We start from the raw sequence: 72,089 nt of genomic DNA, 5'->3' as shown, positions 1-72,089 counted from the left end.
CTTTTGGTAATTATTCTGAAATGTCTTGCCAATTCTGCATTCAGACCTAATCTGAAGCCAAGAAGTTGTGTATGGATATTCTTAATATATTTTTATTATATTTGTAGCAATAAGTCATGGAGAATATAATGAAATCCTGGAAAGGGAAAAACTAATTTAGTCTGAACAACCAGTTCTAATACAGATGGGGACTATCAAATAGCAAATTTATTTTAGCAGAACTTGAGTTTTAGATGTAAATAGAATATTAAAAGTTACTGGATTAACTCTTATGGCCTGACAGAGTGTTTAGATTTTGAGTACTAACTTGGATTAAAAGTTTTGCTGAAGTGTTTTGATTAATGAAACACTTAAAAGTCTCCAGTTGCAAAAATTTCATTTTCCAGAAATCTCTTAAAGATTTATTTTATAGGGTTAGGGTTAGGGTTAGGGTTAGGGTTAGGGTTTATCTCAAAGGAGATAAACACTTAAATTCAATCAACTCAGATTCACTCTCCTTCTTCTTCCTCCCTAGACCACGTCTAAGCTACAACGTGTCCCCATTAGTCTAACCTGAGTGTCTGGGGAAATTCCTTATTTCTGTCCCTATGGCTTCTACAGATCTGATGTCTCCAGCAGTTTCCTGCCTATGGCAGGGTCTGGGATTCTCAGCATTCTTCTGTCCACCTAGCTGCAGGCAGTGGGCATTTCATGTTTCTTTGTCACCAGAGCTCTCCCCAGGAAGAGGCCTTCAGGGCCTTCCCCCCCACACCAAGAACCACCTGTCTTTTTTGTTATCTTTATCTCTGAAGTCATGGAAAAATAATTAGGCCCAGTTTCCCAGACCCTGTTTGATCTCTATCTATGCTGTCCATTTAAACCTGGAATCCGGAATCCTCTAATTTCATAACTTAAACTTTTGGAACACAAAATTCCAATGTTGGATAGTCTTTTTTTTTTTTTTTTAGTTTTCTGCTATGTCATATCCTTCCTCTGAGCCACTGAAACCAGAATATTCCCTACAGGAGAGAAGGGCAAGGAAAGAGGAGACTACTCTTAGAGAATACTCCACAGAATATTTATTCATTAATGAAAATCAGTTGTGATAGGCAAGAAGATATACTTATTTTAGCATTTCAAATGTTTTGATATACTTCTTTCCAGGGATTTTTTTTTTTAAAAGAAAAGTAGACTATTGAAACCAAAGAACATGGACTTAAATGCCAACAATGTGACTCTATAGCTATAAACATTAGAGCAAGTGATACTTAGTCTCGCTGAGACTTTTATTTTCACTTGGCAAAATAAGGGAATTAACAGACACCTAGAGTTGTTTTGAAGACTAATTTAATGAAATAATGTATGCAAAGTTGGACTGTCTCCTTTCAGCAAAAGCATAAATAGAATGGTTACTAGTCAATTGTAGAAATGATTTAAGACTGAGTTGATTTCCAAGTTCTTTCCTAAGGAATCAGCATCCAGAAAGTCACCAGCTCTTTAGTCTAAAGATTGATTCTGGACGTGATCTCCCACTGCTAAGCAAGATGTTACTACGAAGGAGGTATGCTTCCTAATTTTCTTTCTTTTGTGAAACAAAGAATAATAGCCTGATGGAGAGGTCTAGGTTTTCAGTTCTTCCTTGAGCATGATTTTCAAGCTTTAGTATCCTTTGACTTTTGTGCTTTTATATATCCAGATGATTACTGTGCAGATAGGAAAATACGTTATAATTAATTTTCCTTGCTTTTATTCTAAAATGCCACTCCTCTGGGAAAAGAGAATTTCAAGTGGTGTTTTTAAGAGTTGATGAAACCTAGGTAGATACACTATTGACTTGGCCAGAGGATTTTCCTTCTGACTAAAGAGTTGTCATACAGATGCTAAGCCGCTAGGTGTCACAAATGAGGTGATGTTCTGCCCGGCTTCCCTGCAGTTCCTCCAGTAAGAAGGGATGGTGATGTGCTATAATCCTCTAGTTGGAGTGAACTCCAGTGTCACACTAGTGATAGTATGTTAATATCTGTAGTCCATTCTGACAGCAAGAGCTCAGGAGGCCTCATAGCTTCTTCATCCTTGCTTATAACAAGGACTCCAAAATGGAAATGAGGAGATTATTCTAAATGCTGGCAATGCAGGATAAGGAGAGATAAAATAAAGTGATTGAAATAAGGCTGTGGAATCCCTACCATATGGATTATGTACATTATTTTGATTAGTGGCCCCTATACTGATATATGTCAGTGGCAAACTATGATATTGTTTTCAGTATTGCTAAAAATATTTACTCACAGCTACCACATGTGAGGTACTGTGCTAGGTCCTAGGAAATTAACAGCTAACAAAAACAACAATTCCTGTCTTCCTAGAGGGATTAGTGGAAGGAGCCAGAAAAAAAAAAAAATCTGGTCTATTTTGGAACCAGAAACATAGGAACATGTGGTAAGTTTTCCTGTAGCTAAAAATATTAACCATGAAAAACAGATTTTTAAAAATGGTTTATGTTTAGTGTCAATATTTAAATATCCTTTATCTCATGAAATAATAATATTAGCAGGTGGAAGTTTTTATTAAAACATTCAAATTTGAAAAATATAAAATTAGCAGTTTTGTTTGTATAATTTGGTATACTTTTAGAAGGAAAATTTTCTGATCCTTAAAGTCTTAGTCTGATAACTCCTGTGTCTGATAACCCTAAATGTCTACACTCATGTCCAAAGATGCCTCCCAGGCAAGATTATTATCCTTATCACCTCTGCTTCTCAGTCGCTGTCATTGGGGAAGCCATCAAAGAAAGTAGAGGGAAACACCATCATAAACAGAATCATAAATTAGATAATAAATAGCATTTTAGCTCTCCCCAGGGAAACAATTTCCTAGTGTACCAGTTTTTGCCAAGAGAATGTAGATATATATTAAATTTGGGTTTCTGGGTTTGCCTTTAAAAATTTACTATTTTGTATAGATCCCCGGGTGGGACTTTACCTCTTCAACATTCTTCTGGTTAAATAGCCCAATGAAATAAAAACAAAAAGGAGAACTCTCTACCTAAAATAACTGATCCTACCAAATAAACACAAGCTTTTCCATCCTTACCATAGTCCATTTGCCTCACATTATTTAAAAATTTCTATATAAACCTGTTGCAAAAGAATGTTTGAGTAGTGTTTGTGAGAATAAAATTTGTATACAAATATTCTGTAACAAATTGTCCCATATTAATGCATGTAACAATATCCTCAAATAGAAAATTTGCTATTCTTATGGAGACAAATGCTGAAAAAGTAAAAAATATGGATCAATGAAAGGAAATGTTTCTTTTCTCTATAATGGTGACAGAGGCAAAAGGTAGAAAGGTTTGAGTTCCTCAGCATTAGCAAAATCAACAGATAGGATATGCTCCAGAGTCAGCTGCACATTATGATAGTCCTCTGTTTGGTGCCTACAAGTGGGAAAAGAACTTGTGGAGATCAGTACTCCCCTTGGCTGGAGAATTCTAAAGGAAGCAGAGCCACCCTGAGGCTACAAGGTAGATTCTTTGGGTACTGAGAACCCAAAGCAGTTAGGTAATGACCAAAACAACAGAGCATCTTTTCCATGACTGAGAGATATGTGTGTTTGATATGAAAATTTCTAACCAGATAACCCAGATAACCCTTTGAGGATGGCCAGCTGTGAAAATTTAGCCTTGGACTGCATTCCTTGGGGTGGAGGGCCTGTGCTGCTGGTGTTCCAAGTTGCCCAAAGATGCATCAGTCCTGGGGTTGCCCATATCCAACGACTGGCTGACAGTTATATTAGTATAATGTGGGACAACTCTGAAGCACACTTTGAACTTCAAGACTTCCTCAGGGATCAGCTGAGCCTGAATGTTTGTGTCCCCACAAATTCATATGTTGATACTTAATCCCCAAAAAGAGAGTATTAAGAGACAAGAGCTGCAAGATGAAACTAAGTCATTAGGCTTTCACCCTCATGAATGGAATTAGTGACATTATAAAAGAGACTCAAAGAGCTTATTTGGCCTTCTGCCATCTGAAGACCCCCCAGGAAGATGAGTTGTATGAAAACAGAGAGCCCTTACCAGATATTGAATTGTCTGATATTTTGATTTTGAATTTCTTGGCCTCCAGAACTGTGAGCAATAAAATTTCTGTTGCTTATAAATTATAGTCCAAGGTGTTTCAGTAAAGAAGATCAAGTTAGATTAAATTAGAAATTGGTATCAGGAGTGAGTTGTTAGCAACAGCAAAAAAAATGGGGAAACAGTTTGGAACCACATAGTGGATAGAGGCTGGGAGAATTTCAGGTGCAGGCTAAAAAAGTCTACATTTCCATGAACACCTAAGAGCAATTCTGGTGAGGGCATTGAAAAAGAGAAGAGGTATAAAGAAAGTCTCAATCTTCTTAGAGATTACCTAAGTGGTCCAAGATAGAATATGGTAGAAATCTGGTTAGTGAAAGCCATTCAGATGATGGAAATGAGGAACATGATTTTGAAAACTGAAGGGAAGGTCATCTTGTTATAAAGTGGCAAAGAACTTGGCCAAATTGTTTTCATATATGGATTATTTGTGGATAGTGGAGCTTTTGAGTGATAAAATATGATATTTGACAACAGAAATATCTAAGCAGAATGTTTGGATAAATATGGCTTCTCTTGATTGTTTTTTATAAAATATGAGAAGGGAGAAACAAATTTAAAGATGGTATTTGTAATCAAATGTCTGGAGCTTTCTCAGCCAGACCATGCTGTAAAGAATAAAAATCCATACTCAGGACAGACCAAGGGTGTGGCCAAGCCATTAGTATGGATATGAGGAAGCCAGATTTCTTTCATCCTGGAAGAATGAACTGAAAGCAGTTCAGAGATCATTGGTTCTGTCACCACCATCACAGGCCCAAAGTGCCAAATCCTGAAGAACAGAAGGTTGTCACCATAGCTGCCTTTGTACTTGCTGCCCTATGCTGCTTCATATCTCTGCTGGCACAGAACTCCTCGGACATTGCAGGTATGGCTCGTGCCACAGGTTCTAGAGTCACAGGCAGCAAAGCTTGGCTGCATATGTGCAGTGCCATCTCCACCAGTGCATAGACTACATGAGCTTATGGGAGCATGGTTATCCCCAGACCAAGAGGATTCCTTGGTGAGTCTCAGGGCATAGGCAATATCCTGCAACAGGAGCAGGACTTCTATAGGCTAGCCCCATTAGGACAGTGGCTAGTAGAGCCATTGCAGAGACTCCACACTATATCTAGTGGAGCTACAGCAAGACCATCCTTAAAGTTTCATGTCAGTAAAGACACCAGAGAGCAACTGCAACCTAGCAGAGCAATAGCCCCAAATCAAAACCCATGAGAGTAGTAGCATGGGGTGCCCCTAGCAAAGCCACAGGAGCAGGGCCATCCAAAATCTTGGGTTCCAATCCCCTGCCCCCACCAGTGTGTCTGAGAGGTAGAAAATTGAAACAAAGATTTTTCTCCAGTTTCAAGATATAATACTGTCCTCCTTGTCAAGTTTGAAAGTTAACTGGAAACTATCACCCCTTTCTTCTTTCATATTTCTTTTCTGACATAGAAAAGTCTGCCCTATTCCTCTCCCATCATTATATTTTGGAAGCACAAAACTTGTTTGATTTCACCTGTTCATAGCTGGACAGGAACTTGCCTCAGGATGAAGTCTGGAGTCTTAGATCTTATTTAGATAATATTCAGATGGAATTCTGGACTTCAGATTTTTGCATTGATACTGGAGCAAGTTAAGGCTTTGGAGGCTATTGGGATGAAAGGAATGCATTTTATTGTGAGGAAGGTATGAGATTGGGGGAAAACCAGAGGTAGAATGCTGTGATTTAAATGTTTGTGTCCCCCTGAAATCATATGCTGAAATGCAATCCACATGTGATAGAATTAAGAGGTGGGACCTATAGAAGGTGATTTGATCCCAAGGGATTTGCTCTCTTAGATGGAATTAGTGCCCTTATGAAAGGAACCCCAGGGAGCTGATTTGCCATTTTGCCATCTGAGGACATAGAAAGAAGATGCCATCAGCAGTCATCAAATCTGCTGGTGCCTTGTTCTTACACTTCTCAGCCTTTAGAATGATGAGCAGTAAGTTTCTATTGATTATAGATTACCCAGCCAAAGGTATTTTGTTATAGCAGCCAAAATAAACTAAGACAGGCTGATTGTAAGGCATACATCACAACTCACCTTGCCCCTGTGCTTATCCTATACTCTTTTCCATAGGCACTCCCTCATAAGCACTCTCCACACTTACCTCTGCCTCAGGGTCAGCTCCTCATGGAACCCAAACTGCATCAGTACTCAAGGAAAGACAGAAGGTCAGGGGTGACCTTCAGGGCTCCTTCTCCTTCTTAAAACAAAACTGGGTATTCCCAGGTGAGAAAAATGATTGATTGACGTTATTCAAAAAGAGCAATGGTGCCTTTTAAGCTGGTACGAATGAAGGAAAAACTGGTTGTTAAATGTAAACAAATAGTGTCACCACACATAAAACAATGGAATCCAAAACCCAGTAAGAAATTGATATTTTATAATAGTCTAATTCCAGATAATTAAGCAAACTCTTAATTCCTTGCAAAAAATATAATTTAAATGTCACTAGCCCTGCTACTTTTTTTTTTCCTTTAGCTTCCTCAGAAAAAAATGTCAGCCTGTTTTTAGGAGAAGAAGGGCATGAAGAAGAGTATTTGGCTCTGGGGAAAGGCAATAAGAGGGCACACTGCCTGTGGAGAATTTAAAAACAAAAATAATACTGACAAAAAGTAAGCTTCTTCTTTATTAACATCATGCATTTGCAATTTTAAACTGTGACAGTGACAAATTTTCCTCCCTTTCATGAGAAATACTAGCTTCTTCTAGCCCTGTAGCATACTCCCTTCTTCCTTGGCATGCTATGACTCAGTATAGACCTTAACTAGGGCTCTGTTTACTTCCCTAGTACAGGTTCTTCAGGTCTCACTTAAGTATGGGTGGTCTTTGCCAGTCTCTCTTCATCTCTGTCGGATCCCCTGGCTCAGATTAAATACCAACAATATTTAGTTGTACAAATGAAAGATTGTAATTCAGTTCTTCATCTGTATGTGAGAATAGCAAGTCAGTAAGGGAATAATAGAGTCTTTCAGTTCTAAAACTTAACCAGTGTTCTAAATTGATGTCATTAAAATCTCCTCAAACCTGATGGTCTTCTAGTATTCTATATAGATATTAAATCCAAACTGCAGTCTTCCTGGTGATGCAATACAGGACAAACCTCTCCAAAATATGACTGTCAGAGACTAGAATATATTACCCCAAATATGCCTCTTTGGCACAGGGTTATTTTGAGTTGATTATGTGAAGAAACTATAGATATAGGAGACACTCTAAAAAGTTACCCTTTTGCTAAGAGAAATCTACATTTTTAAAGGAAATATCTATTTATAAGATTGTCTCTCTCCCTGCACCAGAACAAAAAAGATGGCTAAATTTCTAGAGACTTAATCAACAGAGAAAGCAATCTACTTAAATCTGCATGACAAATCTTACCAGAAGTGCCTGGTGCAAGAGGACCTGGGTTTGAGCATCAGAACAGACTCAACTTATCAAGCCGCACTGCAGAACTCAGCAGGCAAAGATCTCCTCAAATCCGACTGTCTTCTAGTATTCTATATAGATATTAAATCCAAATTGTCCAGGAGTGACATATTTATCTTATTCTCACAGATGTCAGATGATGTTCCATTCAGGAGTGACATTTTCGTCTTATCCTCACCAATGTCATCCATAGTTATATTTTATGATTCAAAATCAGGAGAGGGGTGAGAAATTTGGACAAGAGAAGAGAAGGAGAAGCACAAAACAAGAGAGGATGAGTAGGTCTGAGAAAGGAGGTTATTAGGGTGGTCGGGGTAAGAAAGAACCAGAGCAGCTAGAGGTTGGGAAGAAAATAGGTGTAGGAGAAATAGATTTTAAGAAGGCTCACTCAAACAGAGTCTGGGTTGCTTTGTCATTTCTGTTGTTTGCTGGACTGTTTTCTTTGCCACAGTGTTAACAAAATCACTCTGCACTCCAGACCCCACATTTCACTTAAACTAGTGAAACAGTTCAAGTTAGAAACTCCTTCCAGATTAGTGAGGGTTGGATGAAGAAATCTGTGAAAAATAGAAAGAAAGACATGATCAAAGAGACACCAAAAGCGCCTTTCAATAATGGAGCTGAGAGGCCATCCAGGGAGAGGGACCCAGGCAGGTTCCAGCTGCTGCCTGGGAATGTGAACTCAGCTACCTTCTGCAGGCATCCAGATGGCTAATTGCATTGAGCCCAAACTCGAGACGCATACCAAGAGGTTATTGGACTCTTGTCCTACAGCCATTCTTACTAATAATGTATGTCATCCTTTTGTTGACCTTTTATTATTGTTCACATAGCTTCTGTTCTCAACTCCAACAGAAGTTTTCCCACCAAAGAATTTTTACTGCCTTGTAATAAATCAATACTGTTTGCTCAGAATAAGTTCTCACCTTCCCTGCCTTCCTTGGAACCCTGAAGTATAGCTATCTGAATCTGTTTCCCAAGTTGCAATTCCTAAGACCACAAATAGAGACCTTCCTGCTTTTTCAGGACATGAGTTTGGATTGATCAACAAATCTGCTCTTCCTTTCTTTTCATTTATCAACTGTTTGATGTAGAAAAAGCACTTTATTTTTTTAAATACTTAATTTCATACTTGCATTTAAGTTTTTAATTTCACTGTAGTCTCATAATAAAGACATGTGTGATACCAGTGCTTTGAAATGTGCTGAGATTTGCTATATGACCTAGTGAGTGCAGACCTTTTAATTATTCTTTTTGTTGAAAAAACCCTTTCTTAATCCCCGCCCCCCTTTTTTCTATCTGCAGACCAGGACAGGAAAAGCACATGTCTTATTTCTTATTTCTCTTAGCATGATATTCTCCAACTCCATCCATTTACTTGCAAATGCCATAATTTTATTCTCTCGAAATGCATTCTTCTATCAAGTATACCTAATTAGAACAAATTTTTAAAAAAGGAAGAAACAAAGAAAGAAAAGCACATGTCTTGTGGAGTGGATGTGAGGATTCAGTAAAATCATGTGTATCTAATTCCCTCTATGTCCTATTATATTTTGTGCTGCTGGAAAAGTTAAAAAAAATCATGAAGCCTCAGGAAAAATTATGGGTCCTGGTAAACTAGCCAGGACCAAATAGAATTCTCTGGGGTTTGCTGAATTAGTGACTGGAATCAAAGCATTCTTCTCTTTGCAGTGGTCCCTGTTGCAGCATATTTTTGTTTCTAACTGCAAACATGTCATATTTTCCCTAAATAGTAATTTCTTATACTAGCCCTTTCATATAATTCTAACATTTTTAGCATTTCATTAAGTTTTTTTCTTTTATCTTTCATATTGCATCTTGTTGGCTTGCTTCTACTCAATCCTATTTGTTTTAACAGAATTTGAAGGTTGCAAACTCTTCCAAATTTGACTTCAAGCAATGAAAAGAAACTAACTGTCTCTCTTCTTTCCAGGCCACTGCCTCTTCCTCTCCTACCTCCCTAAATCTTACACCTTTCCCCTGGAAACACAGTGCTCCTCAGCCCCAGCTCCTGTCTTCAGAGGTGAAAAGGGTAGAGGCCTTAATCAGTTGAGTCTTTCTGTTTCATAAAGAAACAATGACAACAAAACCACACTACTTCAACAGCTAGTGTGATTATAAGATAGATACAATTTAAAATAGAACTGAAGCAAATAAACAAAACACCAGGCAAAAGCTTTTTAAGAGGCATTACTGTCTTTTCCATGGGTTCCCTTAACTTTTCCTAAAGCTTACTCTTTGCTTGTTGGATTGCAGGGTTCTGTTTTTTCCATACTATTTGCAAAAGCTCAATGTTCTTCATCTGCAGTCTGAGAATATTGGCACAAATGCTTTCTACTTAGAATTCATGGCTGAAATGCAATTAAAACTATTTTAAAAGGTGTGTGTGGGATGTGTGTGTGTGTGTGTGTGTGTGTGTGTGTGTGTGTGTGTGTATACATTTGTGTGTATCAGCAGACATATTTTCTGGGAAAAGAATTATATGTATCAACAAAATCCCCAAATTAGTCAAATTTTCTAGGACTTCAATGATTCATTTGAATTGCATTTATTCCTGTTTTCTTCCTGTTTGTCTCATTGTATTTATATTGTCCTTGTACACTAATTGTTCTATGTAAGCATTTTAGATTTCAGAGCAGAATTTCTTTTTCTTTTTTTTTTTTTTATTACTCTAGGAAGATTATCTTCCAGACAAGTACCTATACAGTAGAAATTTCAATTGAGATGATGTTTTCAAACTTGATACAAAAGAGAAGTATGTATGGCTCTTGCTATTCAGGAACTTATCATGCAACAGGAAGGCAGCTATGTTCAAAACAACAATAGCAACGAAAAGTTTCACATATAAAAAGCTATGGGAAGGATAGACGAGGGATTTCAAATCTGTTTGGAAAATCCTGGCAAACCTATTAGTCTAGTGTTATTCAAATATGTCTTTTAAAGCCTTAGGGGTTGGTTTATTGGCAGAAATAGGAACAACCATTAGTTTGGGTATTTTGGGGGCCTGACATGAATGTAGGTATTCTGTGACCTGGGATGAAAGAGTAGACTGGTGTCAAGCAAATGATCCCAATTAAATGACTTGGGATTTCAGGTCAAATCATATATGGACATATATGAGCATGTATTTTAGTCAGCTTTTGTGTTGCTGGGTTGCTGTGGCAATGTGACCAAAAAAAAAAAAAAAAAAAAAAAACACCTGACTAGAACAATGCAAAAGATGAAAAGTTTATCTTGGTTCACAGTTTCAGAGGTTTGGTTCACTGGTAGGTGGACTCCATAGCTCTGGGACAGAGATGAAGCAAACTATATTGGTGGAAGGGCAAGGTGGAGGGAAGCAGCTAAGAACATGACAACCAGGAATAGAGAGAGAACTCTGCTCACCCGGGACAAAATATAAACAACAAAATAACACCCCAGTGACCTATCTTCTCCAGCCATTACTTACCTATCTATAGTTAGTGCCCAGTTAATCCATATCAGTGAGTTAATCCACTAATCAAGTTATAACTCTTATAATTGAATTCTTTTACCCCTGAACATTCTTGCATTGTCTCATACATGAAGTTTTGGGGGATACCTGTTATCTTAACCATAACAGTGTGTGTGTGTGTGTGTGTGTGTGTGTGTATGCGCACACACACGAATGACATTGTTTTTCCATATATGCTTCTCCAGAGAAAAAGTGCTTCAGGTACCATATTGCTCAGTTGTCAGGAAGTTCCAAGGTGGTAGGAGATGAGAAGGCAGAAAGTGAGTAGAGAGAGACCATTTCGAATTAGGTGAAACTGTGAGTCCTGGAAATGCAGGGCCAATAGTAAACTGGAGATGGGTAGAAGTCCCTCTGGTCATGACAAAGAACTTGAATCTATCAGAGTGGAAAGAAGCCAAATTTGCTGTATACATTATTCATTTATATGAGCATTATAAAATGCCTCAGGAATATTGACCATTAAACACTTCTTAGTTTGCTTATTTAAACTGGAACTTTTAGCTTATTTATTAAGAAGATTCTTAGGGATTATGAAGAGCATTGTGCAGAGTACACCTGGTTTAGGTCATGCAATTATTCCAAATGAAATCCTACTATTTATTGAAAAAGGTCAAATATAAAATGACTGTTTCTGAAAAGGTGACTCCCACATAATTCCTTAGCATTTTAATAAATAACATGGTAGTACCATTTTATTTTGAGCATATCTTTTTAGTGCCCTGATAAACAAGGCTACATGGTATTTTCATTGAGAAAACATAGTACTGGTGACAGAGTCTATAGAGCAAAGAATGTAAAACTAAAAATTTGTATGTTGTTTGTATGCTAGAATTTTCTATGAAAGAAACATATGCTTGAATTCTTAGCCTAATGCTTCTTTGAAGCAGTCTAGCAGTCAAGTAAAGTTGTTAAATGGGATCTTAATTTAATATATGTATCAGAACCTGGGGATACTATTGCAAAAAAAATGGTCTAATCAAGGCTGTCATCACTGATAAAGGGGCCATATTTGAAACATTGTTTCAGTTTGTAAAACTGAGGTATTTTTTAGGATGTACTGAGATAATGAAATTGGTTTATTTGAGTGAGCAGAGTGATTATGGAAAGATTTTTCTTGGCAAATGGATGTTAAAGAACTTCTTTTTCATGATAAAAATTAAAAAAAAAATTACATAGGCTGTTGTGTTTCGTTTAGTTTTAATTTTCTCCATCAAGCAATGCCCACTGATTATCTTTTATGTTGACAAAGTTCCTTTTTTTTTCAATTTTTACCTTTGATGGTTTTGTCTAAGCATGTTTCTGATGAATAGGCTTAAATCAAGAAACCACAGGATCTGGGCTGGGCTTGTAGCTCAGTGGTGGAGCACTTGCCTAGTATGTGTGAGGCACTGGGTTCGATCCTCAGAGGCATGCTGTCCATCTACAACTATAAAAAACATTTTAAAAATAAAAGGAAAAGATATTCCAGGGTCTGGAAAAGTAGGAGAATATATGGTGATGTTTCATAGGATATTACAGTGCATAGGATTTATCAGACACAGAGGAAGGGTTTTAAAGGGATCATTCATCTGGAAGTTACTTTACTCCTACCAAAGCCTGAAGTAGACTTTGATTAAAAGTATTTTCATCCCCCCTTTAAAATAGCAAGATACAGTTGCATTATTTAGAAAGCAATTTGTTAGTCCAATTCTACATATTGTCAAAATCAGTTCACCTTGGCCAGGTGTGATGGTGCACACCAGCAGTTTTAGAGGCTGAAGCAGGAGGATTCCAAGTTCCAGGTCATCCTGAGCAATTTAGCAAAACCTTAACTCAACAAATAAAAACAAACAAACAAATAAATAAATAAACAGGGCTGAGGATGTAGTTTAGTGGTGTAGTGCCTAGTATTACACACATGCAAGCACTTTGGATGCTGGGACTCCACCTTGTTGATATTTGAAGTTTTAAATATCCCTTACATATACTTTGTTAGCTAGAAACTTGGGTCCATAAACTTTAACAGTTAGCAATTCCATACAACCATTTCTCTTGTTTAAATATGAAGTCAACGCTTTTATCTAGGAATTGTGTTATATAGAAATACTGTTTTTCAAAATTCTGGGTAAATGTAGTTACATAAAACTGTAAGATAGCTGAGCATGGTAGCACATACCTGTAATCCTAGCTACTTGGGAGGCTGAGGCAAGAGCATCATACATTTGAGGCTAGACTCAGCAACTTAGTGAGACCCTGTCTTAAAACAAACAAACAAAAATTTTTAAAAAAGGGTTGAGGAGGTAGTTAGTGATAGGTAGCTACCACTAAACCAAATGAATCAACCAACCAACAAAAACCCTATAGGGTAGTATATATTTTAAAGTATTACCATCTAATTCATTCTACTAATGAATCTGACATTACTATTCTATCTGTATATATGATTACCTGACTGGTGTAATTCTACATCATGTACAGCCAGAAGAATAAAAAGTTTATACTCCATTTATGTATAATGTGTCAAAATGCATTCTACTGTCACATGTAACTAATTAGAACAAATTTAAAAGAAGTATTACCATCCTTCCCCAACAAATTTATCATTAGCAAAGATGTTGCTTCATGTGTTAGAAGAACTCTAATCATGTGATTAAAAATGTTTTTCTCCTAAAGAAAAGGATTCTATCAGCGTTAGTTCAAAAGGTTCAGTTAGGCAGCTGATGTAGCACCCAGTGTCTAAACACTTTTTACGTAAAGATTATGTGAATCTAATGCATAAAAATATTCAAATAGTCATATTTTAAAATGTGATTACATCAATACATTTTATGTGTATCAAGTTATTTCTTAAACTTTATTCCCTTTTAGCCTAATCTTGAGTTGTTTGAACATGTTTGTTTCTATCTATTTTTGCAAACTATAAAGCCATTTCTTTAGTATTTCACTTAGTCAGAGTGTTAGAAGATCTTGAGGTTTTGGTCAATACTAAAGGTTTAGAATTTACTTTGTAATTTCATGGAATGTCCCTGCTTGCAACACTTTAAATTATGTACACGTGAAAAAAAAATCAAATTCCTCTTCAGTGTTTATACGGACATTGTTTACTTAACATGCTTATTTGCTTTAAAGTAGTTAGCATTCCATGAAGCTATTAGCGTGATTGTATAGTTTTAGATGTTGTTTGAAGGGCATACATAAAAACAGCTATTAAAAACTTAAAATATTGCACTGTCATGCTTAGTGTGCTTCAGATTCTGGAAAACCAGTCAAGTTTAGCCTTTGAAAAGATTTAACAAAGTAAATTAACATTGTGGTTTTATTGGAAATGATATTTTTGATGAACAGTGATGGTGCAGATTGCTCCTTGGATGTTGTTGTGGTCATGGTACAGAATTCCTTATGACAAAAAAATAGTGGCACAGGGTTGGCTGCTTCTCAGTGCTCTGCAGGGCTTCAAAATAAAAATTTTTAATTTTTGGTTCAAGGCATGGTCAGAGAATCAGGACTATCTTAAAATAATTGTTTATCCTTGATAACCTCAGAGATGTCACAGCTAAAATAAAAACTGGCAGTTGCTGTTGATTACAGAGGTTGAATTTATGGTTTCATTGCATCTTTTCTGTGACTGAGAAGCAGGAAAATTGTGAGGATTGGAAAGGAACATTTATATCAATTTGAAGGATGCTGAGTGTCCCAGACCTAGTCCCCACAGGACCTCCTTGCCAGCAGCAATGGCACCTCCCTGCTTGGCTGACAAAACTGGTCCTGTTCGCCTGGTAACCTGAAATGACCTCATCTGAGATGTTTATGCTGCAAAGGGGGGTGCTGGCCTACCCTTCTTAACTCTCATTATTTCCAAATAATGGGGTTCAGAAAAACAGCCACAAAGGTATAATTTTGGCACACTGTTTTAATTTGAAGGAAATTGAGAAAACTACATAAGCAGCAAGGACTCTCTGACCTTCTCCCCCACCTTTCTAATGACAGGTGTCTTGCCTTATACCTGGAGGGAAGGAATGCAAGAGGAATCTGAAACAAACTAGATCAAAAAGCCAGGCTTTATAAGTTTCCCCAATTTATCATCATTAAATCAAAACCCTTTTTGCCCAGTTATACTTCTGTATGAATGTCTATTCTTCATCAAATATAAGCATAAAAATACAGTTTTTGGAGTTTTGGAGTCTTTGTTTTTGAAAATCTTGTATCATATATAATTTGGATTAAACAAAGTAGTTGTGGAAGTCTCTCTTGTATTTTAGATGTGTCAGCCACAACCCTTGGGGTGGGTAAAGATATAACTTTTTCTCCTCCATGAAAATCTACAAGTAGATTCAAGCCCCACCAAACCCCAGGGGGACAAATAAAAATTGTGATTTCAGAATAATTACAAAAGATTTATAAGATCTTTACAATTTATGCAATCATAAAACTGAGTGTCACCTCACACTCATTAAAACGACTATTATTAAAGAAACAGAAATAGCAAATGTTGGCAAAAATGTGGGGAAATTGGAACACTTGTGCACTAATATTAAAAATATAAAATGCTATAGCTGCTCTGGCAAATCCTTAAAAATTTAAAAGGAGAGCTACTGTGTGATCCAGCAGTCTTACCTCTGGGTATATAACTCCCTCACAATTGAAATCAGCATCTTAAAGGGATATTTTTGCATGCATGTTCATTTGCAGTGTATTATTCACAATAGCTAAAACACAGAAGAAACCTAAATATTCACTGATAGATGAGTGGATAAGCAAAATCTAATATAGCCACATGTTGAAAGTTATTCTGCCTTAAAAGGAAGGACACATAGACTTATGGTGCAATATGGATGAACCTCAAGAACATTACATTAAGTGAAATAAGCCAGTGCTGTGGTCTGGATTAGTTTCCTCCAAAACTCATGTGAATGCTTCTCCTCATGAACAAATTACCAATGTAATAGAAAGTCCTTTGGAAATTGGATCGCCCCCTCCAGTCTTCTGCCACAGGAGGATAAGCATTCCTCTTATATGGAGGAGGCAGCATTCAAACCATCTTAGAAGGGGAAACCAGGACTTAACTAGACAAACCTGCCACTACCTTGACTTGGGCTTCCCAAACTGCAGAACTGTGAAAAAAAAAATACAATTCTGTTTTTTTAAAAAATAAATTACCCAGTCTGAATTATTCTATTATAGTAGCATAATATGGACTAAGATAGTCATAAAAAGACAAATGCTGTGTGATTCCATTAAAATAAGGTATTTACAGTAGTCAAAATCATAGACATAGAAGTAGAATGGTAGTTACCAGGTTCTAGGTGGAGGGAGAAGGGAGCAGTTATTGTTTAATTTGTATAGAATTCCAGTTTTACAAAATGAAAAGTTCTGGAGGTAGATGGTGGAATGGTCACACATTAATATCACTAAACTTCTCGCTGTTATCTGTGTTATACCACAATAATAATAGTTTCTAAAAAACTCTTACTGTATATTTACATTTATATGAAATTCTCAAAATAACCAAATTATGGGGAAAACAGATTAGGGGTTGCTGGAAATTGGGGATGATCTTGGGAGTAAAGACTATGAAAGGGACATAGTTGTGTATCTTGATTGTGATGATCAGTATGAAAACCTACACACATGGCAAAATGATATAGAACTATGTACACAGATTGTACCAATGTCAATTCTAAATGTTATATTGCTTTAGGTTTTTATAAGATGTAAACATTGGTAGAGACTGGTGAAGGTATATGGAATCTCTCTATACTATGTTTTCAATTTCTTTTAATTTAGGTTTGCAACTTGCTATGAATCTATAATTTTAAAATAAAAAATCACAAGAAAATATGTATGAGGATGATACACGTGATCCTAAACACAAGAAGAAAGTAAATCATTTTAGAAGGCATTCATTCTCCCAGCTGCTGGAAATATTGGTTGCTAAAATCTCACATATGAATTTCTCAATAGTAGTTGACCTCTGTTGAAACCACTTCTCTGTAAAGCAGCCTGCATCCAAAAGACTGGTCAGTTCAGAGACACAAAGACCATGCTACCTTCCTTCAATTCAAGAAGATCCTGGCTCCAGAGTCCCTACAGTGTGGACTGAAGGTTGATTGCTTGTGCTTTGTAGTTCAACTTCTCTTTCTGCTCAAGTTTACTTCTATTGCTCTCTCACAATTGTTATTTCTGAAAGCACAGTTCAAAAAGCTCTTTCCATAGAAATTCACATCTTAGGGTTGTTTCCAAGAGAATCAGATCGAAGATAGTTTGTGCCAAGAGTAATCTACTGAATCTGACTTTAAAATAGGATATTGGAGCTGGATCATTTGGCACTGCTGGCAGTGAGAATTTCATCACTACTTCTAAGTACAGTATGAACAGCCTCTGATATTGTGATGGATTTTGGTGAAGGGATACACTGGTGGATAAAGAAGATGCTTTAGAGATTCAGGGAGAAGTAATATAAGGGCTATGGAAAGAGATGGCTGTTTCTGGGGACCACTAAGGCATTAGAAAGTCAAAGAAAATTCGAGGGTCGAGATATCTTTGGAAGTATATAAAGAGACTCTCACTTTCTGTAACTGCAAGGCAGGGGAAAAAAAAAAAAAACACCTAAGTATAGGGCTCGGGATTTAGTTAGAAGAGTAGCCAAGCTACAGAGAAGGGTTATTGAAATTTCATTTCTTCCATGTCTGTATACCAAGGTCTGAGCTGCCACAGGGAAATCAGAGGGAGCCTGAGTCTTGAGTTTGATGGACTAAAGTACTTTTAATCTTTGAGCCTACAGAAATTATCCACTCTCACTTGTGTTAGTCCTCTGCCCCTTTGTAGACAATACATAGACTTTGAAAGATAATAAGTACCCCACTTGAGATTTATCTCTCTCTCTGAAATTGGAAGTCAGGACAATTACTAGAGCCAAGTTACAATGCAACCTTGCTAGGAAAGTGCTGTGTCTATTAAGGGAAGAAAGACAAGGTGTCTTAAAGAAGCTGTAAGACTTAGCTAATATGTACCAGCAGGAGTTGGAGGATGATGGATGGATGGAGGATAATGGATTCTTCTGGTGTTGGATCAGGAACATAGAACATGAAGTTGAATAGTAGACAGATTTTCAACATGGAAATACTTTTGTGATACAAGTTTCATACCCTGACAAGGACCTGGGGAATGTTTCCAAAATAATGATCCACACTAAGCCAAACAGAAGTGTCAGAATTTCTGAGTCAAATGGTGGAAAACCACAATATCTAAGAATTAAAATAGATTAGTTATATGAGTATGTTATGTAAAGGCAGAAAACACACCAACTTCAACTTCCCAAGAAAATTACAGGTATGAGAGATACAGTTATGGTGATTCTTTCCATATTCCTATTTAACTTATCTGTTTAGCTTGGAAAACTCAAAAAATCATTCTTGATAAATAATAATTCGGTATCAGAAGCTTAATAAAAAAGAAGATTATAGATGAAGCTGATATTCCAAAGGTAATTTCTTCATTGGAATAAACCAACAGAACTCTGCAACTGATAAGCACTTACCAAGTTTGAAACCTCTGGTACAACCTCATTTTAATAGATGCTTCCCAGAGCAGTTCACTTTCATTTGACAACAAATGCATAGCTTCATTGCTGTACATTAGAGTTGTATCCAACAGTCTGAGTCTATGTTATAATAGTCCACTGAGATATTCATTGTCCCACCATAGCACAGAGAATCTCCTTTGGATATTGTTGACATTTATGGTGAACTGAAATGTAAGGGACATTCTAGACCCTTTGGTTAGAAATGTACATAGAAGTGGGTAAAAAATAATTTCACAAGAGATCAGAATCCTGCCCTTGCAATTAAGTTTTGTAATAGTCAAGTGGCCTGGGAATGAAAAGTTGGTCTTTCCAAAGTGGAATATGAGGTCTTGCACCTTAGACTCCTTATTGTTAAGAAAGGATTTGGGTGCTTTGCTTCAATTCACTTATTAAGAAATACTTGTGGCTCAGCGATAGAGTGCCCGCCTAGCATGGGTGGGACCCGGTTTCGATCCTCAGCACCACATGAAAATAAAGGCATTGTGTTGTGTCCATCTACACCTAAAAAAAAAAAAAAAAAAAAAAGAAAAAAATAAAGAAAAAGAAACACATAAAGCAGTCAACCTTGAGAGTCCTGGTAAAGAACGAGCACATGACTTGTGGATATGGAGTAACTAAGTGACCTGAGATGCTCTTCATGAACCTTGATTTTTCTGAGTCAACAAATCACAAATTTGGATTAAACCAACATCAAATGAAAGGGGTATAAGAGATTGGGCTTGGGTAGGTCCCAAAGGCATGAAGAATTTATATAAGTTGATGGCTCAGCCACCCAGCACATCCATTTTCTTGCATTACAACTCCTGACTCAACATTCATGATCAATTTACTAAGGAAGAAAATATTTATGTCTGTTTTATAGATTATTGTGTCAGGAAAAGAAAGAAGTGGATCATAATAGCATTGTAGTTTCATGCAAGAGTGGCCCTCAACTGCAAGTAAAAAAAAAAAAAAAGTTAGTGAACTTCTGGTAGGTAAAAATTCAAGCCACTTACCTATCTGGTGTTCATTTTGCCTGAAAGGTGGTAGAACTAGACGTGAATATACACTGATTTATGGATAGTGGCTACAACTATGTCTAAAGGATCAGAGACTAGACCCAATCAATTCAGGTTAATTAGCCCACCTCACACTACTCTATTGCCTGATGGTGTTAAACAAAGAGAGATCGTGGCATGAATGCACATTACACATGGGCTTAACAATATGGACAAATCCTAGTCTGACTGACAACATCATGGATATAAATTAGTCAACAGTGAAGACTAATACCAAACCTCTGATATGGACACATAATCTGGCAGAACCAGTTAGCAATCTGGTACCATTATGGAGGTAAAAGCCACACACTCTCACTGGAATAGATACTGAATCCAGTCTATACACTTTTCTCTCCTTTTTTTCCTCACTTTACTCTCCTTCCACTTATTCCAATTATTTGCTCAATGGAAAGCTCTGGTAATCACTGCCACTGTTTCAATCTCAAACTTTTGCCTGCTTTTTCATCCTCCTTTGGATAAGGGCCAACCAGAAGCTTTTCCCACTATGTCTGCACTACCAGGAAACAACATGCTTGGGAGCATGAGCTCTGACTTCCTAGTGGCTGCACAGGGGGCTGAGCAGCACCACCTAGAGCTGTGGGGGAATTAGTACCTTGTAGGGTCAATTTTGACCAATAAAAGAAAGGGGAATGGAGGGAAGCCCCATAGTAATCAGTGCAATTTTTTGCATGATATTGGCAGGAGCATGCTGTTGATCCTAATTTTTCAGAAGTTTATATAGGGGTAGAAAAATACACATGTATTTCTAGTAGTCAATAGGAAAGTCTGCTTTGGCTATGATGGATTGGCACTCAATATTAATTTTGATCTTCATCTAGATCCCTTATTCTATAGCTGAACCTAGAAAGATTTTTTTTAATAGTTCATTTCCAGTATTTCCTTTCCATGGATTTTTGCTATATAATTTTCAGGTTCCACTGAAGAAATTCAAAAAGTGAAAGTATGATGCAAGTCATTTTTTTTTTTTTTATTCTTTGACTGTTTCTGGTGGCCATAACCATTTAGAGGCATTGCATTTTTTTTTTTTTTTTTGAAGCAGTGTTAAGTTTCTAGTCACCAGTGAATACTGAGTGACAGTTACAGTTGGTGGCTGTGGTTTTCTGTTCTGTACCTGGTTTATATCTTTTGTCCTTGGCATTTAATGTGTGATAGGAAATCAATACATGTTTACGAAATTGAATTTCATTTGACTGATTCATAAAGGAAAACAAAACCAAACTTGTCCTGTATTCTAAAAATTTCAGGTTGCATATCATTTGCAGATAATCAGATAATTGTTGTATCCATCATATTCTGAGTAATTTTTTTGGGGGGGAGGGTATGTGGTTAGTATGTGATTGTTGTTTGTTTGTTTTTAACTACACATGTATGATGAGAAAGAGTAAAAGAAAGGCTCACTCACAGCTCCAATTCTGTATAGTCCGTATAGTTCAGAGAAATGGCTTTCCCTCCTGTAAGATACATAAGTCTCCCCATTCTAGATAGATCAGGTGGGGAGATGGACAGAGCTTTGGGGTATAAGCAATGAGTGGGGATAGAAAAGTGGTGGGATAAATGCTGGTGACTGGTGATTCTTTCAGGCCATGAACTCTGTACCACTTGTGACCTAATCTCTACCTGGCACTGATGGGAACCCCTGGCAGAGTCTTTCTGAGTCTCTCAACCACATTCCTGTTCATATGCAGTCCCTTGTTCTCTATTCTCTCATCCACTGCATCATTTTTCTACTTCTGGGGAATGTAACCCCCCTCTGCACACATGGATTTGAAACTCTCAACCTCATGTTAGATGACGGGGTGCTTGAAAAGCTGTGTTATCTTAGCTTTATTCTTCAGGGTCTTCCTGGGTGGTGTGTATCAGTCCTGGAGCACCTCGGGAGAGAGAAAACCCTCAGGGTATGAATGCACAGATTCCATAATTGGGAGGAAAGACATAAACTGATATTTTACCACATCATGAACCTCTATATGGTTTGTTGTATGGGAAGTGGCAGGAAATAGTTTGTGAACTGCTGAAATATATAACATGGTCTGACTACACTAATCAGAAAACATTTCAGTCAAATCTGGAAGTTGATCTACTTTAAAAATTCATGGGCTCTCACGAATTCCTCTGGGTCAGGCTACATGTATTCTCATTCAACAATGTTTATTTAGCATGATAGGGATCACTGGCAGGCTTGGAACTTTATCTTATGACCCCAATTTCTTCCCATATTTACCAAGATTGACTCATACTAAATCACTCAATAAACCATGAATGAGCATCAATAACATTTTCTTCTTACACAATTTGTTTTCCATTGAAGACTACTTGAAGAGGAGAAACTCAATTATTTTAAGATAAAAAGTTAGATTAGGTGGAACTCTACATATTTACCAGCCATCTGGTTCAGTCATAAACTCCCCAGGGATCCTGAACATATTTGCAACTGAAAAGATTTTGAACTTGAATGACTTTTAAATTGGGACATAAAATGTGGTAACCCAGACTATGCACAGACACTTAGCAAGGACTAATGAATAGTTCTATTCTGAGCCTTATGTTCCATGATATTTTCATTTCCTTAGAGAAAATAAAAAGGATACAAACACTCGTTAATACTTGATTAAAAGCTCTGTCTCCAAATTAAACTATACCTGTAAGATGTATTTTAAATTAATCCAAAAAGTCTGCTCTGCTGTTAGTCAGAATAAAACAAAACAAAATCCATTGTATGTGTGGTTTCTCATTTGTCAGTTTCCAGGGAAAGAAGATCAGTAAATGAAACTCTATTAAATGAAACTCTGGTTCAGAGACTCTAAAATAACAGCTAATTTTTCATTAGTGCAATGATTTTCATTCTCCCAACTATCAAGTTGCAGGTCCACTGAGGATCCTTAGCAGCCCATGTATGAGAATACATACTTCTGGAAAGGTCAGGAAGTAGTGAACAGTATTCAGTGTTCAATGTGAAGAAACTTGCCGTGTTCCTATATCGTCATGTATCAGAACATAAGTGAACGGTTCTGGGTCAGAATATTGTTAATCTTCAGCTTACAATAGCTTAGCAAACACAAAATTTAGACCTTATTATCTTATTATAATCATTAATAAGAACATTTCCTACTTTCTTGACTACCAGAACTGCATCTACTTTCACCAAGGGACTGCAGCCTAGAACAACACAGGCCTCATGCTGTGTTCTTGAACTGTCATTTAAAGACATCTGAAACTTCTCAAGCAGGTGACTGACATTGAGCAAATTTGAGATATTGACTCTAATTTTGAATCCTAGACAGAGGATCTTAAATCAATGGATAAAAGTTTCATTTGCTAGTGGAAGATGAGCTAAGCTAGGAAGAAAATATTTTTGATGTAAATATCATTGGTCTTGTATTTTAAGACACTCCAAATTGTCTAGCCAATGTAGAAAATTTCCAAAGGAACAAGTATGATACAAATACATTGCACTTGATTTTACAACTCCATAAATGTTTATAAAATGTGTATTTATGAAGAATTTGGTAAGCATTTTGAAAATTACTTTGTCAGGGACAGAATCATTATGCCTAGTAGAAACACAAGTAACCCAATAGCTTGACTGTTTGGCAGGAACTATTAAGGTTTTAAGTTGATTATCACCACACTAAAGGGGGAATAACTTGCTTTGTGTACCACATGGTAGATAGTATATAGTATATATTAACAGGCTTGAGCTATGTTAAAAAAGTGCTTTCTGATATGTCATGATTATAAAGAAAATCACAGATATGCAGGTGGTAGTGAGATGACGATGATGATTGCTGATTGATGATGAATATAACATTGACCAAACCTTTACTGTGGTGTTAGGAACTCTAGGAAGCACTTACACATCAACTTATTTAATCAGTTACTAATCTTAACCAATGCAGTAAGTGCTCAGATGCACTAGTTTTCCTACTAATCTCTGGCACTTATAAAGGGACTGGAGCTAAGAAGAGACTAGAGCTGGCTAAAATATCTGGGCACTTCCCGAAGAAGACCAACTTTGAATGAGCCTCTTAGGGGTAGCCCCAACCAGCTGTGGGACACATTATGGCAAGAACTTGGGGTGACCATGTCATAGCAGATGAAACAAAGATTAGGGGAGCATAATAGCTTCTTTAATACTCTTTTATCAGACCATCTTGTAACAGTAAACTTAGACAATTGTTCAAAAAAAGTGCTTTGCTTCTCTTGAGAATGTAAGGAAATAGCTGAGATGTGTTTTGAGTTGTTAAAATAATTGGAAAGGAGTAATCATTGTCAAAGAGCTGCAGAATAAGTGAGAGATGTTAAGTATCCTGAAAGTTGAGACAGTCCATTACAGTAAAGAATCATTTTACCCCAAATATTCATGGCATTTATTAAGATACACTGAAAAATATTCCAGTCCTCCCCAAGACTCAGGGTGGCTTTACTGTAGCAGAACTGGAATAGAAAATGATATAGTAGAGAAGGGTTTATAGAATTAAATCTGGAATGGAATATTTTCCCAATTTTGGGGGAAATATTCAGTTCCCAATGAGAATATTCCAATATTGAGGAACATTCATCTGTTAAATAGCATATTTTTTTCTGTGGGAATTTTAGAAGAAGAAGAAAGAAAAGAAGAACCCCATTAATACATTGATATGTTCCCCTCCAGAAATATTACTTAACTTATTACACATAGTTAAGATCATAAAGACTACACATATTTTTAGTTGCCATTTTTTAATTATTCGTATCAAGAGGGAATAATAAGAGGCTCAGATCAATACTGCATCTCTGTTCCTGTTAAATTTTGGAGCTTCTTAAGGGTTATATATGTTAAAAATCCATTAAATGGTTATCTAAAGGAGCAATTTTAATTATATTTCAGTGTTTTCTTATACTCACATTATTCTAAGTGAAGTTAGAGGAGTTATTTATATTACATGTCAGAGCTGACTTGTGAAGTGGTTTTAATCAGTAAGATGAGGGCATTTCTATAGACAAGGATCATAGAGAAATTTCTCCTCCATAGACTTTCTAGAGCATAAAGCATCAGTCTCTTGGCTATGTTATATTGCACGTTGGCTCAAGTATGTCCAAGTTTCCAAAGTATGTCCTCATTTGCAAAACTCTGATACCTGAATTTCTTCCTGACCTTTTAAGTGGAGCCAGTTGTCAAAGAATTTGCCATATTTCAGCAGCTCTCCATGTTTTTTGATAAGTACTGTGGTATTAGTAGTGCACCTTTCTAATTAATATTTATCTTTGCAATCTGATCATATAATTTATCGTCATACCTTTCTTTAGAATTCACAATATTCTTCCCTGGAGAAAAGGTACAATCTAGGACATTACTCTTTCTTTTGCTCATTACTTTTTCTTTCGTGGTAGGACAGTCCTATGGTCTTTAGCCACCCATCTCTCCTTGTGCAGTCTAAAGCTGGGTTAGAAAGGGGAAGGCCCTCATTCCCTGGTGCAAATGCCAGGCCCTATATGCTCCCTGCTCTGTGCTCTCTGGGAAAGCCAAAGAATTAAGGAATCTAGAAGGAGGCTAAGGGAGTGCTTAGGCCCTCTCTCCTAGTGGATTAGACCAACATTAATCTAGTGTGTCAGTGAATTGTTCATATCTTTCACCTGGATAAGTTTCAGTGGATTCAAACAGTTCTACTTAATCTACAGGTAAATTAGAAACATCATTTATAGTTATTTTAATGGTTTACACAAGTTATATTTTATAGAATTGATTGAATAATTTCTAAGTGTTTAAAGTCTATAATGGGCTACTTTTTAAAAAAACTGTGACATATTCATATACATAATAGAAAATATGACATAGTAAAAGTCTAAAGAAAATCATAAAGATCTCCCCTGTCCAAGTGCCTTCCATGACCTTCATACATACTTGATGGAACGTCTAAAGAAATTTGACTTCTTGGTGGGTTTGGCTCACTCACAAGAACTCAGTCATTCACTTATCTCAAGGTTATCACTCCCTCCCTTCAGGGACCTGGCCAGTCCTTGGGGAATGAAGCATTAATGAGGAGATCACTAGGTCATGCAAGTTGTTAGAACAGAGTTCTGTTGGTTCTAACTTGTATTCAGGGAGCCCTGCTGGGAATGACTTTGGAGTCTCACCCATGGAGAAGATGCTCTGCCCAGGACTTCCCTAGTGGGTTAGATCAACATTAATCTAGTGTGTCAGTGAATTGTTCATATCTTTCACCTGGGACCCTGAAAAGCTGCCCCAGGACTCCAAAGCTACATGACTTCAAGTGTTGGTGTTTCCCCCAATTTAGTGATGTATTTTCTTCTCTTTCTCTCTCACCTATCATTTTAGCTTTTACTCTTGTTTCCATATTATTACCAAAATAAATATTATCTTGTATAAGAGAATATATTTATTGTCTATTATATCTGACCTGCCGAATTCTGTAGCTGTACAAATATATAACACTTTTAGCATTACACATTATGAAACAAAATTTAACAGCCTGATTTTTGAATTTTGGTTTTACATGAGTTAATTATGATGCAGTGATGTAGAGGGCAATTCCTTGAAACTTACACTTGATTTAGATCTTTACTTGCTACTAACAATAACCTTGACCTTCCTCTAGTCATTTAACTTTTCTGAGCCTTCATTTCCTCAATTTAAAAAGGAAGGTATGTATCACATTGTATTGTGTATTTTACATAGGCAATTTATTTAATCCACCTAAATTTATATGTAAAATACTTAACACAATGTGGTATATTGTGTTAGCTGTTACCAAACTATATTAACTCATTCAAATTTTATTATCCTATGAGGCAAGCAGTAATGATATCATTAATATTAATAGTTCTACTTTTAGATGGAGAAAGCAAGGCCAACCACTATTAAATGATTGTGCAGAAAGAATATCTGCCAGAGCTAAATTCGAACTATGGCATTATGGTTCTAGTCTCTATGCTCTGAGTAACTAACTCTACATAGCAGTGTGCCTGCAGATCATAAACATTTAAGCATTTTTCACAAGTTATAAGGAACACATGTTTTCAATGTGAATGATGTCATAAAATAAATATGCTTTTGTAAAATAATAGTATTTGTCTATTTTAACATGTGATGCTGGAGTTTTTAAAATAGACAATGTGTCTGGTGCTTGGTAAGCTGATTTATCAAACAATATACCCTCACTGAGGACAAAGAAAGAATTCTTCTCTCTGATCTCTTTCTCTTAGGTTATTTTGTTTAGTTTGGTTTTGCTTTGTTTGGTTGCCTTAATTCTCTCCTCTCCTCTACTTTGTGTTGACTGTTTTTGGTCCAAGATCCTATGTTCATAATGTAGAGTTCACAGTGAACAGGAATATAATTCTTTTTTTTTTCCTGAGATGTAATTGGAATATCAGAAGACTTTGACCTCAATGTGGAGTTCAAATTTTTATGCCCAGAATATTTTATACAATTATTGTTTTATCCTTCAAACATCTGTACTCTTCACCGTATGGTTTGATGTCAAGATGATATGTGAATGGTTTAAAATAGTTTTTACAGAAAGAGTTACTGATGATAATAGTACAGACAGATAAATAGCTTATTAGACACATATTCTCTAATATAACATTAACTATCTCCTGAAGAGGAAGAACAAATCAAAGGAATTATATTTATGTTTTAGATATATTCAAAGTTAGGTCAAGTCCAAACTACCTTCATAATTTTAAAAAGAATGTTACATTGTGAGCTACAAATATCAGCCTAATCATGTATCAATGGAATGGCTTTGGTTCCCATTGCCTAAATTTGCTAAGACCCTGCCTGTTAAAGACCTTGACTACCCTGATGGCTCATTAGCATCAATGGGCATGCTAGTCAGTGTGGAAGTGAAGTGGTTAAAAAAACTCTGCTTTCCAAGTATTACCCTGACAATAATCTTGGGAAGGGACTCTGGCTTAGGTGTTTTTCTAAGGCTACCCAGGTGACTCCACTATGCTGAACAGGCCAATTTAGCAGATTACTGGACTTTCATGCACTCTAAACTGAATGAATGGTTTTTAATAGTATTCTTTCTACTAGAAAAATAGGATTCACTTCTCAGTCATTTGAAATGTGCCTCTCATCACAGTAGGAAGCATCTTCCCAAGGAGTAAGGAAGAATCACAAAGGACATTATTTATCTTTCAATGGGCTTTACCAATCATTACATGCAAATATGTTTATTTATCAGACTAATAAATGAGTTGTTCTGCAGCTCTGTATTTAGAGCTGTGACATGCAAGATTCTCAGCATCTTCAAACAAAAGCGTTCCAAAATTTCTAAAACCTCAAACTCAATTGCTTTTTATCTTTTTCTGCTCCCTACCTATGTGTGATTTTTGGCAGGTGGAATGTGCATTGATCAAAATCAAAGGGACAATTTTTTAAAGGCAAAAAATAAAAATCAAACAGCTATTGCAAGCAGGATGACGAACCTTAGAAAGAAAAATATTGGAATACAATATTCTTAGAACTCTATTATCTTCCAGGAATCTTGTGTTTCTAATTAGAGTGAATAGTTTCATTATTAGGTAGTGGAGAATCTGAGCTTTCTGTCTATCTTGGGGATACTTCCCCAAATAGATAAGAGCTCATCCTGCAATAGCAGAGTCAACTTTTACTAGCAGAGGAACCAGATGCCAGACAACCTCAGTGAACAAGAGAGTAATAGTTAAACTGAGAAGGAAAATTGCTTGATTCATAAAAGACATGGAATTTCACCCTGGGCTGACCCAAAATGTCTCAGATGGTAAGTGGCTATGGATGTGACAGAAGTTTACTGGCCTAAAAGAAACACAAAGAAAATGAATAAACTTGATTTGCTTTTTACTGGAAAAAGAAGTGTGTGCAGTGTGTTTTCTTCCTAATATTGGGCATGCAACCTGTTTTTAGGGCCCTGAATATACCACCTACAGAGAAGCAAAGACTGAGAACCTTTAAATAATCCTACATAAAAGGCCCAAGGAGCCAAGATATAAAAAGAAATATTATGTCAGTTTCTTCATAGTTTATGTTCTTTCTCCTGCTCCCCAACAATCTTTTCCTTTTACACATGGGGTCATCAAGGACAGTGTTCATTCTACTGAAGAATAGTTTTAATTTTAAGCCTTGTCACTGGGTAGGGAACTAAGGGCTTCTTCATGTCTGAACAGTTTATTTCATGATGCTTTTACTTAAGCATCATGAAAGTTCATAGGACTCTTCAATATAACTATCAAACAAGTCTTCCTATGACCAGGCTGCAATTATACATGGAAGTGGCTGCAAAGTGAGCAAGATCTTCACTGTGTGAGAACACAAACCCTAAAATAAGTTTTAATCACATTACCTTTGGGATGTGTTCTTCTCCAAGTCTGTATAGTGTACTCCTAGTAAGTATGGGGAAACTTTCGAAAAACATTTTTTGTTTGTTTGTTTGAATGTCAAGAACTCAGACTCATTAAGGAGTGTTTTCATGCAAATCATTGCTCCAGCAAGATTCTTGTGCCCAAGAGTCTATTCTACATACCAGGAAAATCCAGAAACTACTTTTCCTGTTGAAAATTCAAAGTAGGGATGTAAATACAAGAAAACATATTCCTCATTGTTCTATACTAGAGAAAAAAGACTTTACCAAATCTCTTTCTTTTAACTGAACACTCATGAATGGTGTCAGAAGATATGTCAGCTATATTAGTTTAATCAACATACCACAAATTTCTGGAATTGCTCACCTGGTGAGCAGTATAAAAGAAAAAATTTAAAAGAGAGCACTACTGATTATTTGTGTGTGTGTGTGTGTATTCTTTTTTTAACCTTGCATATACACATATATATGTATGTGTGTGTGTGTGTGTGTATATATATATATATTCCTTTTTTAACCTTGCAAAAATACTAGGAAATACAAACAGCTACATGTTTACAATTCAAACTCAAAAATATCATAGCAAGGATAGATTTTTTTTTCTTGAAATAATGCATTTACAGAGTTTGACACAAAGCAAAATAGCTGGTTCTACAACTCAGAAGAATCAAAAGATACTGCAGTAACACAAAATTGACTTTTAATGTTTGTTTGCCAGTTCATTTTATCTTACAGAAAATGAAAACATTTTTTAAATACATATTGTTTCTTCTCTTCAAATTTGCACTAGTAGGTATTAAATGCCTTTAAATACTGGTTTTCTTTGTGGCTTGATGACTTTTGTATTATTCATTTCTTTTGTTGTACACCATTGCTGTTCTGGCAGTAGAGAGCTATGATACAGTTAATATTTCAACACAACTATGTCAGTTGTCCATTGATCTTTCTTGGTGCATTCTACACTACAAACTGATAACTGATCCCCTTTTAATCCTCCCCTCTTTAGTGGTCAGCTACTCCATAAGACCACCATGTTCTTTGGAGTACTGAAATCAAGAAAGCCAGTATGGCTGCCAGCAACCAAACTGGAAGCTCCATTGAGTCTACTTCTAATTGCCAAAATAACAAGCCACTATAGTATTGCATAAAACAAAACTTTAATAGGTACCAGCCCCCTTTCTATGAGAGAAAGTTTAAGTTTACAAATGCCGTCATTAGCTAAAAATTACTGTGATAAAATATGGCAGCAGTCATTCAAAGATGGCTTCCAGTGTTAATGTGACAACTTGTTTTCAATCTTAGTACTGTGTTTGTGTATGAATTACTTCTTTTTATTTGGATTTCAAGTGTGTTTCAGTGAAATTTGTAAATATATTTTGCTCCTTATATAGATCACAAGAGCTAATTATAGATAAAATGATGGAAACAAGATTTTGTAACCCAGCCTTCCATCTCATTTGCCTGACACTTTTGGAATTATAGTCTTAAAAAGTAATTTCTGAACTAGTGCTTGTTATATCACCTTTATTTTAGGTATTGTACTAGGAGATACTTTTCTTTCTCAAACATTCTCAGTGAGATACCTTGGATAATGAAGTAGGAAAATATATATCTCATGGACAAAATGACAAAATGAGAACATTAAAAAGACTCCTTATTCAATTAGGAGTCCAAGGAGAGTGAAGATTTACTTTGGGTAAAATAAACAATTTAAAATTCTGCTCAGCAGTGTTTGTTCTGTTAAGATTGTTTTGTTTTCTGAGCATGGGGGAATAGTGGGCAATTTGTAGAGGTTTTAATCAGTTAATGGTCACTATAGAGATTTTGATCAGCACCAATTCCTATACTTATAAGTATTCAAAAGTTAAGAAATGCTGCTATGCTCAACATTATAAAGGCAAATTCTGCAACAATAACTGAGGACTACATACTTGCTTCAATATAAAGTTTTCCCACTTACACTTCTAATAAGATTTTTGTAATATAGGTAATAATTGTTCAAGTATGAGCTTTTTCCCAGTAAGCTAACCCTCATGCTTAAGGTGTTGGAGTTGCTCCTTTGGAAATAGTCCCCTCTTTAAAAATATATATTCATCTTATTCTAGACCACTCAGGCATCTATCTATACTTTAGAAGTATGAGTTCTATTTGTACCAGCAATGTTTGAATTAAACTTCAGAATCTCTTTGGATTTAAAGTTTTGCATAATTTGCATATCCAAACTAACTTAAATATGTGCATGCATACATTGCCATCCTTTATTATTAAAGCATCTGAAATTTTCAAATATGCTTCTGATGAAAGAAAGGATCTACTTTTATTTACAATATTTTGTCTAGATAATATATGAATATAGTTATGGTTTCATGGACTTCCAATTGTTTTATACCTTCCACACACATAACTCTATATTTATAGAGTAAATTTATTAGAATTATTACAGAGCTTTAAATGCAACCACAATCAATTCAGGAAACAGATTTATTTACTCATGTTCATGGGAGAAAAATCTACATAAAAACATTCATGAAAGCATTCCAGCTATGTCATACTTGGATTATTATACTAAATCCCATTTATTAGAACTCATTGCAAAACAATGGGAAACCATGAAATGTAATTTGAATACAAATATTGGTCCCTGTGGGGTCTCAACATGTCATAAAAATATAGGAAAAGAGAGCTATATTTAAGATTGGAGCTGTTGATATGGAAAGTTGTTTTTCTGAAGTTGGACTTAACTTTTCATTTAAAGACCTGAAGATTTTAATGTAAACTGTTGGATGACAACTTTAGCATTTCACTTATGCCCAATGATGACCAGCAAAGAAAGAGACACTGACTTTGTTTTCTATTTGGGTGAAGGTTTAGAACTACATTTTTGACTTTTTCCCCCAAAAGTAGGCACCATGTAGGATTTGCTGTGTATATTCAATAGAGATAATAAGAATTTTGAAAGTTGGGTCTTTGTTTCTTGGTTAGGCAAGTATACAGTTATTAATTCCTTCTATGATTTAACTTTTTTCATGTAATGTAAATAAGAAAGAAATATTAAATAAAGTTATTTTTATAGGATAATAATGTTTCATAGGCTAACACAAAATCAAGCAGCTAATTTTATAATTTTTCTGTCCAGCAGTTTATCTATGTAACTGCCCTGAGTAGATGCTAAATGCTGCTTAGCAAAGGGCCCTTAGAATTTAAATATAGCTCAGTAAAGCTACTCAAAAGATAAAACAATTCTTCTGAGACATGTGTAATTTAATTAGAAGAAAGTAGGAGTTTCTTAATGGTTAAATATCATTTGCTTATTTGAGTCTCATACTACATATAAATGGGGTTATTAGGGAGTTTTAACTGTGCTTATTACTATGCATTTGAATCCATATGAATTCTTTTTGGTCAAAAAGGCAAAATTTTTAGAGTAAAATACTGGAGAATTGAAATATTAACTTTTAGAAAAGTGTAGATTGTTCCCTTGTGAAACTGAGTTTTGTGCAACCTCTCAGAATCTCAATTTATGTAAAGAAGTCTGTATTTCAAATCTGTTGCTCTAATTTTTTTCATCATAGTGCATTTCAAAATTGTAGAAATGTGTAAAACTTGTGCTTATGGAAGCTGCTGTTCTGAGTAGCTTTACATTCTTTAATTTAATTCTAGCACTTTTCAAGCTATTGCATGCTCCGCTCATGAAAGGATACTTTGTTGGGATGATGTAGCTTAAACATTTTGGCTCAAAAGCCTCCTTATTGTAGAGCTTCCCTTAAAATTATATTAATTTATAATATATATTGAATGATAGCTTTACAAAAACAAATTCATGAATTGGTTTTTATGAAAATGACTCTTTACAGTAAGTAAAAAAGGGTTGTCACAGTTTTGGTAACTTGCATGAGTTCATACTGGAAAAAAAAAAAACCTTTCACATGTTCTTAATGACTTTAAAACAGATGCGCTCTAGGCGCACACTCAGTTGTATGCTCTGAAGCAGTAGACACCATACAGCTTATGCTTTTTATCTGGGAAGCCCACGAAGCGCACTGCCGCCTCAGTGGGACTGCAGCGCCTTCTTGGTCTAGAGATAGGGTAGCGAACGCTACCATCTGCCAACCAGCCGGCATCGCAGCGGTCATAGCCGAGAAGTTTCCAGGCAGCAAATATCTGACCCACTTTGGCAATCTGAGCACCATCATTGAGACAAGCTTGCACCGCTTCGTCGTAGGTTAGCTTGGTGGGGTGGATCAGATAGTAAAAACGGCCTGTGGAGGAAGGAGAGAGACAGATCAATGGGCTTGTCTGCAGTGGAGCCACACCGAAATGGAGGGAGAAAAAAACAGAAGTGCTTCTCAATGAAGGGAGTTGTAAAGCAATATTTGTGATGTTTCTGGAATGTTAGGATTGTCAATTGAATGTAATATCCCTGGGTCGCTCTCCATTAAATTCATCTTTCTCCTTGTCCCTAATGTGTGTTCAGATATGCTCTTTATAGCTTTAAAAAGAAAAGGGAGATGACAGATGCAGTTTCTCTTAGCTAATTAGTGACTAAAAGGGCCCTTCTGTGGCATTAGAGAGGACAGAATCCCATGTTAAAAGCAAGGGCTATTTAAATTCTAGCAGTAGCAAGACTGAACCCCAGTACAAGTTTCTGGAGAGGCGAAATTTGAATGTGAAAGGATCAAAAAACATTCCTGACATAAAAAGTCCATTTGAGAAAATCAAAAGCCCTCAAGTTCTTTTCATTACAGGTATCAATAAGACATTATTCTCCTTCAAAGACTACAGTATGAAAATGCATAAAATACAGGAAGTCACTAGCCACAAATAATACATACTCAGAATGTAAACCCAGTCTGTGTTCCCTGACTAGTAAAGAAGATGAATTCATTGATTTTATTCAGCTTCCTTCTTTTGAGCCCTGACACTTTGCCATTTCTCAATTTCATAAGGAAAACAAGTTAGTCTTTAACCATTTCTTGCATAGTGTTAATTACTGAGATGCTGTTGGTATGTATTAAATATACATAAAAACACACTGAGAAACTTCTCTGTCATCTCAGTTTCAGTTGGAAAATAATCACCTTCTTTTGTTTGATTACATTTTATGATTGATGAACCCCTGACCTTCATTAAATATAGGTTATTGAAGTATAAATTAAGTATAAATTAATTATAGTTCTTTCTAGACTGAGAGGATGTAATTTGGAAAAAAAAAAAAAAGTAGAGACCACAGGAGCATTAACTAGTTAGTTCTGTCATCTATACCAGAGGTCAGCAAACCACAGTGCATAAGTCAAATCTGGCCTCTTAAATGTTTTTGTAAGTGAAGTTTGCCGGAATACAGCCGTGCATCTACTCAATATTGTGTGTGGCTGTTTTTGTGCTACAACATAATAAGCTCTGTTGAATAGATGCAACAGGGAATAAATGGTCATCAAAGCCAAAAATATGTACTATTTGGCTATTTGCAGAGAAAGTTTGCTGACCTTCATTCCTTTCTGTTTTCCTCAAAGTATCAATGGGAACCTAAAACATAAAATAATGAGACCAGGACTTCCTTCATGGGTATGTTACCTGAGCAGTCCCTTGGGCCCTATGCTAGGTTTAGTACTCTGCAGTCACCATCTTAAAATTCTCAATCATTTTTAACAAAGGGCCCACATTTTCGTTTTGCACTGGACCTTACAAACTATGTATCAGGTTCTGGATGGGGCAAGAGAAGGGCTGGGATTGGATGAATGTAACAGATGTGTCATTAAAATGGATGCAAACTTTTTTTGGCTTTTGCTTCCAACTTTATCCTTTATTTTTCTTGCTTACTCCTGTTCATCCTGGGCTTTGCTGATCATCATATTATAATTGAGAAAAGGAGAACACGTGTGATACAGAAGCTCTCTTTTTTTCAATGGAGAGAACCATATCCATGGAGAATGCACAGTGGCAGCATTACCTGTGGCAATAAGAAAGGACCCCCATACCATGTGATAGTTTCAAATATTTCATAATAAAAATTGGACACTAAAACCTAGGAGTATTGGAAATATGCATTTTTTGCTTGACTTATGTGGATGTTTTTCAAGAACTCTTAATATCTTTTCAAACTAAACCAATACTTCAAAGTTTTTGTTTTTTTAAGGAGGTAATACTTTAATAGCCAAATGTAGTGCTATAGTACAGCTTGGTCTCTGGGGTAGGAAAGAAGGCAGTGAAGTTCATATCTTACCATTGAAGTTGGATGTAAAACAGAAAACATCATATCTGCTTTTATCTTTATCCCAGAACCCATAGTTCCTGACGCCGGGCACTGTGTTCTGGCCCCCACAGGGCTCTCTAGGTTTTGTGATGGGGTATTGCACAGACCCATCGCTGAGCCAGCCGGCATTACACCAGTCCAGCCCGCCCCGCCAGGCATCATACAGCTGGTCGAAGGAGGCAATCACAGCATCCTGGTCCAAACAAGCCTGTTGCGCTTCATGAAAATTGAGATTGTAGCGCCCCAGTCGTGGAAAGTAAGGGAATACCACACCTATGCAAAAGAGAATGCAAGAGGTCATTAGTAGCGCGCGCGCGCACACACACACACACACACACACACAAAGAAAACCTGAGCAAATTCACTTCACTGGTGACAAAAATACCAGAATCTCCATCAGAAGAGATAGTTTGGGTTAATTGCAACAGCTGCTCATAGTTCCTTTCTCCTTCAAACAACCTCTCAGCCTTGAGGACCTCATGAGCAACTTATTGATTTGATAATGAAGGGATTGGCTGCCTTTGCTAAGAATTTGATTCATGCCTTAAAACTCTCCTTTCTAAAAATGATTTGTCTGCAGTCCCAATAGTCTTCCATAAGCACTGCTACTGGTTACTAACCCTGTAACAAGTAACTACTGAAAACTCTTTCCATTTAGGGAAAAGCCAGTATTAAACAGTAAGAGTGGCAAGAAATACAGTGCTTGGAGATAGGGTATTTATTAAAATTTACAATGTTATTCTTAGTCATTATTCTTGGAATTAGTGATAAGTTTTACCTAGTCTTTGAAATGTATAAAAAAAATGCTAAATAATTCAAATGTGTGTGCATATTACATATATGTCTATGTGTTTACATATATCATATATTATCACATAATAGTGCTCCTGTTCTCTCATGACTATACAGATATATATGCACACACATATATACACAGATGCACATATATGTATTTCATTTTACCTGTGTTCCTAAAAACTTGCAGACCACTTAGTGGGATTCTAATTTGGGGAACATCTAAAGGGAATTTGCATATCTGACAAAAAACTAATTAATGATCTTATTTTATATTAATAAGATAATTTTGTACAAGGAAGTATTCCCCCATTAAGCACTGTAGTTCTCTTATATGTTTCAAATTTTAATGTAGCCTTTAATGTTATTGTTTTACTGTTCTTGAAAAGTACAACTAAAATGAGAGCTTTAATTTAAAAAATATGGATTTACATAATGCAAACTGAAAATAAGGTTTAAAAAACAATTTTATTATAGGTAGATTTTTTTTTAAAAAAGAAAAGCTTCCCTAAACTTGTCCTATATGATAAAGGCACAGCATAGGCATGTTTTAACATCTTCCTCTTACTTAAGAAATTAAATATTAAAGAATAAAATTCCATAACAACTGAATATGGTATTACTCAGCATTTGACTTTGCCTGGGAAGATACATGATTATCAAAAGCATTTCTGTTGGTCAACTAATTATAGTAGTTGATTGAGCTATCCCTTGACATTCTAAGCAGTGTCTTAAAGGACAATTATTACCAGATTAAGAAAGCAAAGCTATACCTTTTACTGAACATTAAGAAAGACCATGTGTCAGAGTATCTCTCCCATAGTTAATGAAATAATTAATTCAGAGTGATTATGTTTCTAAAGTGATTAAAAGTGATTTGTATTTAGCATACGAAAAGCATAAGTTTGTGCAACTGATGAGTAAATTTGGTGGGTTATGTCACGTCTACTACATTCCAAGACTGTGGACCCTATTGAATATTACATACAATTCATGGACAGCATCACCAGTACACAGGAAATATTTTCTTTTATAAATTGTCCTGGAAGACTACAAAAAGAGATTTCAGTAGCCGAAAATCAAGTCTAAATCCTGAAGGACTCTGTAGGACACGTTTGTCCCACTAGAACAGTCCAGCTGGCACTGACCACAGGAGGCAGATATCCAAGAAAGCTTCCTGATCTCATTCTGCTTTCTCAGGTTCTTGGCTGAGGGATCTGTAAGCTGAATGGGAGCCAAAGGAAGAAGGAAAAGACTCTCTTGGTTGGCACTGACTCCTGCTGTGGCAAGGGGGAGGCAGAACCTGGAGAAGGCTCTATCTAAGAAGGGCTTTGCCCAGGCTCCCAGCTAGGAACCCACTGAGTGCCTGGAAAGAACTTCTCTGCTTCTGTCCCTCACGACTACTGTCTTCTCTCCTCAGCAGCACCAGGAATGCGCAGGAAAGGAATATATTCCATTTATCTAGTAGTGATGTCTTTGGAAGCTAGAGTTCAAGTGACAAAAATCTCAAAAGTATTTCAACCTTAAGAAAGAAATGGTTTGGGTTGCCTTCCTTTCCCCAATTGGCTAAAGACTAAAGCAGTGGAAAAATGGGATATTTTTATTTTATAATAATTTTAAAGAACAGGAAAGCCCTTCAGGTTTAAATCCACTGTAGTGTACTATGGTGGATTCTTATAGGAATTAGGAGAACATTTTTTTTTAGTAATTTCTCCTTGACTAACTATTGAATGTTACTGAAATATGATTAAGTTCCAAATCCAGTGTAATATATTTTTCTTTGAGTAGTTTTCAAATTTCATATGGTTCCCTACAATCATTTCCTAAAGTAAAGTGAAACTTCATGTTAAAATTTTAATAATTTTCAACAATAGCATAAAATGTAAACTTACTATTGTATCAATTTAAAACTTTTACTTAACAAATTTTAATTAATGTTTGATGATGCTGGGAAAAAAACAAGTTCCAAGTAAAATAATATCAGCTTCTGTGCCTTAAGCAGTCTAAGTTTTTAAATGTATATTCTGCATATTTACTTAATTTTATTTCCAAGTGGTTAATAATTCGACAATCTTAATTTCAGAATTCTTCTTATATATGGAAAAATGTGCAATTCCTACAGCTGAATTATGAGGTTCATGGTTGCTTTCAAGAAGTGTTATAAAAATAAGAGATGTTAAACTTTCATGGGTAGGAAATAAGGGTTTAGGACTTTTTTTCCAAGCCATATTTGACTCATTTATCCTTTGTTATTATGTCAGACTATAATGAAAGCTATTTTATTTTATATGAAAGGCTGGTATATATAACTGCAAATGGGATTAATAAGATGACACATCACATGGGAAACAATAATAGTAAATAATATGAAGAGTTTAGTTACTTGAAGTATATTTTGAGGATACAGTCTTTAAGATTCATAATCACACAGCCCAATTGATTCTATTTGTTGGCAAATAAATTTGTTAGGCAGATGAAGGATTTTCCTGTTCTGATACTCATAAAATTTATTTTCATAAAGTAAATATTTCTGGTAATATAAAGGGCAGAGGCCATGTAGTATAAATAATTGTATCCCCCTTAGAACCTCTTATAGTGCCTAGAAGCACTATGCATATATCTGAAGTTATTTTCTGTTTCTGAATGTTCTAAGACTATATGTTTATATGCCTAGCCCTATTTTCACTAATAGAATATTAATACAATGGGCTTCTAATCTTCCTATAGGGAGAGGGGTTGGGAATAGAAAAGACATTAGAATGAATCAGGCATATTTTTCCTATCCTTATATATGAATACATGATCAAGTAACTTCACTTCATATACAATCACAATAATGGGATCCTCATTGGAACAAGTTATACTTATTTTATGTATGTACAATATGTCAAAATACACTACTATCATATATATCTAGAAAGAACAAATAAATATAAAAAGAATATTTATACAATGGAAGATTCGAAGAGCAAACCTCTTGATTTTAATATTGTTTATTGTATTTATTGATTGCTGAAATAAATTCTGTAACCCTTATTTCACTGTATCTCTAGTGACTCTTCTTGATATATATATATATATATATATATATATATATATATATATATATATGACGCTTATTCTTTGTGGTATGCTGTTTGTAGCAATGTGTTAATTGGTAATGATAAGAAGATTTATCCTATCAAAATTCTATACTCTATAAAGATTTGAACTTCAAATGAAATATCAAAAAGTATAATGATAGGCACAAGAATAAGATAAAATTCATAAGAATAAAATTTGTAGAATTTTGGTCAAAAACCTGAGGAAAGTCTCTACATAGAATGGAACAGACAATCAAGATGCAGCAAATTATATGTGTAACAGGTTGAAAGCAAAAAAGACAAACATTATGGCTATCATTTATTAGCCTGTCAAGGGTCCTTTAATAAAGCAAATAAATTCTGAATATTAAGTGACTGTCTTCTCTAAGACAATTACTTCTTCTATCCAGTCAATGTTCATGGGTATGAGTATAAATCAATAAAAACTGGAAGTACAGTTGGGCGCGGTGGCACACACCTCTAATCTCAGTGGCTTGGGAGGCTGAGGCAGGAGGATCCCAAGTTCAAAGCCAGCCTTAGCAAGATTGTAAGCAACTCAGCAAGATTTTCTTAATAATAATAATAATAATAATAATAATAATAATAAATTTTAAAAGGGCTGGGGATGTGACTCTGTGGTTAAGCATCCCTGATTTCAATCCCTGGTACCAAAACGAAACCTGAAAGTACAAAGCTGCCTGCCATCAGGAATCAAGAATTGGAACAAAGAAAGAGCAGAAAAGTTCACAGAACTATGCTTTACAGCATCGTTCAATTATTAGACATATAAAGCTAATAAGTCTCCTAACATGTGATGGAATTCTGTGGAATTCTATGGGCTTATGGGATTCAGAAGGACAAATCTTCAGTGACCAGATGGGTAATATTTCAAAAGCCACAAATCTATCCTAGGAGCTGAAAGGAGATTCTAGCAAATTCATACCTATAGTTTTTATTTAAAATTTTTAGTTTTATTTTTTAGTTGTTGATAGATCTTTATTTATATGTGGTACTGAGAATTGAATCCAGTGCCTCACACATGCCAGGCAAGTGCACTATCGCTGAGCCACAGCCCCATACCTATAGTTTTATAGAAGGAAATTATTCTATCAACACAGCCAAAATTCATTCCTTAATGTAAAATACTGCAGAAATTCAGGAAAAGTAAGATGGCTTGAGATAACATAAGAAACAAAGGAAAAATTTCCCCCAGATATTGTGCAGAAAGGAGGCAAGGAAGGGAAGGACAATTTTCATCTATATAACTTAGCACACATGTTAGCCTTTGAATCTACTGAATGTATTACATGTTCAGGAAATGGAATTCCTCTCAAAAATGGCTTAATCAGTTGGTATTCAATGTCTAAGAGACCCTGGGCTATTAAAAAAATTATTTCTTTACAAGAATATTTAAATAAATTAGAGGTTACTCTTATGTTAAATTAAGTTTTTTTCAGTCACTGTACAGAATATAAGTACATGTATTTTAGTTTGGATGTCCTTTATAAAAATTGCCATTATTTTGAAACTGAGATAATTTTAGAAGCATAATAAAAAAGAATCCCATTTGAGTTTCTCAATAACCATATAATGGGATTTAAATTTTGAATAGCATAAGGCAATTTCCAAAAATTATTAATTCAGTTCCACTGTGTTTCTCCTAGATGCAAATAGCTTCAATTTTGTGCATAAGCACTGTGTGTGCATTTCAAATACGAAGGCTGAAATTGTAGGCAGACTGCAAAATACAGAAGAATAGAAAAATATGCTGGGCACGGAGTTTTGGTTTCTCACACTATTACTATGGTAACCACTACACATTATTCCTAATGAAAACACGGTACTGATGAATTACTATTTATTTCTAAGTTCAACATGCTTTGCAGACACCTACCTTGTAAGTCTAGGGCTACCACAGCAGTATCGTCTTCTAACCCTTCAATCACCTCGCACTTGTATCTCCCGTAATCCTCCAGGGTGAGATGGGTGATCACCAGAGAAGCGTCATTGTCACTGTCTCCTTTCAGAAACACTCTACCCTGGTAGCCTCCATAGGTTTTCTTGTGGTATCCCATAGAAACAAAAACATCCACTTCCTTGAGGTAATCTGAAGTTAGCTTGGTCCACTTAATTCGGATTTTGTGGATTCCTGAGCCAAATGCTGTAGGGTCTCGATAAAATTTACATGGCAGTGTAACGTTGCCACCTCTGTGTGAGAACACCTTGGCTTGTTCTGCTTCCACGAGTAGACGGGGGCCATTTTCTGCTATGGTTAAAAAACAAAAAGAAAGAAAAGAAGGAAGAAAGAAAGAAAGTAACCATTAAATGTGCTTTCTCACTTGTTTGGTATAATGAAATGTGCTACATTATAGGATATCTGACAAAAATAGCTTTGATGATTATCTCTATATATAATCTTTTAAATTTTTTATTAGTGCATTATATTTATACATAAAAGTACAGTTCATTCTGACTTATAAATGCATATAACAAAATTTTCTCCATTTCAGTCCCTATTACTTCCCATTTCCATCTTCTCCTCTCTCCTTGTTCTCTTCTTCTACTCTTTTGTTTTATCTTCCATTTATTTTTTTTTAAATTGGTGCAAAATGTTTATACATAAAAGTGAACTTCATTTTGATACATTTATACATGCATATAACATAATTAAGTTGATTTCATTCTGTCTTTCCTATTCCTCCTTTCTCCCCTTTCATCTACTCTATTCCACCTTTCTTCCTTCTATTTTCACAAAATGCCCCACCCCCTTTTGTTTTTCACCAGGTTACACATAGGAAGCAAAATATTTGACCCCTGAATTTTTGAGTCTGGTTTATTTCACTCAGCATAATTCTCCAGTGCTACCCATTTACCAGCAAATGAATGTAACCTCTTTTGAACAAGAGGGAAAGATATCTGTAAAATTTAGAAGGTATCTATAAGGTAGTCATGTCTTTTAAATCGCAAAAAAGGGGAAGATATACAGTATAATTATTAAGAAATATTGGATTCAAGACTCCATAGTCATCCGAAGTTTGATGATTTATTTCATTATAAATTCTATTTATATTTCTGGTTCCATTTTCCTTTATTTAAATTTTGGAAATATAGAAACAAGTTCAAGAGAAGTGACAGAGTTCCAAGATTTTTTCATTAATATAAACCTCCAAATTTCAAGGTCAGTTAATTTCATCTGGACATTCTACTACAGTTAAGTCCATATTATATTTATAGAAAAAACTAAAAAGCAGTCTGATTTACTTTTATTGTTTGGCTCTGGCCAAAGAATTCAAGATATCCTCACACTTATGGCTTCTCTTTAAACATGCATCTGTGATATGCTATTTTGAAGCATTTCAGACAATGTGTTTATATTTCATTTCTACCCAAAAGATAGACCTCACAAAGGTACTTTTAATGAATGCTGTTATCAAACTACTGATTTTGAAATATATTCTTTAAAATTAGATTGTTAAAAGTGTACCCAAAGTTATACTTGTTTTTCTGATTAACCAAAAAAATTATTTGCTGATTTATTCTCTTTAAATGTCATTGTATTCCTTCTTTTTCCTTTCTACTATGCCTTGTTTTATAGTTTTCTTATCACTTCTTCCTTTTCTTTCCTTGCCCTTTGTCTTCCTTCTCCCTCCTCCAAGGACTTTACCGCTTTCCAAAGAGCACCACAATATTCCAAGTCTGCCAAGTCAGTAGGGGCTGCTATTTGTTTTTTCTTTGTTGTATGTTATTGTTATTTTTTAAAGAGAGCCAGCTGTTATTTTCAGATCTTGGCTTTCTCTGGGGTTTCCCCTGGTTAGTACAATGTTCTTTTCACCTTGTCAAGGTCTCTCGAGGATATGGAAGATTCAAAAATGAGAAAGCAATGCAACCACTCCTGAACACACCTTTTGTCCATAGCTTTCAGAACAGCAATGCAGCTTTAAAGCCGTTGCAACATGAGATATTGAATATTGATAGGTATTGAATAATCTTTGCCCATGAGTCATTTAAGATGTACAAATCACAAGGAAGAGTAACCATTCACCTTGAGACAGATTTCAATACCTCAGTTATTTAGTGGCATTCGTACATAGAATACTGAATTTAAGATAAAATGTCTGCAAAACAGATGTTGCTTTGCTATTTTTATCATATGGCACTCAGAATTTAAAATGAGAATATCATTTAATTTACAAGTGTTTCCCAATTGTCAAAAACTAGAAAGTTTTATAAGCCATCAATGTTCTCACTTTCAATAAATAATGAAACAAGAAAATAATGACTTTATTTAGTAATTAGTCAAAATAAATCATGAATCCAGATGATTAGGCATGTCCTTTGTATTCCATTCTATAACTCCTTATTTAGGGCAAGAGAACCTTAAAAGATAAAGATAAATCTCTTTCCACTCTATCTTTCCTGGAATCCCCGCCTCCCACCCCCCACAATCTCCCCAATGACTGCATACCATTTCTATCTAAACATCTCTAGTCTTCTATCTGGGAAGAGAGAAAAGGTGCTATTGACTTGATTTGCTCAGTAATGCCTGAGGGTCATAGGTTTCCTACCCAGTGACTTGGGGAACACTGGAAAACTGGGCCTTCCCATGCTGGGATGTGAGGAACAAGGGCTTTCATGTGATATAGACCTTCCTTAGGTAAGGTTAACCTCGCTTCCTCAATTTGCTACCTCTTTAGTCTTTGGCAAGTTGTGCAAGCTCAGCTCTAATTTCCTCATAAGTGAGTTATACTTGGTGAGACCTACCATATGTAGTGGACCTAATTCTCATAAAGCACTTAGAACAATGGCTCACCAAAAGTAAGTGGGTACTAACTGCTAACTGTTCCTATTTCACAGCTTTTAGTTACTATGTCTCTGGTATGATAATGCTCATCACTAAGCATAATTTTGCATATATTAGCCTTCCATAGTTTCACCTAAGTATAAACTTTTAAACCATATGGAGTGAAAGAAAATAAATACATAAAATGCCACCTGTGTTATATAGGAGACTTGGAAAATTGTGTGGTTTAGTGTAATCATAAGCTATTCCAGAATGAATACAAAGTCTGAATGTTTTACAAATTAAAGAGCTAGAGTAAAGATCAAAACTCCTGTACAAAGAGGCTGAGACTTCTAATGCTTTTCCCTCTGTGGTTAACTTGTGAATTTTTTCTTAGGGTTTTAGGAGTATATACCCCAGATGTTTTTCTTCTACTCTAGCACTGTGAGTGAAGGATTACTTAATGTGGTATATTAATGAGTATTGATCAGACACCAAAATCTCCTGACTTGACACAAAATCATTTTTCTAGCAAGGTTACCAGAATGTATACAATCCTAGCATTCTTATTTCTTTAGGGAGGAGTTGAGGTAATACATGCCAGAAGTTCCTAGCTGAAATTCAAAGAACCCTAAGAATGGTGTGTAACACATTTAGTGACATTTAGAGCCCTTGAGGTTCGTTAACCTAAATCCCCAACATGACCTTGAGAGTAATGTTTTTCATGTGCTTGTTTTCAGAAGATCAGGCTACCATTATACAGCATGGAGCCTGGCTGGAGGTGGCTTGTTTTGGAACAGGCTGTGGAAAATGAGCACTGGCCTCTGAGTCAGGGACTCTCTGGGTTCTATTGAGGGTACTACCATAGCTCAGCTTTGACAAGTGCACCTCCTGAAAACTTGGGGCTTACTCGTGTTATCAGGTTCTGTGTCACAGTTTTGTGATCAAAGGGATCAGCCAGGAAACAAACTGAGTTGGGAAGGAGAGAGGGAAACTACAAAGTCAGCAAAAAAAAGGGACCAAGAATGTTGATAATGAACTGCACAGTGTTGCCTAGGGAGGGTCTTGCATCTGATCATTGGGTTTAAAAATCTGGATCAGTTTGAAATTCATGCTTAAATCAGAACTGTTTGGTCTACAGGGCAGTTGGCAGCAATTAAAATGTAAAATATAAAAATAAACCTTGATTGGTAGCATGACTATTTGTTTGTTTTTTTTTAAAAAGGAAAGAATAAATAAACTGTGTTCATTTTCCTTTGTCTTTCAGTGCTAAAACACATTTAAGCATAGGGCTGGTGATTGTGCCTTTGAGCAAGGCTGCTTATTCAATATATAAGGCTAATTGGGTAAATTAAAGATGTCCAGTGGGTATTGAATTTTTAAATACAACTTGTAAGTATAAAATTCCCTGTTTTTATTAGTGAGGGTCAATGACAGGGACTTGAAAGATTTGATGCCCTTCAAAGTCCAGAGAGTCGTCTCCAGGGGAAACAGCAGGGCATGGTGAGAACACTGATGGGGACTCACTGAACTGGGGCCTCTTTATTATCTTACAAATTCTGCTTTGAAATCCAGAGAATATCATTTAGTTTTACCAAATAATGAAAGCAATGGCATGGCCAAACTTAACTGAGCTTTGTACTTGCTCTGTATTTTAAATTAAGCCTTTTAAAAGTATTTGCAGAAAACAATTTTAACAAAATACTATGAAACCATTACCTGTAGTTCTCAGTTCTATTAAAAGTGGAATTGCTTTTGTCAGTTGCTACACAAAGGAATTCAGGTGACAGAAAAGGAGGAGGTAGTGTGAATCAAAGTTTGCCTTTTTGTAATGAATTATGGATTGTGCAAGATAATGAGTCTTGATGTTGGTTACTTTGACCACTGGGGTATAAATAAAGTAGACTCCAGATTGGATTTCTTAGGCTAGTTAAGAAAAGAAAGTCCCTGGGAACTTATTCAAACAGGCTAAACAAAATGCTAAATATAGGCATTAAAATATATCTCACCCTCCAAAAAAAAAAAAAAAAAAAAAGACCACATCATTTAACTTTTTTAAAAAATATTTTTTTGTGTGTGTGTATGTATGTGTACACACATCTGTAAATATACACCACTTTAACCATAGTTGGTATGCAATTTGGTGCCATTAATTACTTTAACCATGCAGTATGATCATCACCACTGTCTCTTTCTAAAACTTTTTCTTATTCCCAGTCTAAGCTAATTTCTCTTTTAACATTACAAACTCATATCCATTTACTAATTGTAAGCTCTGTGATGAGTCATTTGAAAAAACTTGCACAAGGTTTTAAAAATACTTCCTTATTTTTGTGACATTTGTTATTGTTTCGTTAAGTTTGGATGTGTAAGACTAACACTTTGGAAGCTGTTATTTTCCTTAGAGTAGCCAAAGCTGGCTAGGGGATGAGTAAGCAGGATCAACTGGAATCCTTATCACTAGACTTACCTTAATCTATTGAAAACTATCTCTCTATCCAGTTTACATTGTTTTTACAGCAGGACGACAGTGCCTGGCATGCAGTCTGTGAATAAAGGGTTCTAGTGCTGCATAGAGTGTGTACTGAGTTATGGTGGCTGACATGGATTCCTGAGCTTGCTTTCGACCACATTTTAGCTCTAAAATGAATACAGTTCACAAAAATAGTTAAGCCTTTTAATATTTAAGTAGATTACATAATTTAGCCATTTTATACCTCATTGTAATTTACATATTATATTTGCATAGAATACATAATTTAGGAAAAAATTAAAGAGTGCCTTACTCCTTTAACTCTTAATAATTATTTTTGTTTCCTTCAGACAGGAATGAATTGAATTGTTCCTGAGAGTCAGAATTGCTCATCTGTGCTGGCTTCCATTGGAAACCTTTACATGTGCCCTGTCCCTTCTCCCTTTGCTGTCCTTTCAGAGCACTGGTTACTTTTCACATGTGAGAGACAAAGCATTAGCTTCCTTCCCCAGCTAATTCTTGAATGCAAAGAATTTTGAGCCTCTTCTATAGAAGAGGGCAGTAGAAAAATGATCTGACCTCATTCTTGTCCTATGCCCTCATCTACTTGATAAGAGATTGAAATCTTGAATTTATTCCTGTCCCACCTTTGCTTTCATCTGGGATTCAAATTTTGGCTTGCAGACACACAAGTACATGTCTACTTCTTACCATTTTGTAAATCCAAAAGATTATATGTGGTTCCCCCATAAATTATACTTGAAAGGATTTACCAGTAACTATCAGTGTTGGTAACCTATGGGAAGGTGAAGTGGAAGTCTGGATAGAGTAATGTATGGAAAATTTTTACTGTGCATACTTTCATATTTTGTAGCATGTGAGTGTATTTTGTATGCACAGACTAAATAAAATGGTGTGAAAATAAATTTTAAAAATTGAAGAAATTTTAAAAATTGAAGAAATTTGAAAGCCCTTTTTAGATTATCTCCAGGGAGACACACAGGAAGCTGGAAGCTATGACTGTAGTATATTGTTGTAATTAAAGGATTGTATTTTTGCAGAAGGCTTATTGTTCAGTTAATCAAAATGGTATCTTTAAACGTGCCTTTAAAACACCAAAGTTTTATCTCACTTTCCCTATTCCTTTAAATGATGTTGCATAGGATACAGACTAGGGTGAAGCTTTGAGTCATAAAGAAAAAACCCATTGCTGAAACAGAATAAATTAAGATTGCTCTAAGATGGAAAGTTATTGCTGCTGTTTTTCACCATCTGTGACACTACCGTTTGATCTCACAGGCTCTGGGCTCCGTGATGATATTCCTTCCTGCCATTTCACCACTCTTCCTTTGAGGAACACCTCTGTATACCCCCTCTAATCTCTCTTACCACTGTCACCTCTTTGTGCCCTATTCTTTCTTGCCAATCTTCAGTAAAACAAATTGCCTGGAAATGTATTTTTACATTCTCCTCAAATGGCATGTATTCTTCCTGTTGAGACCTGCGCTATCTGATGTGATGTGCTAGGGAGCATTCTCTTAGGTATGGCTTAAATTCATCTTCCTCCCTTGCCTTCTGGCTAAATTGATTCTGCCATGGAAACTGCCCACCACCAAAATATAGGATTGTTTTGTGTGATGCTGATCATAAACATGTTTTATGTTAATGTTATAGCCAATAATACAAAGTAAAGACACATACCTTCACTATTTGGAGCCCCAAGGTTTATTTATGGCAATATTTAAAGAAAAATTTTGAGGGGCAGTGGAATCTTTTTTTCCTTCAAAAGGCATCTTAAGGCAAAGCTTTGCCATATAAAGCTGATAAAGGTGAGCCTCTTTACTTGAAATGGGAATCAGGAGGCCCCAGTGAGTTCTAAGGGGTCAACTGAACACAGTATAAAAATTGTAGTTCTGACACAACGGCCTAAAATTCTGTTAATATCCTGAAAAATGTCCTGTCTCTTCTTAAGTCCCTTTACTACATCTTTTTATACCAGGAAAAAGTAAAGTGTGCAGGGGGAGTTTAGCTATGTTTTGCTGCCAGAGTTTTTTTGTGGGCTTTGAATTGTTATTCCACTTCTTAGCATTTAGAGAGAATTAGTTAAACATATGGACTTAACCCTTTCTGTGCCTCAACTTCCTCATCAGAAAAATGGAATTAAGACATCTTCTTCCCAGGATTCTCCTGTGGGTCTAAAGAGGTAATTCACACTAAGAACATATCAGAATATCTGGCCAGCAATGGGTACCCAACAATGTTCATCCTTACTAACAAATACCTATTGAATATCCAAAGTGGGTTCAGTAAACAAAGCAGATTCTATCTTTTACATTTTCTTCTTTTCTGTGCCCTTCAGAGGACAATTCCTAGAAAGTATTTGTTCCTAGAAATTCGTATCTTATCAGCTCTTGAAGACGTTCCTATTGCAGTGGTTTTTAACAGGACTGGCATAATGCATTTTAGAACAAACATATTAGAAGCCTTTTAAAAAATCTCTACTTCTCTTTCTCTTCTCTATTATTATGTTACATTGTCTGTTTCTGTAATCCAATTTCTGTCCCTGCCCCCCTCAATTTCCTGGGGGAAGATGGTTCCAGACAGTCTTTCTTTGGGTAGAATGTTTGTATTTATAGCCATCACCCTACCTTGCTGTACTTCCTCCTATTGAAAATCACCATGGTAGTGTGTGGAATAAGTTTCTAGTAAGGACCAAGAGCAAACTTTCTTTTCACAGTGATTTGTTTCTTCTGAAATTTATTTATATAAATTGAATGGGAGTAAATATAGGTCATTTTTACCCATTGATTCACTCAAAATGTATCCAAAGTGTGTGTGTGTGGGGGGAGAAGTTTAGATGGAGACTATCTGGTTTCTGTGTGGGTTTGGAGCGCAAGAGCTAAAGTGCCCACACGTGAATATCAGCTTTACTTCCCAATCACCATATGCCTGGGGCCAATCATCTAGTCCTTACCACTTAACCTGTGGTGAGGGCTAGATGAGATGTCCCAGGCAGCACACTTTCCATGGTGCATCACCCAGGGTAAGTGACTCTAAATGTCAATATCATTCTATTACTATTTTTTCATGAGACAATTTTAGTATATTTGTCAACTTAGAATTGTGTCCCCTGGCTAATAATTTTTAGAATTTAAATGTATTCATGTTCTCAAAGATTCATAAGAATTAGTATTTAATTCTTATTACTTTAGATTGAAGGGAAAATACTAAATCAGGTTATCGTGGGAATATTAAGGGACACAAAAGAAAATAACATTTGAATATTTCACTAACATGTTGAATAACATCCTTCAGATAAACATACTTTCCTGGATTCTGATTCTAATAGAGTCTCTATCAAAAATTATAAAGAAACTAAAATCTAAGCATGAGTCATTCTTTTTCATTCGGCTGTAGTTATTCACATACTCACTAATTATTGAAAATGTGTGGCAAAGGGATGGAGCTCAACCCCACTTGCTTCCACTTACTCTGTGGTGAAGTGTGAGGTCAAATAGGAATTTAAAGAGGGCACAGCTGTTCATTGTACTGATAAGGCTTAATGTGAAAGATATCAAGGCAATACCAGCACTGAGTCAATCTTTGAGTCAAAAGAGAATAAAGAGGAAACTTTTGATTCTTTATTTAGTAAGCCATCATGAATCTATAAGCCATAAGGGGTCATCTGTTAATTAAGTAGAGTGCTAACAAAACAAGAGACAACTCAAACACAAGCGCTCAGGCCAGGCAAGGGTTGGGGAAATGAAGGGGCCCTACGGGCACCAGAACAGTAGGGTGAAGAGGACTGCATCCATTGCTGAGCACATGCACCATCCCACAGGGCCAGCAGACACAGTCCCCACTGATTCTGTACCAAACAGAACAGGGGTTAAGGAATAGCAGGTCTTTGTATTTTCTTACAATTTATAAAATTGTAAGTTTTTTATAAGTGATACAGCATCAGTGGAAAACTGTATCAGCTAGCCTATAAATATCTCTTATGTGCTGATAATTTCAAAATGTTCTAACATTGTACTTTTTCCTTAGTAAAAAAAAAAAAAAGAAAGAAAAAAGAAAAAAAAAAGTAGCTTTTGGTGGTTGGTTATTGGAGGTCAAATCTTTAAGTCCATTCCTTCCTTGCCCAAACCTATACTTCTTCCAGTCTTCCTTTAATTTAGTTTATGCTTCCATTGTCCAGTCATTTGCTCAATCCAAAAATCTAGATGCTGTATTTAAGAAATGACTAGTTCCTTCTACATCCAATCTGTTAGTAAGTACTGACATCATTGCCTCCATTTTATGAAACAATTGCATCATTTCCATTGCTACCGTCCTGGTTCATGTCACCATGATTTCTCATCTGAACTACATCAATACTCATCTTTGTACACTGTAATCCACTATTTGCATGGTCTTTTATAATTTAAAATCATATTATGTCACTCCTTTGCTCAAACCTTCCCACCATTTACAAATGCATTTATCTGAACTTTGCACTCTGTACCACATATAAAATGAAACGGTCTGGCTTCTGCCTGCTCTTCCAATCTCATCTTAAACCACACCTCTCACTGCCAGGCTTCATTCCAGCTTTAAACACCATTCCAGAGAATTCATATTTTTTACTCTATCTACCTGAAATGCTCTGCCTTCGATTTTTGATGTGAGCATTTCTGGTTTAATATTCAGGTCTCAGCTGGTCTTCCCTGCCTAGTGAATCCTTCCCTGACTCTTCCCTAATGGAGTTCACCCCCGTGCTCTTGGGTGCTCTCTCTCAAAACCACTTTTTCCTTTAAACTGCTTTTGTATCTACTATTGATGTTTGTTTTTATTTATTTATTCAGTTTCAATAATTGGGGCAAATAATCTGTTATAAAAGAGGAAGCTAGAGTTCAAAGAGCTTGGTTTTTGAGCACATTTTGATTTGACCATGTTGTGGGCACTCTGTAAAAAACTTCCTTTGCTGGGCAAGGTGACGCACGCCTGCAAACTTGGCGGTGTGAGAGGCTGAGATAAGAGGATCAAGGCCAGCCTCAGAAATGATGAGGCGCTCAGCAACTCAGGGAGACTAAAAAACACTACAAAATAGGTTGGCAATGTGGCTCAGTGGTTGAGTGCCCCTGAGTTCAATCCCAGTACTCCTCCCCCCACAAAACCCCAAAATCGAAAAACTGACTTTATGTGTTTTTTAAAACAAAGTATTCTGTTTGCATGGAAATATCTATATGAAACATCAACCCTTTAATTAGCTTTGCAGTATTTTAAACTAATTAAGACCCTTTGTTAAGGACTGCATGGAGAGGGACAAAACAAGCAGAGGACAGAAAACCAATAATATGCAGATTCTTGGAGATTAAAAACCCGTCAGCGTAATTTATAACACTGTTAAAAAGAGAGTAAAAAGTCATTGCTTATAATACATTTAATACTGGGGATGAAAACTTTAAAATTTATCTATGCTGAAAACAAGCAAAAACAAAAAGGAAAACAGATTTGTGAAAGCATTCATTATTTTTGTTAGCAACATTACTAGTCATACTCATAAAACCATCCTGACAAATATAGTCACATAACAAGAAAAAAGAGGTTTATGTAATATATTGTAATCTACAAGGACATATATATCTTCACACATTTTTCACTTGCTAATTCTCTGCCATTCAGTAACTCAAAGGTGAATAGGGAAATATAGTTTCCACTGCTTTCCAGGAAAAAAACAATCAAGGAGACAAAGCAAGCGCCATTACAAACAGAATCTCTAGAAGCAAAAATTGCCTCACTTCAAGGACATATTTTCAACAGTGTGTTTAATTTAATCTTTCAATTGCTGTTCAGAAAAAGACTCTGTGTCTTTGCCATCCTCTTCACCTAATCTGCATGCTGGACAGCAATAGAATGCTTCCTGTCCTAAGATTTCAGTTTTTTACACAATGGATCATGGCCTTTCTGCATGTGTGTTCTTTTTTATCTATAACATCTGTGTCGCTTTTGAGTGGACCATATTTGGGAAAGATAGAGTGAATTCTTTCTAACTCTGTTCAACACACTTCACAACACAATACTTAAGGGCATAATGGCACACTACTCAGAGCTTATACATAAAGTGATTAGTCACTGACTAACAAAGACAAGTAATATACATGTTTAATTGAGCCAGGGGCCAAATGGCCACCATTGTACTGACTACATGACAACCATTCTGGAGGTCACTTAAGTGTGGTGACTACTGTTTAGTGGCAATACAAAATGTGCAATGTAATTTCAATGTAATTTTGTAGAACTATTAGATTTCTTATGTTTCTGAGTTGTCATTCTGAAATAAAAATGTTCCTATAACAAAGATTTCATTTTTCCTTAGATACTATTATTTTGATAATTTCTTGATTAAATATTTTACTTCCCAAGGATTTTGATAGATTCTTGTATTTTGAATGACTCTAATAAGATGGTAATTTCCTAATTTACCTAAAAAATAAAAAGCTGAACCAATATGGAAATCATTTTTTTTCCTGATGTCAGGTAAAATAGAAAAATAGCATGTTGAAACTATTTTAACATAAAGCCACAAAGCTATTGGTGGGTGCTTTAGCTAAGCAAACATTAGATATTATAGAGCTGCAACCAAAGAGAAAGGCTTCACTGTTGAGTGTTTTGTTGTTTTGATTTTTTTTTTCTGGTTGTTTTGAGGTGTTTCCAAATAATAATTGGATTCTTGCATAGTTTGGCAATTTCCTCATCCATGATAGAACAGAGAAAGCAATAGCTATGGAGCATGAGTTTGATGCTACTTGAAAAGACAATTAAATATAGGCTTTTATGCCTGGAAACATAAAATTGTATAGTTTGCAGAATAACCTAGGATTCAACATTCTATATTAAAAATATTGTAAGACATTCTAAATATGAAAAATTTCATGAGCATAGGTATAGGGTTCTAACCAGTAAGATCTTTTTGTTTGTAAGTACTCTTTTCTCTTTATTTCCACCTTCATTTAACCCTTACTTTATTATTTCTCCTCACATCTGTTGTCCAGACAGTGTTGTCAGTAAGCTTGATGAAGAGGTTTGTCCTTCTACAAAGCACAGCCTAGTGTTTTTGCACAAAAGAAGCCAATGTTGAACAGATACCTCAGTAAGTAGATCTTTCCAAAAGTATGCACAAATGCAAAGACAACTAGATATGGGCTAGCAAATATACTTTGACAGTAGCACAGTTGGTATGAAAACTCATATTTGTCAGTAGTTCTGTATTAACAGCAATGTTGGACCATTGTCTGTATTTCATAGCCAATAGTTCTATAATCATAGTAATGTCTGTCTCTCTCACTAGACTATAAGCTTGATGAAGCCAGGGACCATGAATTTTGCCCATCATTAAATTCTAAAATCTGTTCATAGTAGATGCTTACTCTATTTTTTTAAATAAATGAGTTGTTATGAGTACATAGATATGTGCATATTACATGGGCATTTTTCTATATGTATGTGTATATTTATGGAAACATTTTTCTTTTGGGCTCATTTACTATATTAATATAGAGATGTTCTTAGTTTGATCAAATGGCAAGCCTGTGCTTAGTGTTAGGTTCTTATCATTTTTCACCTAACGTAAACTTTTAAAATTTTCAGAATTAGTCATCTAATATGGATGACGTTGCTAATTTTTATAATCTCATAATGAAATTCTGTGATATTTTATGGCTGCTAGTTTTTAGATAAAATTATTAACAGTGTACATATTTATCTAACTGTGATTTAGAAAATATTTGTGTCCATATTTTTCTTGATATTTGTGGATTTTGCCTTTATGGCCGAAAATAACATATGATACCTTAAAAAGGCAAAAGTGAATTCATTTAAAATTAAGTAATTGACTCAGAGATTTCAAGTGAGTTTTAGGAGGCAGAGAGAAAATTAAACGTATAACACTTTTCCAGTTCTCCCATTAAACTTTGGCAGGAGGTAGTTCATGAACATACATTATTAAACTCATTTCATATTGTTGATCCATTCTGCACCACCAGATTCCATTTCTGCAGATATTACATAAGGAACAAGATAGCATTGCAGTAACCAAATATAAATCCGATACTCTTCAAGCCTTCATACACACACTAGGAAGGTATTCTGCCTTGGTGGATTGTCATGGACTGCAGAGGTTACATCAGTGTGGGAGTTATATACATGATCAAACAAAATTGGTACTCAAACTCATAATCCTCTTGCTCATTAACTGCTCTCATTTCACAAATTGGAAGGGTTACCCTCAGATTTTGAACAACTGAACTGGAACTTGATTATGATAAAATAATGGGATTTATTCAACAAACATTTTGATCATATGGTATGTGGCAAGTACTGGTTTCAGGGAATGGATATTTCAGAAAAGGATCCCTGCCCTAGTGGAACTACCACATATCTTTGACAGATATCACTTACATAAAAATAAGTATTTAGCCAATGCTACAGAGAAAAAGGGAAAACAGAATGAAAGAGACTGGGAAACTAAGGAAACATTGTACTCGTCAGGGCGGCTTCATTAAAAAAGTGAGAAATCAGCCCAAATTTGAAGAAAATGAGGGAATTATCTAAGAGATACTGCACAACCTCTGCCAAGCAGTGTCAAATTTCTGGGTCTTGATTTCCTCATTTATTCAATGGGAGACTGACATAGATGTTCTGAAGTCCTGTAAAGTACTTAATTCCTATGAACTACATTTAGTTTATGGCAACAATAGAGAATAATTGCAATTATCTAGTTGATATTCATTAAGCCTACAGGATGTATCAAGTGCTTCTAAGGTATGTCAACGCATTTAAGAAATCCTTATTATGACAGCTGTGACTGGGGAGGGTCTCATAACATTCGCTTATTCATATGTTCAGTCAATGAGCATATATTAAGCACCCACTGCATGCCAAGCACTGCTATACAGCCAGAGTGTGACAAAGATGACCAGCAGAATGGTGAAGGAGGGAGGCCTGTTAGCAAAAAGTAACAGGTGTGAAGCGAAGCGGGCAGGGGTGGGTCTGGGACACACAGAGGAAGTATGTCCATTTCTACCTGCTTCTTGATACACATTAGTTTTTTCTACTCATACAGGTGAACTTCTGACAATACTTTTTTAAAAAAATAATTGTTTTGAGAAAAGTGATAATAATATATGGAAACAGTTTTTAGTTCTGAGATTTCCTTCTATAAAAATCTAGTTTCTCTTTGTTCACATATTAATTACATTAAGGAAAAATATTACACACATTTGGAAAGCTTCAGTTTCTACAAGGAAAGTGATTGCATCAAGTTGGGGAAATTTAAATTGTGAAATTAGAGAAAGAAGGCAACTCATATAGTGTTTATCAGAACCGAAGTGATGATATGGTTCTGCCAACAATGTATTTTGAAAGACATAAAAATGTTTTTCATGAATATTCATAATGCTTTATCTATTTTGGAAGTCTGTTTTCCATGACAATGTGAACAAAATAAACATAATGATAATAGCTATCCTCTGCTGGAAGCTTGGTCTGTGCTAGACCTGTGCCAAGCAATTTTGCATATATTATCTCATTTAATTCTCACAAAACTGTATGGAATAAACAGTGATTAGGTCATTGTATTGGTGAGGTAACTTAGACTTGTAGAGGTTAAGTAAATTTTCTGGAGTTTAAGCTAGAAAGTAGCAGTAGACAAAGACTCTCGAACTTATCATCAAAGACCTGTGCTTGAATACTAGATGTGGAAAACATGGGCATTATGACCTTGATAAGGTCAAGCAGAGGTATGTGCTCAGTATAATTATAATTACTTAGCTGTCTGTAAATATTTTCTTAAAATTTTTATTTTAGAAAATATATTCATCATCTCTGAAATTTTACTAGCAATCAAAATTCTATCCAAAGAATTGTTGGACCTGAATCAAACACTTAAAATACTGTTCTTCTGATATTGTACTTTATGTAAAAGTCTTCCTAATGATCTTAAGTTTCAAATGAATTAAAGATTGACTGGACCTATCATTATATGAGGCATATAATCCATTTTAGAATGTTATAGAGACAGTATTACCAGGAATCCCTCTTCCTGTAGAAGAATTTGAGAACATCATGACCATTGGACATTTGACATGGACGACATACATGATACACAAACTAATATTTTTTTGTGTGTGTGCTGGGGATGATAACCAGGGTCTTTTGCATGGTAGGTAAGTGCTCTACCACTGAGATGTACCCCCATTCCTCAAGCTAATAAGATATTAGCACATTTTTATTAGTAGACTCTGTGGATAAGTGCAGTTTGTTTTCTTGTGTAACCAAATGAATTCAATAAAAAACCAAAGAGAATTAACACATAAAATTTTATCTAAAGTAAACCTTCCTCCAGTGAAACTAGAAGATTTTGTTTTTTCATTTCAGAAAAGTGTTTTTCATTAGAAACACTGCCCAGTGTTCTATTCTTGCCATTTTCTTTTCTGACTATCTGATATCTTTTTCTCTCTTTTTCTTTCTAAAGCCAGATTAAACATTTGTGTGCCTCCATCTCTATAGAATATCCTACTGTGAGACAGGCTTGAGAGAAGTAATTAGGTAACTCTTATGCATGAGATTCAAGAATGTATTATTAAAATGCTGCAAATTTGTACCAAGTCAGTCACGAATGTGCACTATTCCCACATTATTATTTAGGAAGGCCCAAGGAAGTTAGAGTAAAAAAAAATGAAATTTAATAAAAAAAATGAAAAAAAGAAAAGGTGTTTTTACAGTAACGTGAATTTTGAACATTTTTCTTCCCCTCAAAGAAGATCATACTGCTTATCAGCACAATTCAGGAATTTGAGATTCCGATGAATAATTAAATTATTGGACTGAAAATTCTTCAGTTTTCTTAATTCTATGTTTGATTAATTAAATATGAGAAAATAATCTAGTACTTCAAGAAAGTAATGAAGGTTATTTGCTTATTGATTTTCCTACTGTGCTTTTTTTGTTTACTTTTGTAGTATAAAGACAAATGAAATTATGGCAAATGACTTGGAAATTACTTATCTGAAGAACTAGAGAATTTGAAACTTCAATTTGAATACTGTAGTAAAGGAAAAAAATTATTGAGAAAAAGTAATAAGAACAGGTATTTGAAGCGAATTCAAAATGAATCCTGACATATGGATATAACCTTATAATCCTGACCCAAGCAACATTTCAGAACTAATTTCCACAAGCAAATATAGGCTTTGCAGTTCTATCACTTGAAAGCTCTGAGCAAACCTCCAAGGCAAGCCTACACTTTCTAAGAATATGAATTTACAATTAAAATGAAGTGGACTATCAAGGCTTTTGGAGAAAACCTGAACAGTGTATGCAAATCATCTGGATAATTCTGATGCTTTGGGTCAGAAACCCCTTTGCAGTAAATTTCAAGGAGTAGATGGGAATGAGAAGACCAACAGAAGTTTTCCCTGCTGATGGAATTTTAATTTGTCTTATAGATGCCATTTTTAAAATATTAGTATATTTTTAAATAGAATATTTTCACACACTGGGTACAATGTAGACTAAATGGTTTGTACGGAGTTTATAATATAACTTAGGTATCTACTAATAATTTGAATTCACAGTTATGCAAATATAAAGTTTATTTTACATTGGATTTAAAGCTGCCATTATTAATGATTATGTATTATCATTTTAGCTGATTGAATTCTGTGACTAGAAGCTAAAAGAATATTATTTCTCATCAGTAATCTCATCAGCAATGTACAAGAATCTTATAGTCTTTGGGAAATTGCTTTGGGGTGTGTGTGTGTGTGTGTGTGTATGTGTATGTGTATATATATATATATATATATATATATATATATATGTATATATATATATATATATATATATATGAAATAGCTGAGTCAGCAGCTTGCAGAGTAAAATTTATAATTATATAATTTCTTTTCATCATTTAATTCTTAAAAACAAAATTATAGAAAGAAAACAAAACTGAAAGATATGGGTCTAAAACAGCTATACATAGACAAATTTGAAATTCTATTTTGGTACTCATAATAAGCACAGGAAAATACTTCTAGTCAGATTTACACTGTCATTTGACCTTCATGAAGTCATACTTTTCAATAGCGAGTACAATTTTCTGAGACTATACTTTTGACCTTGAAGATGTAACTTGGTATTTATGTCTCTTAGCAAACTTATAATGCTTCTGGTCCCCAAACTGAATTTATCTAAAATTAATGCCATTTTATGTTTAAACAATTAAATTCTGTAGTTCTTATTTTAATTATTCAGCATACAAGGACAAGAGAGAAGCTACCGCTCCTAGAACTGTCTTCTTATTGCATAAGTCTCTGAGCTTTCTTAATGCAGGATGTCCCTCATCTGAAGCTGGGACTGAGGAAAGAGCTGCATTGTACTGCAGCCTCCAATCTTACTACAGCTCTCAGGCTGAGGATTTAGCTGAGCTCAACAGAAACATGCAGGACCAATATACGGGTCTATGCAAACTAAAGCTTCAGTGAAAGAGACTGTAATAGGGTAAGCTACTTTTTACTGAACCAGAGCTTCTTTGATTTTCACATTATTTACATTGTTTCTTTTAAAGATTAAACAGTTACTGTATCAGAATGACCTTACATCCCAAGTTTCACTTCCTATGTCTTCCCTCCACCTTGCATTTAAATGAACTTCATGCCTCCCATTCTACTTGAAGATAGCAATTGCACTAAAAGCCTTGAAGTTGATTATATCAACCCACTGCAGTTTGACATTCTTAAGCAGTTCAACTTTAATTGTCCCCAAGTCTTAACTCTTCTGTAATGCAATAGCATTCAAAAGCCCAGCTCAATGTTGTTCACCAATTAACAGAAAGGGAAAGGAAAAGTCAGTGCAGCAGAACTAAGATTAAGAAGCACTAACCTAGCTTCTAACTGTAAATAACATGAAATTGACTTAACTTTCATAGGAGAACCTGTGTTATCTTACCTTGGATGTGGATAACTCTGTTATGATCCAGAGTATAGTTGTCCGAATGGTGATCAGCCCAGCAGATTGAAATCAGCACCAGAAGAAGTAGACTCTTCATCTTTGTAGCCCAAAGGATCTTCCTCACTGTGAGAGCATCACATAAAAAGAGGCTGGTGAGATTTGGAACCCTTTGGAGTGTTGCACTGCACAGCTTATTACCGCCTTATCATCATAGAATGGGTCTGTAAAAATATTTAACCCAATCTGTTCAGAAAGTTACTGTAGCTGTCTTTGAGAGCTGAAGAAGGCAGCTTTGAAAAATTCCAGTTCCCCCTAGGCAGCCAGAGTCCAAATAGTGTTTAACTCTATCTTTGCAGAATTGTAAATCTAGAAATTTAAAACTATAGTTTTGACATAGTTAGAGCAAGTTACAAAAAGATGTGCCAAGGACATGTATAGACTTAAGTTATTTAACCCTCTGAATTAAGTTAATAAAACAGTAATCAGATACATCTATATATGAATATTTATCACCTGATCTAAATTAGGAACCAAATCTTAAACAGAGCCAATAAGGAATATTTGCATGAAAATTGACATCAACATTCATTTTACATGTGGCTTCCTAAGCAGGTTATATTTACTTGTTCTAAATAGAAAAGAGGAAAAAAAATGATTAAGCAGAAGCAGCTCATTTATTTCAGATTCACTTACCATCTTAAACACTGCTTGGGTCTATGGTGAATAGTTGAAAATTATGGACAAATTAGGTTGGAGTTGTGTATGCTACCACTGCAGTCATCCTGATTGATTTTTCATTCATTCCAACCTAAAATGCTGACGCACCAACTTAGAGTGCCAGGTAGGGTCTCTGCAGTCAGCAGAGCCACGGCTGCAGGGAACATCTCTCCCAGGCTCAGAGAGCAATTAGGCAAATAAAGAGCTGAAACAGACAGGGAGGGACAACTCTGGTCCTAAGTGAAAGAGACAGAGCCATCACTTGCCTGTCCTTTATCCAAAGACTGATTTGATTAAAAAAAAAGACAAATCCCTTATTCCCCTACAACTTTGTCATTGGAAGGATCAAAAATAAGTCCAAGCAACAGAAACCTCACGACCTTTGCGATATTTGCCAAGTAAGAATTTCAGTGTAGCTTTTCTGTTATAGTGTAGAAAGCTGAGGCAAATATTAACAAGGTCTTTCTTTTCCTCTCATGCACACAGCAGCCTTAACAATACTGGCTATTTTTAAAACTGAAATTGCACAGGACTGGCTTCTCACACTAATTTGTTTTTTTCCAGGAAAGCCTGGACTCCCTGGAATACTTATTAAAGAGCTCTGAGTCTGTTCCTGGAGGTCCTTGCAAGCAAGCTGTCCTCAGAGCCTAATGCCCTTACAGCACTCCCTGAGTCCCTCTTGGGACTGAAAATATGCTTTTCTGCATCCCCCACCCCCACATTGCCAGAAAAGCAGCATGGCTCTGATGCTCATGGACTCAGTCTTTCATGTTGCTGTAATTCTTTTTCTTCATTATGTCACACAAAGAAGATGGTGGATGAGCAAATTATGCACCTTATCTGTCCAGGAAGGCAAGTGTGTTGCCTTCAAAATTCTATCTTATCTACTCACCTTATTTTCAGATGTTCACTTGCTTGTTCCTCTGAGTGTTTTTGTAAAATGATAATTTTTTGTAGCCATTGACTTTTTGTCCTTAGAATTACAATTAACAAATATTACCTATTTTTAGTCCAGAAATGTGCTTTGGGTGCACAAATACAACAAAAGTGACTTTGGGAATTGTAATATCATTTGGTTCATTATATTCACAAACTTGAAACAGTGGGCAAACAGCCCCAGAAGTGAGATGTGCTCTTCCATTGTCCCAGGAATCAGAAAAAGAGAGAGAGAGTGTGTTGTGAGAGGGGGTACAAAAGGAGCATACAGTTTCAACAGGTGAAAACAGGAGACATTCCAGGTGAGGGGTCCAGGTGAATAAAGGCAGGGAGTGTTATAGATTAATTTTCATATCACTCTGGTCAACTGTAGCTTCCTTTGTGAGAAGTTGTACACATATGGTAGAATTGTGCATTTGACCACTGCAACTACCTTCATTTATATTCTTTTTTCTCAATGATGGAGATTAAACCCAGGGCCTCAAGTATCCTAGGAAAGCACTCCACAGTGAATTACATCTTAAGACCCTCATTCATTTTTGCCTAAAAGAAATTACATTCAAATCTATGTTTCCTTTAATTCCATACCACAGTACCCAAACATAAACCAATAAAATTTATTCCACTGAGTTGAGGTATTTAGGCTGTATACCCAAATCTGAAATACAAACATCATGAGAATATGTGTGTGTTTGGTGGAAGGGGCTAGAAGATACTAATAACAGCAGCTGTTTCCTTTTATTGGATGTCTATTATTTGTCAAGTCTTAAGCAATTTTGCATATAATGGCTCATGGCATTATAAGAATATTATGAGACAATCATTTCCATTTCTTGATAGTTATCTTACTGAAGGTCATATATCTATTAAGGGCAAGGTTTAGATTTGCTTTTATGTAAAAGCAACACCTACTTTGAGGTGTGCTTATTTTTTCTGAAGGACGCTTAATTTGTTATTTTGTTGGTGGTGCCTTTTTTATTCAGGATTTTAATCTTAAAACTATTATGATCTTAAAACTTTGATTTCTGTTATGTGTGAATATAAACTTTCTTAAGAAAAGACTTACTTACATATAAAAAGTCAGCCATGTGGCACTTTTCTTGTTTATTGTTCCCTGACTGGTTTATGATACTTCTCTGTGCCTGGTGCCTTGAACACTGCCCTGGTGGCTCATGTGTATGACATACACACAGACACACATATACTACCACCACCACCATCTGAAAAACCCAAGGATATTGCACATTTGTAGTGATTGGTGATTAATAAGGATGCATATATAATGCCGCAGTCCGGCTGCAGCAAAATAACCGGGGGTGACGAACAACTTGTGTAGATTGATACAGTAGGAGAGGGAGCCGTTTATTGTAGGACAGGAGCGGTATTTATACATTCCACACAGCTTATCTAATTAACATAAACTAGATACAGCAGTCAACCAATAAGAAATCTCCACACTTAATGGCTCGCTGGCGTTACTTCACAAACCACTCCCTCTGGCATTTTGCCAGGCACCATCCAGACTTGTTTATAGACTCTAACATTTGTCTGGCAAAATGCCAGGCGCCATCCTGACGTGTTTACAGACTCTAACAATATAATGAACAGTTTGGGGCATCCTTCACTAATATTAACGCAACCTGAGGAGGAGAAAGTGGACATTGTCTTTTTTTTTGCCCTGGCAGCACAGCTACTGCCCCATCAACAGAGAGGAAACTAACAAGGCAAACTTCAGGAACAAAATCTCTGGGTGTTTGAGCAAACTGCATGCATAACAGAAGGTGCTGTACATCAGATGGAGGCCCTTGAGGACATGGAATATGCCAGGGGCCTTCTGTTGGTCTCCAACAGAGAAGGACAATTCAAACATAGGTGATCATGTGAGTGAATCCATCTGAGTCCTGCTTATTTGCATTTTGTGATCATGTCTCCTCTGGCTATCTAGATATGTTGAATAAAAAAATTTCAGTTCTTGATATAAGTAAAATTTAGAAAATTAGGGGTACTTTAAAACAATCTGCTTATTACCAGTCCTTGAATTAGCACTGTTCGTTTACCTGAAACTCAGATATTTGATGGTTTCTTTTTATAGTCTACAAAGTCTTGCTGCCATGGAGATACACCCATCTTCAAAATGAGACCAAATTGAAATGTCTATGCTCAAAGACAGATGATAAGAATGTAATTTTACCCTTGGACTTTGGTGATAATCAAACCACTATTTTAGAAGCAAGATACCCTACCAAAAGTCTAACAGTTTAATATACAGATATACCAATACCAAAAGTCTAATACTAAAGTGCTTAACTGACATTGCTTAGGGACCTATTTAAAAATTCTTACATTAGGTTACAGGGAAATAAAACCAAGTGGAAGGGATGCATTCTATTTTCTCTGGCCGAGAGCAACACTATATGTTTTCTGAGGTGCAATCACATGTTGGGCACTGTCCTTGAAGCCTCATCTACTTAATTGTTATTTCTCAGAATAACTCAATTGAGGTAAGCATATTGTAATAAACATTTTATAGTTCTGGAAATGGAATCTCAGAGTGGAGAAATACCCAGCATGAGCAGGGAGGAGGTGGGAGTCCATGTCTTCTGATCTTAAGGATTGCACACTCACCACCATATTGGTGCCCTGTGTGCCCCATGGAATACTATTAACTTTCTCCTCATGAGTGTCACATCAAAACTCTTCATGGAGTGGCTCCCGGGGGCCCTCTCTTGTTGGGTCAAGGGCATAGTCCCATTACCCATGGGAGGTTTGAGGTGAAATCTGAATGCTTCTCTCGCTATGTGCTACCCACCCAGAACTGTGCCTGTGTGCAGAGAGGAGGACTGACTGGAAATTGCACCTGGGAGAAACAGTTAAAAGCAATACAGGAGCCTGGATCAAGGTGTGTTCATATGTTTAAACATTAATCTCCTCGATGGAGATTGAAAATTTACATTTGCCTTCACCGGGGATATAATAAAATAATCCACCATCAATTTATGTTGTGAGATTTGGCTAAAAAATTATGAGAATCAATACAAAAGTTGTTGGAAATTGAAAGAGAAAAGGAACCATTTTGTTCTACAGAATTATTTTTAAATAGGTTGACCTTTTTTTGTTATAATATCACTTAAGTCTTATCTAATTAGAGAGAGAAGAAGGAAGATCAGTGCTTTTCAAATGCTGGTGAATATTGCAATGAAACAAAATAAAATAGGGATTGTGAGAGCATTTTCATTAGGTTTAAATTAACTTAATTCAAAAACATTGTTCTTTTTTTTTTTTCCTGAAGTAACTCTTTTTCCTTTTAGCTGTTAAAATAGCCTTTGTTCCATATAATTCTATATATTAGACTTTGAGACTGTAGGTTTGTTTTTTTTTTTTTAATCTTCTCTGTCTCCCCCTCCTCCCCAAAGAGGTAACAATATATTGGCTTCTCAATTGCTCTGTTGGGGGCTTTTGATTTTGTTTTCTCTTTTGGATTTGTAGGGAGAAATCTAGAAGTCAGAACATAGGCTAATGGACTCAGATTAGTGATGCATTTGGATTCTTCAATGTAAAGAGAGACAATTGCTAGTGTTGATAGGTTAATAATAGATTTTCCTAAGCCTCAGGATGTACTACATACAGTGGCAGAGAATGAGGAACTGCTTGGAGTACACCCAAAACTCAAGAGAGAAGCCAAACAGTTGAACAAACAAACAAAAAGCTTTGCTCAATTATGCAATGACAGATGTCCTCCAGGAGAGTGTGTGTAAGCTTCAAGGTGAACACAATTTCCCTGCCACGTTGCACAGCTGCATGAAACCCCCAGAAGTGAAATCAGCTTTCCTGGGGTCCTGAGTTGGCTGCCCAGCCTCAGACCTTGGCAAAGAGCCCCTCCAGCCTGGCCATGGTCACTCTCTTGCTTCCTTGCCCTTGATATGCTTAATATGCTCTATGTCAGCGTAGAGGACTGGAAAAAAGTCAGAGCTCTGAGGGGAGAAAATGTGAAGTGTACTTCAGGTCTCAATTTCTCTACCTACAAAATAGGAGTAATGACAAATTCCCTTTACGTTGAGAAGTGTTCTTGAAAAAGTAAAAAATTACACCACTGTTTTTATCAAGGTAGCATGTCCTATCTCAAATGTGATCAATTTACATGGATAAATGTTTGCAAAAAAGAAAACAGCAGCTGTCTCCATCTCAGAGGCAGGTGAGTGCCCCTGTAAGTCCATTATTCTAACTGAGCTGAGGAGTAAAATTAGTGTGGTACCCGGAGCAGCAGCAGCAGCACCTAGGAACTTGTCAGACATGTTCATTCTTGGGCATCATCCCAGGTATACTGAATCAGAATCATATTTTGAAATCATCCTAAAATACCCCCTAAATTTTCCAACTTTCTATCCATCTTATTTTTCTTTTATGTTTCCATTTCTCCATTTATTTTCTCTGTCTCTTACCCATCTATTCTTCATTTTATCTCTTTTCTTTCCCCTACATTTTGAATGTTCACTAAATTGTCTGATGGTTAAGAAGGCCTTAGTATTATTTATCATCCAAGTCATGGCACAGAGTAAACAGGAAAACTTTTTAAAACCACTTGGGGAAAACAGTAACGTGTGTGGGCTATCTCAGGGATGTGGGGAGATATCGTAGGTGTAATGAGAAAAAGGCAAAATTTAGTTTCATTACTTGGTCGGCAACTTTCTTGTTGTATGGCTTGGAAGAAGTCATTCAACTGCTTCAGGGTCAACTTTTTGTTGGTCAATTGGTAGAGTTGGTGTCAAAGCCTTACATTAGTTGTTGTTATCATTGCTTAATTTATTTTTCTTATTGGAGATATCAGGCTATCCATTCTTCTTACAAGGAATGCTAGGACTGTCCTTTTCAACAATAAATTTATAGGATTTTAAAGTAATGATATCAATAACCTTTGTTTAAGAAGCAGTTCAATTTACTTATTGTTTTTGGCTGGCTTTATGCTAGCTCTCTCTTAGAAAATATTGAGAGTTTGGGCAAACTCAGCAACCTTTCATTTAAAGTGCATTTGCTCCAGCTGATCTTTGGCAAATCAGAACCTACTTTAAACAGTTCAGGAGCTACGAGTTAGATTTTTCTGTAATCATTTTTTAAAATGTATTTGGCAAGTGTTTATTTGATTTTTATTGATTTTCTAAAATAAATATAGAAAACATGCCCTAATAAAAGCACAAATTATATTTGGTGTTTATAATGCTCAAATCTACAGCTTTTTATTGAATATCTAAGGAATATGAAGAAAGCACTATATACACATATTAATAAGCACAAGGACCATTTTTCTTATTTCTGAGTAACTGAAACTCTGAATTTTGCTGAATAAATAAAGAAATACATATAGCATGATTTTGATACCCATGTTATAAACTATATTAAACCCTCATTTTTTTTCCTAAAGTGATTCCTAAAAGTCCTGAACATATCATTCAAATTCTATTTGTATGCAACAGCTTAAGACAGATTTTTTTCTCTAACTCAGTTTACCTTGAGGTTGGAGATGTAATTTACAGACATAAAAACATAATATTACATGTTTATCTTATCTCTTATTTGACTCATTTCTTTACTACAAAAGGAGGACAGAGAGTAATATATGTTTCCTCAATGATGTAGTGTGTCTTCTTTAACCAGGAATCTTTTCAAATGGGATAATACCAGTGGATAGGTAGCTGTCAATAGAGGTAGCTGGATAGTGACAAGAAGGAAAGAAATGGACTTAATTGTCACTGCATGTTCCAAGTGACTTTTGCATGTCATTATTTATTACACCACAAGGGTGAGATGGCATGTGAACAGGGAAATAATCAATTCATCCTGATATTTCCATTTAAAATGTCTTTTTCCTATACATTTACATGAGTAGTTAGCAAGACTTGCCTCCCAGGTCAGGCAGAGGAAATTCTAGATTTGTTCTCAATATTGTCCAATATTATAGGCCAAGGTCTGGTGAATAGTTCACAGTCTGTTGGAGAAAAAATTGGTATGATAGATGAACAAGGAAACTTAGGGTCTCGAAGCCTTAGCATATAAAAAGAAATTGCTATAATGGCTGTGGCATTTTTCTGTGACGTCAGTTTAAATAACATCTGCAGATGTTCTTACACTCTACCTAATATTTTTCAATTATCTGAGATTTCTACGTGTTCGGAGGGCATGCCTTCTTCCATAATTAGTACTCTGTTTCTCTATCATATGGTTGTTGGTAGAGAGAATAATTAAAAACATGTTAAAATATGTTTTGATAATGCTGGTGATAGAGTAAATAAACTTCTTATCTCTCCCTTTGTTCATTTTTGGGGAACTTATTCAATAATCGTTCCCTAAGAACTCAAATTTTACCATAGAACATTACAAATTGGACAACAACCAATATGAATATGTCACAGTGATGTCATGACAAATTAATCCTTTACAGGATGCAGAAGAAAACTTTGTATTCTACCCTTAAATAGCAAGAAAACCATCAAAATCAAATTGCCTCCTGAACAATTCTTGAGAGACTGTTAAATCAGCTGCCACTTCTCATATAGCATTTCTTGGAAAAAAAAATCTCTCAAGAGTGAATAAGCATGATCTTTAAAGGATATGCTTGTTAGGCATGACTACACAGGAAAGTCATTGCTGTATAGATTCCTTCGTTCTTGATTCCATCATCAAAAATCTCAGTAGTATCAGTAAAAATGCATTACATTGAATGAGAGAAAATTATTCTGTACAATATTTTTTCTTAATATATAAAATCAAATAATTTATTTTTAGTAACAGTACATGATTTTTGAATACTGACAAGGATCTTGTCACTAAAGTAAAAATCCTACACAAGTAGATATGTCTTCTCACCAATGAAATATAATTTAAGTAGAACTTAGAGAGATTTTAAAGAAGTTGGAAGGGCACTTTTAATCAACAATATGTATAATAAACACTTATTTTTTGAAATACTTTAAAGGAATATTCTAGGAATTATAAAGAACTTAGATTGCCTTCTCATTGTTACCCATCAAATGAAAATCCAAAATAAAGAAAGCAAATGAAATTAAGCAACATCCATTTTTAGTTATTTTCCTACATCACTTTTAAAACATGGAACATAACTGCCCTTCACACTGTAATGTGCAAATATGAGGATTTTTAGATTTTTTCAAATCTAGGTTATGTGAAAATGAGTTTAGACTCTAGCACGTATGGACACAGCCAGATGAAAATAAATCTCTTAGTTATAAATTTTATGATTTGAAATAAATTTTGTAAAGTAAAATATTTAGAAGCAAGATTTATATGACTAGAATATTTATCATAACCTCACTTTCAACCAAATTACTTTTGAAAGTGTTTCTAACTGGGCTAGGGAAACAATATTTTAAGACTCCATCTCATTTAAAATTTTAGCATCTCTTTAAAACCTCAAAATTTCAACAGCTGTCAATTAAACATTACATTAACACTGGATCTAAAAATGTAACTGTGAATCATCTGCGAGACAGCTTTGGTGCTGTCCCAGATGCCACAGCTTTCCACATAGTGTAAAATCCAACACTAAGCTCACCACTGCATACCACACCTAACTTAGAACTAGTTGATACACAACAAATTAGGCAACTCATATTTTGAACAGTGACTAAATTCTGAGAGGTTGTAGTAAGATTTAAAATATGTCAGTTCTGATTTTTTGTACATATAGCTAAGGACTTTGTGATCTTTGATTCTTTGATTACACTAAATCATCATAAAAACAAATATGTATTAAAGTAATGATTTTCAGTATCAGAAACAAATCTCTTCTCTCCTGTTGAGGAATCTCCCACCATTTGGGCTGTCACTTTTAAGATAGCTTTGAAAGACATGAAGCAGATTTACTTTGACATCCTATGACAATGCATGGTTCTCTTCAGAAGTCAATTCATTAGTTTATAAGAAACAAAGTCTGTTGTAGCCCAAAACTCTGTGTCTGCACAACATAAAACCCAGAAAATACATCATTCTCCAGCTTTGTAAATAATGATGGCTAGGTTTTTTTTTATGATGGAAGATATAGTCCACGAATTCATCAATTTAAAAATTCGTAGATTTTTAAATTACAGTGATCTTCAAAAGTGTTTTTAAAATTAAATTATTCTCATTTATAACTATCTTATTTAAGAAACTTGTTCATGTGAAAACAAAATCACTTAACCAACTTTATAGTCAGTGAAGCTTCATCAGAACTAACTAGACTGAAAAAATCTTCACAATCTGTAGCTTTTACAAACAAAAATGGCATTTAAAATGTGTGTGTGTGTGTGTGTGTGTTTAGGCTTGTCATCAACTCAGCCAAATAATCACTATGAGTATGATACATAAAAAGAAGGGTAGCATTATCTCAAGAAGGGTGGAAATTAGGTATACCTGCCTGCAAGGTTTTTCAGTATTCTCAATGTTACAAAATTATCAGCCCCAGCCCTCTCATAGATCCTCCCTCTCAACTTGGCTCCAAATTCCCACCATTAGAGTTATCAGTACATAGTTCCCCAATATTTTTTTTCCATTTCAAACTGGAGCATGATATGTGAAATATTATGGAAAGTCTCACTTCCATGCTAGTGAGAGCTGTGTAGATGTGACTGAGTCCATGGGAAGGTGCTAATGAAGTAAAAAGAAAGAGAAGTCACAAAAACCTAAGCTTTTCACTTCCATAATTTTCACATAAAACAAAGATCATTCCATGATTATTACATAAAAGACCCAAATTCTCATCAATGCTGGACAAATGACTATTGAGGATTATTTGCATAGTAATGAACTTTGGATAATCTCTTATACTTTGTTAATTTTAGAAAGTACAGAGATACATTTATATCTAGATAATGAAATGTAATCCTGAGAACACAGTACATGGAAGCCAAGAAAAATGGTAAGACTGCTTGTCAACAATGAACTGCTGCCCCAAATTGCAGAGAAACCTCACATGCACAGCTGTCAGTCATTAACCTCAGAGGCTGATAAAACCACATATTTGAAAATACTTTTTGGTTCACACCATACTGAGATGAATGAGCAAATACTAGTAATAAAAATACCATGGAAAATATAAGGTAAGAAGCTATTTCAGAGGTTGACTTCTAAAAAAGCATACTCTGGTAAGTATTTATTAAAAAGCAAAGCCTCTACTGCTCAGATACAAGCAAAGAAGAACAAAAGAACAAGGAAGAGAAAGAGGAGGGGGACCAAAAAGAGAAGGAAAAAGGTAAGGATGAGGAGGAAAAGGATTTGGGGGCAAAGGCAATAACTAGAAAGAGGAGAAAGAGCAGTGTTTTTGGTGTTAATAGATACCCGAGCAAGAAGATCAGCAGCATGGCCACAGGAGATGAGAGAAATGACTGGAATAATAGACACCACAATAGAGAAAATGTGCTACATAGGCTATTTGAATAATTTGTGTAGGTCCAGGCACATGAATTGCAGTCACATATCTCAAGCTTCTAAATTATGCTCTGTGCCATATGAAGCCAAATTCAAATAATTATCAATCGACCGACATTTTTATGCCAGAGAAGTAGAAACAAAGCTCAGCATCAGCTCTCAAAGCGGAACCCTCAAGAGCAATTGTGAAGCAATAAAACCACAGAATGGTAACAGAACAGGATGCATAGAGGTAGATGCAGGACACTACTGGAAAACGAAGACACCTGCATACAATGGGAATGATGCTGTCCTGGAGCTGTGCAAAACAGTAGCCTTGTTGGGCACCTAACCCAGCCTGACAGGGATAGGAATGGTTTCATGAAGAATATGGATCTGGAGGACAAGGAGATGGAGAGGTGGGAATGGATACCACTGCCTCTGAGAATGTCACATACAAGGAAGGAAAATGAGCTGTGAGAGAGCCTGGATGCTGGTGTGACTGCCTGTAGCTCAGTATGACTGGACAGTGGGATGATCATGACTGACTTGTCCTCTGTCTGGATTGGCAGGTAGGGCAGGGAGAAAGCCTTCCACAACATGATAATATTAGCTTTTCCCAATGCAAGCAGATGTTCTAAACAAAGTTCCGGCACCACTGCTGGTTGTGAACACCTAACTGGGTTTGAACACAATACACAGAGGAAGTTTCTTAATCGTGTGTCATATATGCTCTGTTTACAAAGAAAGAGACATGTATACCACACTTCCAAATGTAATATGTTAACATTCAGTTACTGGGTGCTCATTCACTCATCAGTAGGCCAGATTAACAAGTATTGTTATATTTAATGTAATGATCAGTACATCATGAAACACATCAAAAATTTAATACACTTTCATATTGGATTATATCAAAAGACGGTCAAGCCACACACTTTAAAGTTTCAGGAATATTTAATGGGGTTTGATAGATACAGTCCATTGTCTGCATACATAACTGCCACAGTGCAAGCTTCCAGAAGATAGAAACTGTGTCTGGCATCCTCTGGCATGCAGTAGAAGCTCAGGGTGCCAAGGATGGCTCTGCTGGGTTTGTACTATATACCACACGAAGAAAAGTGCACCCCAATGTTGCACAACACCTGACCTGCATATCCACATAGTGTAGATGTGTAGATATCAGATTTACCATGCAAATACACACACACACACACACACACACACACCCCAAATTACATTTTAAACAAATGATCACATTACAAAAAATAATCTCATCATTTTCAAACTATTAACAAAGCAACAAAAACTAATTCAATGCTGATGTTTAAAAAGTGTAAACTCCCAAGACAGGGATTCTATTTTATTAGCCTTAGCATGCCTAGCATCTACTGAGTTTTCAATGTCAATGAACAAAGGAGACTGGCATTTCTATAGTTCTAAACACAGCTAGATGTGAGGGTTAACTGGAGTTAATTGCATTAATTAAAAATAGTTACTGGTGTAACTTAGTTATTCCGTGTGTGTGTGTGTGTGTGTGTGTGTGTGTGTGTGTGTGTTCACTGGCATGACCCCTTTGGGGCAGTTGATGTCTTAACCTGTCATAAGCAAATC

General features: G+C 35.6%; 1 protein-coding gene across 1 annotated transcript; it reads right to left on the bottom strand.

Annotated features, from left to right (window-relative positions):
* Nucleotides 1-33,024: 33,024 nt before the first annotated feature.
* On the bottom strand, nt 33,025-59,523 carry Hapln1 (hyaluronan and proteoglycan link protein 1). The gene is made up of 4 exons (XM_076856048.1): nt 59,424-59,523; nt 41,078-41,449; nt 35,276-35,578; nt 33,025-33,314 (listed from the first exon to the last, which is right to left on the bottom strand). The coding sequence occupies exons 1-4, from the start codon at nt 59,521-59,523 to the stop codon at nt 33,025-33,027; spliced, it is 1,065 nt and encodes a 354-aa protein (XP_076712163.1).
* Nucleotides 59,524-72,089: the final 12,566 nt, after the last annotated feature.

This window comes from Callospermophilus lateralis, chromosome 5 (genome assembly GCF_048772815.1).
Source record: "Callospermophilus lateralis isolate mCalLat2 chromosome 5, mCalLat2.hap1, whole genome shotgun sequence".
NCBI lineage: Eukaryota > Metazoa > Chordata > Mammalia > Rodentia > Sciuridae > Callospermophilus > Callospermophilus lateralis.
The sequence above is the reverse complement of the archived record's forward strand: the minus strand, read 5'-3'. Positions and strand labels throughout refer to the sequence as shown.

Excerpts from the sequence above, each read along its gene's own strand:
- Hapln1 (XM_076856048.1), bottom strand. The coding sequence starts at position 59,523 with ATGAAGAGTCTACTTCTTCTGGTGCTGATTTCAATCTGCTGGGCTGAT. Across the intron at positions 41,450-59,423 it reads CAGAGTTATCCACATCCAAG|CAGAAAATGGCCCCCGTCTA; the intron begins GTAAGATAACAC and ends TTTTAACCATAG. Across the intron at positions 35,579-41,077 it reads GGTAGCCCTAGACTTACAAG|GTGTGGTATTCCCTTACTTT; the intron begins GTAGGTGTCTGC and ends TCTTTTGCATAG.